Source organism: Hetaerina americana, unplaced genomic scaffold (assembly GCF_022747635.1).
Source record: "Hetaerina americana unplaced genomic scaffold, ioHetAmer1.1.p SCAF_5, whole genome shotgun sequence".
In the NCBI taxonomy this organism is placed as follows: domain Eukaryota; kingdom Metazoa; phylum Arthropoda; class Insecta; order Odonata; family Calopterygidae; genus Hetaerina; species Hetaerina americana.
The window spans coordinates 74,078,674-74,150,762 of record NW_027287095.1 but is presented as its reverse complement, the minus strand read 5'-3'; the positions used below and the strand labels follow the sequence as shown (position 1 = coordinate 74,150,762).

General features: G+C 38.4%; 1 protein-coding gene across 1 annotated transcript; it reads left to right on the top strand.

The window, feature by feature from the left end:
• The first annotated feature begins 26,321 nt into the window (after positions 1-26,321).
• LOC139694110 (pupal cuticle protein G1A-like) lies at positions 26,322-66,305 on the top strand. Its single transcript, XM_071592539.1, has 4 exons — positions 26,322-26,372; positions 27,842-28,316; positions 64,800-64,831; positions 65,802-66,305. The coding sequence occupies exons 1-4, from the start codon at positions 26,361-26,363 to the stop codon at positions 66,303-66,305; spliced, it is 1,023 nt and encodes a 340-aa protein (XP_071448640.1). The 5' UTR covers positions 26,322-26,360.
• Positions 66,306-72,089: the final 5,784 nt, after the last annotated feature.

The window sequence follows — 72,089 nt, the reverse complement described above, 5'->3', positions numbered from 1 at the left end:
ACACGTGCGACCCGGCGTTTCAATCTCTTGAGCACAACCAGGTAAAAGGTTGACTTGACAGTTTCCCCCTGCGGTACAAACTCAAAATGGATGTTTCCTCGGACGTCAAAGAAGACAATGAGCATCGTTTTGATGCAATACTTCCTCATTCGCGCTTTCTTGGGGCTGAGGAGATGATTTTGTGTGCCACTCGCTACTCTACCTTTTCGATTCTGGGTCACACTCGAACATCCAGGATTTGTTCCCGGTTGCGGCAGAGTTGAGAAAGTCCGGCTCATTTTGAATCAAATCCAACAATTCTTGACAGCACGAAACTCGAAGTTCTTTATGGTCTTCCGTCAACATTTTCGGCGCAAGGTCTGCGCGAAGCTTGCGCCGAAATGGGAAATGCGAAAATTAAAAAAATAAAAAAATGGATAATAGTTTAATTTTGGACTAATTTACTATTTGGACTATGTTCTTTGGACTCTTCCATTGTAATTTATTGAAATGAAAAAATCTCAAATATTGCACCATACTTCGGAGTCTACCATGCATAAGGCTGTCTGAGATTAGCTAATGAACACAGTTGATACGATACAACATTTTTGGTTTGCTGACTTCTGCTTACTGTAGAAGATAAAGAAAAATCATCAAATGCAAAATTATGTCACTAATATCGATTCTGTGGGGTAATTAAAACAATAAAAAAATTAGACGAGAATTGAAGCAATCTACGAATCTACTCGTAATTCTTTCACTACTGTCACTTTCATCTGACGCATCGAATAGGAGATATTTATTTGAGCAAAATCTATTACGAGACTGGATGAGAATTGCGTCCACTTTGAAATACTACCCATTAAGGTACAGACGGTTGGGGAAACGACTATTGTACAAGACTAGTTCACGCAGTCTTCTTTTTTGCCAAAGTAACCGTGGACAGTTTGCGATATCATTGGATAATTTTTCAGTTGATACAATTGTTTCCACCAAACAAAATCATTGAAGAAATAGATAAAATTAAAAAACATATTAGTGTTTTTTATGTTTCTATGTCAATTGAAGATTATAAGTCTCTCACACATCTAACTTTATTCAATAATGATCATAAAGAAGACAAAAACTAAATTATGAAAATTAACAGCACGTTGTTACAAAAGAATGAGCTAATTCTAATTTCCAACCTGATGTAATTTGGATAATTATGGATACGCAGCCCATAATAATTCCTCGTACATGATCTGAAAAACCAGGTAGCAATTGAATTGAGCATCAAGGAGGTAGTAAATGAATATTTTGTTGAAGTTTCAGCTGAAATTACATCGAATCGAAGCATGACTGGATTGGCAAGACAGATGGAGATAGAGCGTCACAAAAAAAGTGGAATCATATTCGTAGAGACTGTTATCAGTTACTGGCGCACACAACATTTTCCGCGTGGCTACTTATATCTGTGATGTCACTACTCCTAGTTTTCCCCACGCTAACGTCAATGAATATGGATGCCTTCTGATAGAACAAAATTAAGGGCTTTGCGATACATCTCCAGACAAGCCTCCTAAGTATTCAGAAGCGTCGGACGACGTGCAGAAGGAGTCAGATAGGGTGAGATTTTGGCCTTCGAAACGTGCTGACGTGAATCTTAGATAAAAGACCTCTAATTGGCTGAGTTCTTAAATATCTAAGATTTCCCTTTTATCTCTCTTTTTGAGGTTTAAGCAAGGACGTCCGCTGAGCGTCGAAAATTATAGCATCTGTAAATTTTGCTGACGCACGTGAAAAACGATTCCTTTAGAAAGAAAGTCATAATATTTCCCAAATAAAAATATTATTTCTATAAACAAAAATTATTTTTGGTTGCAAAACTTTCCACTTCGTATTAGGTATTTCTGAAATGTTCCCGAAAACAGTTGTGGTCTTAGAAGAATAAATTGACGTGAATAGCGAGTTCAAGACTTTTAACTCTATCTTTAATATTGACAAAAATCTCTAAGGCTTATATGTAATACAATCTCCTTTTTTCAATTAGTGACAAATCATTTCAATTTGGATCCCTACATGCCCTTTCATATTATTTTTATTTGAAAGAGATTCATAGCGCACCGAATAGGCATTATGGGCTCTGGGAAGGTTTCGAAACACAAAAGAAACTTCCTTCTCAATTCTCACCTACTCATTTCACTCATTTCCCAGGGATAACTTCTTAAAAATTCCTGACTGGTTTCTCTATACTTTAGTAATATTTCTCCGCCATATAGGTTATGGAGCAATGGGAAAGGAAAACATTCTTGTCTGATTTAACGTTCAACAATAAACCAGATGAGCATTTAGAAATCATAATTGAAATATAGTAGTAGTTTTAAGGGGAGGCGACCGACAGCTAAGGTCATTTGCGCCATAGGGGATGGACAGGAAAGGATGAAGGGTGGAGAGAAACCCGGCGTCGGCATTAGCCTACTCTTTACGAAAGGCGCCAAGGGGTCCGCAGTTTAACGTCCCATCCGACGGACGGCGTACTCACTCAAAGTGCCCTCCACAAAGCACCTCAAGAAGGGATCGAGATACCTCTGAAAAATATTCAACACCGCCGGGATTTGAACCCGCGCCCTCAGGGTGGGAAGCCAGTACGTTATCCCCCGCACCATCTCGATCCCCAATTCATATATATATCTGTATGGTTACGCTATATACGAAACAGTCGATGGAATTTCAACTGATGCCGTTGCATTAAGGTAGCAACATTTAACCAAGTGCAAGAATTACCATGATGAGATATTTTATTATTTGGTAATCTACCAATGAAGGTAGGTTTTGGATGGACACAACTACCAAATAAATATCTCCTAACAAAACAACCAAAAATCCTACTCTACAACTTGTCCCTCTTCATCTCTGTGTACTTACTCCCTCCCTTCATCCCGTCCAACACCCCTATCCTATTCCTGCCCTTCCCTTGTTTGCCTGGCCTTCTCCACTCAATAACAGTCTTCAACATCCCACTGCCGATCAATATGCCATACATCCATTTTTTTCTGCTTCATTATGCTTTCTCAAAACACTCCCCTCTCCTCGCCCAGCACTTCTTCGTTTGTTTTCTGTTTGATTCATTTTACCTACTTCATCCTTCTTCAAAACCACATTTCAAAAACCTCCGTTCTACGTCTATCCTCCTGCTTCAGTCACCAGGTTTCCACGCCGTACACAACTACTCTCCATAGTAACAAGTATAACCGTTTTAGTGGCAATTATTAACTTGTTCTTAAATTCTTAAATTCTTAACTATTTCTTAATCTTAAAAACTTGCAATTGGCCATCAAAATTTTCAACATTCATATTTTAAGAACGTCGGTTTCTGAGGAATTTCAGGGATCATTACAAGTCTGAAGATTACCGAGAGGAGATCGTTCTGTAAATAAACACGGGAGAGTCAAGGCAGTCGGTCGGGACTCTCTTATCTCTGACCCACGATGCTCGCCCATGCATTATTAGAAGATAAATATCCACCGAGCTATGGCAGACAATGAAGTGAAAAAATCAACCATTTGAGAGATTTCTGGGATAGACGATAAGAATGCGATACTTGATCCATCATTCAGTTCCTGTTCGAAGATCGACAGTGAAAATTTAACGTGGAATAGAATTGCTGTCCACCCGCGGAACCGCGAGGGCAATCTCAATTGCATTAGCTTTAACCTCGAAATAAAAAAAAAATGAGATCAAAGAAATTTATTGTTCATTTATGGACGATATATCCTGGACAAAAGCGGTACACGCCAGTGATAAGACCTGCCATATCTAATCACAATGCGAGAGAGAGAAAGGAATATTGAGTATTGCAGAATGGCGAGTCCACACACACGCGAATGATACGTGGCGATGCACTCATACGAATCTCCTGAAATGAAAATGTGAAATCTTTCTGGACTTAGACTTTATGTTATCTCTCCCACCGTTTCCGGATTGCTGAAAAACATTTCCCTTGAATTTCTAAAGATCCCCTTTGCGGAAGATTTGATCGGCTCGAACGTCCTGTTTACGACCACAACGCCCATCGAACGACGGAGCAGACCCTGCGAAGAGTGGCACCAACTCTCGTGAAGGCTAGTTTTGCACTCTTTCGCTCGAGACGGAGGGGGCTTTCCGCCTGGGGTGCAATGAGGTCAGGAGGAGAGAAGTTAATTAGTCTCCTAATCATGGAAGAGTAAGTAGGAAGGACGAAGGTCAAAGACATTCGGCGGGGAGCTGCAAAGATACCTAATGCTCTCCACATTTATCAGATGAAACCTTCATCTTTGTTTTCAACCCGTTGTCAAAACTTAATCGCTCTGTTTATTCTCTCAATCGATACTTATCAATCGCTTGCCCTTTTGAATGAAAGTCATGCCAAAGTGAGTTATTTTTAAAAATTGGGAGTCTACTGGAAAACAACCCGAGAGTTTTCTTGCAATGGGAGTCTACCCAGTGACGAAAAACTAAACACCCTCTTGAACAGTTCATTTTAGATGATGTGTGCTGATCTCAAAGGCTTGTATTTGTCACTGATCCACTTTTCCTATGTTCCATCTCTCTGAACTGTAGTGTGTCATGCTCCATACGAACGTTTTGACTATCTGCTTCCTTGTTTACAACCTTAGGTGCTCTGAACTTAGTAATTGCTTTTCTTCACGCATCCTCAATTAAATGCCTCATTAAAAATAAGGTATTCCATCCCAATACTAGATCAAAAATTCAAGTAAGCCACGAATTGGACTAGACGATCTAAAACGGAAATGTAAGCTAAATAGTAATTATCTTAAGTTTAAAAAATTAAATCTAAATTACCTGTTGTAATGAGGAAATTACAGCTGTAACCTTCTGCGGCCGCCAGTGCTTAGGGGACCGCAGTTCCGGAACGGTGACCACTTGCTCGGAACAAACCACTCTCCCCGAAATGTAAATGGTAAAGCGTCAACGATCCAGACTGATATGAAAAGCGTTGCCATAAATCAGCGGGAAAAATGGAACGATAGACATTAACAGCAGCAGAAACTTCACTTCACGGAACACCGCAGCACAAATGACGCGACAATAACACTCCACGGTGCGGCATCGTGGGAGACGGATAACACGAGCTTCTTAACTTGTGATGATTTTTTTTATATTCTCCAATTCCTCGCACTCGAAATGGCTCACCTACAAAGTCCATTAGTATACTGTTCACCAACGTCTAGGAGTCGAATTTGGTTGAAAGAACAAACAATAAAAGTGGATACTAATAGTTCAAAACTCTGAACAGCAGTACTCGCGGATGTACTGCTAAAAGACCAGCCTTCCCTGTGCCTTTTTTGAGAGAAGTAAATTCCGAACTGGTTTCTCAACCCAGAAAAGATGTGTCACAGAACTTAGCCATAGGAAGGCTAAATAAAATGGTACCCAGTGTTGCCGAATTTCCACCGTAAATATTCTAGTCAAATCGACTCTTCGAGTCAAGACGATGTGCTGAAAAAATTAAGAAAAATGGGCACCTTTTCACCCTTGCTGGTAAACCAAAATTTCCGCATTAAACGCCGAGGTCCCATAAAACCCATCTCTCGGCTTTCTACAGGTTAGGCAAAACATCACCACAAAAAGTTTCCCAAAAATATAATGTGAAATACTGCTGTTCTCTCACAGCTGAAACCAAAATAGGGATTACCAAAATTGAGAGGGCAGGGCCGGACAATTATTGAGTAAATTAAGTAGCTGTCACACAAGGTTTTTTCATAATTACCTCTAAACATTCATTTCATTATTAGTTTTATTGATAGTAAAATCAGCGGGAAATATGACAGCTGTGGTCTTAGTTGCTTAAACCTCCAGAAATGCAAGACGATAGATGGCAGAGATGTGAACATGTGAAAGCGCAGGATTCTATATATGACATCTAGGAATGAGTCAATGCACCTCAATCGATTATCCGCGCGATTATCACGAGATTTATTAATACATGATAACAGCATTTTCTATATGTTCATTTCTATGATCAATACCTCAATCGATTTTCTACACAATTATCACGAGATTTATTAATATTTGAGAACAGCAGGGAATACTGTTTTCAATATGTTCATTTCTATGATCAATTTCACCAAAAATATAAGATATGATATAACTCTTTCTTAAAGAATCACAACCATGTACTTTATGAAGTTTGCATCCAATAAGTTTGTAAAAATTTGCAGGCTTTGTCACTTTGGAAATGGTATCTCAATGTCTTTGGGTGTCAGTTTAAGATTTTAAGTGCAAGTGTCCCGGCTGGTTCATTCAGTCCGACTTGAGTTAATCTAACATGGCATTATTATTGAAACGGGAACTAGAAACTTTGAATCAGAAACGATGTACACGTATTGTAAGCTTCGTCTACACATCTACACAATGCCTTAACACTCACCCCCACAAGGGCGGGTGGCTAAGAGTATTAAGGCAACAGCCACAGATGCAGAATATTAGTTCATACATTCAGTAACATATATGTTGAGTAATATACAAAAACTTACCCACATATGTGCCTTAATACATGTATCATAAAATAGTTCGTGCATTTTAATGAATCATTAATTTTTACCGGCCCTTGGGATCGATTTTTTATGCTTGCGTATCGCGCAATGGAAAACGAGTACTTGAATCTGTCTGTGACGGGTACTACATCTTATTATTATTATCTCCCGGTGGTCAAATCTACCAATGTGATTTGGCAACAGAATAAATTCCCCCGAGTCAACAGATAACTCAGGAGTCATGTACCTTTCTAAAATTTCAAGTGTTGGCTGATCTTATCGTGAGTCAAGATGCTCCCGACATAATTCCTCCGGCATACTCCAGACGCTTACTCTCTTTTCTATGTTATTTAAATCAAACAATGGGATTTCATCTTACCCTAGTTCAGTTCCTTAATTAAAGTTTTCTTCCATGTACCCCAAATACTAGCCGCCTATTCCAAATGTGGATTAACTTGAGTAGAGTTACCTCTCTGTCTTACATTTTCTTATAACCCATCTTGTGAAACCTAGCTTCTTTAAGGCCGCCCGCTTATCCTTGAAACGTCTGTAGTACATGAGAGAATTTTGTTGGCAGTAAAACACTCAAGTATTTGACAGTTTCTGAAATGCTTAACTTGAAAAAATCTATTTTGTGATTTAATTTATTTGTGACTTAAACATCAAACTTTAAGATACTACTTTGTTTTCAGCCATGCCACAAATTTTTTAACTCGTAATCGTCTGGTATCTTGTTGTCAACGGCTGCAATAGCATTACCTGGAATATAAACGACGCCAATGATCGAAATCCTCACTCAACAATTATTAATTTTGACAACGAAGAGTTGAGGGAGCACCGAATAGAATTGAACTGTAGTGAATGGATATTCAGATATTTATCTCACCAAAAATCATATTTAGTTTCTTCTCACCAGTTTTCTCGCTTGTATAAACTAAATTTCTAAAATTCTGTGACAATCATTGATGAAATCCGACGTTCAACCAATAAACTATTGAAATGGACCCCATCATCTTACACACATGTATACCCACTGTTACTCATCAACTTCTTGCCAGTTCGGCAGATATACCAATGTGCCCTGTGAGTGATCATTTATTAGTGCTTACCTCTTCCTCCACTTATAATCCCTCAGATCAGACAGAATCGCAATCCTCATTTTTTATCTCATTTGTTCTTCCCTTGAGGAACGAATTTCAAGGAGATGAAAACTCGAAACGGTTTTTCCCAAGGCTGAGCCAATGGAAAATTACAGAGGAAATTTTTGTATGGGGCAGGCCTTAATATGTTTCACGACTCACTAACCCTAATCCACAAAAACAAGATCAATGGAATTAAAACCGTTGAAAATAAAATGATTTTAAGCAGTCGAAAACGATATTCTCTTTGTTCATGGCCACCAAGAAGTTTGACTTTTATGACTCCTAAATTTCACCGAAAACGAACAAGTTCCAGCCCATCTCGTTTGACAGCGTCTCTGGAAAAATGCTGCACACTGAAATCATTTTCAACCGCGGAGCTTTCATATAGCTCCTTCTGCGTGAAAAACATCCTGGTCTGAGTACCCCAAGGGAACATTGTCATTCAGCAATTAGTGCTAGGCAGTCCGAAAAAAACCCATTGCACCCAATCCTCTTTAACGGAAGGTTTCTTTTGGTTCTTCCATGGTCCCACATTTGATCGGAAGGGCAAAGAGTCATAGTACCAACAAGGAGTACATTTATATATTTTAGATCTACATATATATATATATATATATATATATATATAACGGATATATGTGTATATATATTTATTTATATAGACACTTCTAGCGTTAGTTCCATCAGAAAACCATTAAAAGAAGAAAGAACTTTTGAATAATGATTATTTCTTCTCCTGATGAAGGTTCTTTCTCCTGGCCCGGAAACATCTGCGAGTTTCACAAAATTCTTATAATATAACTTTTAATAACTATCTAATGGAACTGATTTTAATGGTCTTACAGGCGAAGTGCACATCATTAGTATGTTTGTTTGTGTGCGTATGTATTATGTGCGTGTGTATATCTCTATGTGTACATACACAAACACATAGAGACACAAAATTTTTGATTTTAGTATACCAATTTGGTGATTATGTTAACACGTTGAAAGAGTTAATATCATGAGAGTTAAGTGATTGATACAATTGAATCATACTACCTTGATCAAAAATTTCCCGGAATTTATTCAGAAAATTAAAAATACAAGTTTATTCATCTAAATCTATATTGTCCCCTTCAAAGTAATCCCCATCGACTGCAACACACTTATGCCAGCGCTTGATCCAATCCTCGAAACATTTTTTATATTCGGTTTTCGGTATGTCCATCAGTGCTTCCTGCGATTTTTCCATTACTTCCTCTCGGCTGCTAAAACGCGTTCCCCGTAATGGTTTTTTAACTCGATTGAACAGAAAGAAGTCACAGGGAGCCAAATCAGGTGAATTCGGTGGCTGTTGGATGGTATTTGTTGCATTTTTCGTCAAAAAATTACGAATAATGATAGCACTGTGCGACGGTGCGTTATCATGGTGCAAAATCCACGAGTTTTCTGCCCACATTTCTGGTCTCTTTCGGCGAATTGCTTCACGCAAACGTCTCATAACGCCCAAATAATACTCTTTGTTTACTGTTTGGCCTTCTGGCAAAAATTCATGATGCACTACACCGTTGTAATCCATGGAAACCGTCAGCATTGCCTTCTTTTTTGACTGAAAACGACGTGGTTTTTTTGGTCTCGGCTCATTTGGTGAACGCCATTCACTTGCCTGATGTCTGGATTGCGTGTCGTACTCATAAACCCACGTCTCGTCTCCAGTAATGATCCTTTTGATGAATGTGGGATCGGATTCAGCCTCGCAAATCATGTCTTTTGCGACGTCAACACGGTCTCTTTTTTGCATGAAATTGAGGTCTTTCGGCACCAACTTTGCTGCTACACGACGGAAACCCAAATCATTAACCACAATGTCTTGGGCGGATCCATAGGCAATGTTCAAGTCCTCCGCTATTTCTCTGATGGTTAATTTGCGGTTATTGACCAACATTTCTTTTACTTTATCAATTTTTTCACCGACTTTCGATGTCGATGGTCTGCCACTGCGTTCATCATCTTCGATTGACTCACGACCACTTCTGAACCGCTCGTGCCACTGGTAAACGACCGTTTTTTTTAGAGAATCGTTGCCGAAACACTTTTCCAACATTTCCAACGTCCGTGCGCCACTAAATCCGTTTTTTACGCAAAATTTAATACAAGTTCGTTGTTGCAAATTTAAATCCATTTCTGCAATTGTAAAAAATCGCCAACACACACAGAGATAGATGTACTCTTGGCTACGTAACTTTTGCAAATGTCAAGTTATGACACTAAGATTTAAAGGGAATATCAACAACAGATGTACCAATTTAACAAAAAAAACAGAACTCAAATCGAAACGATGGGAGCGCCACACGGTGGTTATTCCGGGAACTTTTTGATCACGGTCTTATGTGCAAGCAATGCTTCACCTTCCTCTGAAAACAATTAAAAAGGTAGCCTGATGTTTTTTACATTGATAAATACAATAGGCTTCTTCATAAAAGGCACAACTAACGTTGAAGGACTGTGAAAGCCACTCGTGTGTCCGTTTCGGATTATGGAAGGAGGGACGGAGGTTGAGTGCACTCGAAACACATTTGTATGTGAATGAATAGAGAATTAAATATAGGTCACTGATCTCACGTGATGCGAGTGTTCATAATAAATTAAATAGTTTAAAATTCGTTGCTTATTATGGCGGGATTCCAATTCTTAAGAAAATAGGCAGTACTTAAACCAATATGTTTATTAGGGTAGTCAAAAGAAGTTTCACGTAAATGTATTTATGACATATTTTTAGAAAGTGAATATGGATTTAAATTTCATGTGATAATTTACCTTCTTTTAGACTGTATTTGAATAAACTTTACCTTTTCTTAGAAGGCAATGTTAGGAGCTCGAGAGTCAAGTTAGATATAGGTTCAATGGCCAAGAGTTTATAAACTCGAGAAGATATGCTGTCTTAAAATCAGAAAAAACAGCAAGGTGAAGTATCATTTGAAAAGAAGATAATCAGATCCTCGAGATAAAAAAATTCAAAAACCTAGAAGGAAGAGAAAAATCAGAGCGGATAGTGAATTTTCCATAATCAAGCCCCAATTATATGGGAAATGGATTGATAAATGACCGGTAGGGAATTGAAAAAAATAAGGAGGAAAGTAGAAAAGTTGAGTTTATATGGAGTGTAAGCGTTGCCTGTATATTGCAGATGTGTGGCCAAAAAGGAATGATGAGGATGAGCTTAGAGCTAAATTTAGATATTTGTCAAAAGTACGGAGAAATAAATTTCGGTAGACAGAAATATCAAAGACAAGGAAATAAAATTTAGAAGATAGGAATTTGTGGGTCATTATATGAAATGGACAGATAATTCGGCTGGCGGAATCAATAGGAAAAGGTTGCTTGGAGAATATACTTTAATCTATAAATTTTATTGAGCAAGTTAGAACAAAGCTATATCAGACTACCCGAAGAATATTAACCATAACTGAAAACTAGACACAAAAAGAAAGTTAATGAAGCATGTGAATATAGATTTACTTTATGAATTTTCTTCTGAAAAAAATGAATCGCCTAAAATCTACATTAAATTAGCGTATTTTCAAAACAAATAATTGTCTGCGGCAATTCATATAGTTATATTTTGCTTGAGTCGTTTCACTTCGGTTCACTTTTAATGGTGTTTTCTCCCATAAAACCAGCAAAAAACCACTCAGGGAGGCGATGAATCGACTTTTTATTTCGATTGATTCGTCAGGTGGCTAAATAAAAACTTATTCAACAAAACTATTGGGTAGGCGAGTAAAATTCTGACTACGGTTATTTCGTTCAATTGTAATCCTACATTGGAGATTTTTTTTCTCGACAAATTTTCTCGATTAGGGATATTTTGTAATGAAGCTGGTTAATTCTAGTATCAGAGACAAATAAAACAGAGCTACACAGAAAATCGTATAACACTCTCCACAAACTTCCCGAAATAGAAGAGTCTGGGTTTATGTTTCGGTGGTGTGGTGGACGTGATAAAAGAGCTGACAATAACATAAGTACATATAGAACCGCATGAATGGTTCATGAACATATCACCTCATTGAATTCATTGATTAGTATTCATTATTTTTCATGATAAAGTAGCATAAAAGTTTTGAATCCACATACGCAGGAATTCTAATTAAGAATTGAGAGGAGATGCGACCGCTTCGTTAAGTATATATGTACCTAAAAGATTTCACTCTGTTCTAAGCTACAATATTGCGTGATAAAAATTTTGACTCTCTGGACCAATTGAAGCAATTTTTCGTTTTGCGAATAAAATCTTTCTAGTTGTGAATCAAAGGAACTTCGAAGAGAAATTTGATCAAGGCTACCTGGCAGAGAATAAAATTAGTACCACTTCTTTATTACGTTTTGAAATTTTAGTTCTGCTAATCATATACGCACTTATGCATTCCCATTTAACTTCAACTTTGAATATAAATTTTAAATTTTAACATAAACTATCGGCGAAAATCATAGTTCGATGCTGATTGTTTGAAACTTACCACAATCTAGAAATTTCCCAAGATGAAAATGTATATACTTTGGCATTTCTTAACATAGATCATAACCCAATCTTCAAAGATATCCGTCTTTTTCATGCATTAGGCGAAGGGATGATACGTAGGTATCATCAATATAAAAGCAAGAAACATCTATGATGCTCGTCATAGGAAGATCTTACATATTGAATCTTCTTGGTTTTCCTAAAACGGTGCAAAATACCAGTACACATAGTGCTGCGTAGAACTACAGAAGACTATGCCAAGATCTCGAAAATTGAACGCATAAATATAGGCCGAGGCTATTAAGAGGTTTCTCCATCCGGTAGTCAGGCACTGTCAGAAATTTTAGATGTTTAAATTCCTCCTTTATAAAACTTTCTCCACGGCTCTACTGGTATCTCCTCGCCGTTCTCCAATGAGTCAGTCACCGCGATCGGCCAAATGGGAATCTCACGAGCGCTATTGAGCGAACAGGTCGACGCCGCCCAGTGAAGTTACTCTTTGTGGTGTCCTTGAATGAATTGGAGAGAGATGCACAGCCACGGGATATCTCTAAGTCTGCCTCTCGCAAGAGTCCGGGTGCGTCTCTAAAGGACGAAACGAAATGGCCAAGGGTCAAAGATAAACACGAACATTCAGCCTCAACACTCTTAATTACCAAAACGGTCTCCGTATAGAAACAAAATTTCCTCTTACAGTGGTCTGAAGTACATTTCGGTCTGGTGGTTTGGCGATATCTGAGATGACTGGGCCACTACGATGTTGTGGTGTATAAAATACTTTGAATTGACGTAGCGAGGGGGATTTAAGGTATTGGCTAGGAAAGCAAGTTTTAAGGGGAAAAACGGTCACAGTCTTACAGTTAAAAATAATTACACAAAAACAAATAACAATATTTATTTTCCATTTTAAAATAGAATTATAGTTGAATGGAACCAGCTACCTGGAGAGTTTTTTAAGCCCTTTCCATTTAACGTTTGGAGGTTTAAGAAAAGGTGTAAGGTAACCATTGGGCAAGTGTTAACCTACACAATGGCTGTTTGTGATAACAGTTTGTAAGTGATTTCAACGGTATAAGACGTTGTACTGTGAAAGTGTTAGATGTTCGATCGTGCGTGATTTTTACGGGGCATAATGTTGGACGGTAGGTCATTTTGAACGGTGCGTTATTTACATGGCATGATACTAGATCATGTGCAGTGGCACTGGATTTGCTTTGATTACGTGTATCTTAGTTTGGAGCAGCTTAGTTTTGATTTTTTATATTGACTGATAATCTTTTGTAAATGGGATGAGGATTTTTTTGTGACAGAGATTGGTGTTTATTTTTTATTTATGTTTTATTTATGTATTTTTTTCCTGTGTTGATTATTTTTTGTGATAGATATTGTAATCTTGATCCTTATTTTTATTTTTTCCGGTTGGATAATGATGTTAGGGATTTTTGAGCCACCGGATATTGTCTATCGGCTCGTGCATTTCAATAACATAATATTGTATTCAAACAATGCAATATCCTGAATCGTAAAGCTGAAGAAGTGGTATAAAACCTACTTAATAATATTATAAAAGAGTGGGATTAGAATTACCAGTATATAATTTTATTTTCAAATGTTAAAATGGTTGATTTTAGAGAAATTATTTTGTAAAAACTAATTTTTTTCATCTATAATGCATTTTGAATAACCTTGATGACCCTATTTCCCCTCGGTAAAACTATGCATTTCAATTTACTAAGTTTCACCAAAGTTTGGAAGTATTTCACACTCACGGTCATTCCCCGTTTTTTCTTAATAAATGGAGTTTTAAATTCAACTGAAATTTCTTCCAACAATCAATGATGGTGAGTGTTAATAGATAATACATAAAATCAGATTTCAAAACAAAAATCTCTTTAACAAAACAAACGAATCCCCATCTCATTTACATCCACCAATCAGCAAGAAGAAAAAAAAGATAAATTAAAAAAACTTAAGCTATAACATACTGGTAATATATATGCATAATACAATACACCACACATAAATCAAATTATTACATATATTCCTTACATCTTTTCTTAAAAGTATACACTCTGTTAGGAAAGGGCTCGAATATTTTTGCAGGTAAGGTGTTCCAATCAACAATTGTTAATCATTTGTAACATCATCCGTTCAACTGGACTGGACTTAATTCCTTCCGGTTAATGCCGACAGTTTCCAATGGAATCCAGTATTAAAAGTCATTTTAATGCCATTTAAAATCATTTTCAGTTGATGACCCATGAAAAAAACGCATAAATATGCGTTGAGAGAAGAATCTGGAATGCCTTCTATTATACAATAATAAAAGTAAAAAGTAACCTTTTTTCACACTTTTTTAATGGAGTTACTTACATGACACGAGGTTGGGATAGAGGGGAGAATGTTAGGCAAACGGGGAAGATTTAGGATAAACATTTTGGGCGGAATTATGAAGAATTGTAGAGAAGCTTACTGCAGTGTCTCATGCCAGGTTGTGTTTTGTTGGGAGAGGCAATTAAATGTATCGTTTTACTATTTTGCAGCATATTTCTATCCAAAATCTACCATAACCAGTAGAATACTAATAATAATCACAGCATAGTACAGCTCGTTTCACTACACTGCAGTGAAAACCATGTGCACTTGTTATTTTTTAATTATGCATATCTATAATTCCCACAAATTCACATTTGATTCAATTTATTTGATCCCTTTTACTCTTTAACGTAATATTGGCTGTGCTTCAAATTAGAGTCCTTGTAAAACTTGGCGTAAATCGGATGGAATGGACAATGGAAATGTATATTTGTTTAAATCGGATCATTATTCCAGCAGAAATATATTTTTCTACTGAAGTAACTTTACGATTTTCAGACGCACGCATGGGCGTCCGTAAATATCCAGTTTCTTTTACATAAAAAACATAATATTTTCTAGAATGAGTTTACAAGGTGAACGCAATTATAATTTTTTTTAGAAAATTGAATGGCACAGTAAAATTATTTTTTTAAGCGAGAAATTCAGACATTTCTACCATGAATAATAGTGCTCAAATAACTGTTTACGATTATTTTGATTTAAAAATCCTATCATATACACATTCAAGCCGTTCTCAGAAAAAAATTTCACAACAGGTCATCGGGGCATAAAAAGTCACATAGGTGGGTGGTCATCCATAAATTGCATAACATTAATGGAAGGGAAAGGGTTTCTCCGGGTGTTAAAAAGTGCCAGGAGGGGAATTAAGGATTATGAGATAGTGTATCGTCAGATCAAGAGTCGTAAATTTTCCCCAAGAAGATATACAAGGAATTGAGCAGAAGCGTTCGGCGTTATTTTAATATAGAAACGAGCGCTAAAAAATTGAAATTAAGGTGGAAGCAAAGAGGGAAATACAAAAATGATCGAAAATAATGTGGAAAAATTTAGATAAGAGGTCCATTAAATCAACGATGAATTGTGCCCAAGTTTCAATCTGTGTGAAATGTATAGGAATTATTTAAATGAAGTCCCAAATCCAAAAATTGAAGGTTAAGAATATTTCACTTCAACTGATTAAAAAAATTCAATTGATGATTTTGAATCATGTAAGTTGATTGTAGCGCACCAAGTGATCAATTGAGCGTGTTAATATTTTATTGAATCGTAAACAAAGAGAAAACAAGACACTGATTCCACAGTTTTGATTACACGTGTGTTTACATCTTATCATGCAAGCCGCAACAGTGTCGTGTGATTTTAGGTCGATGGCCTTGAGGGAAATATGTCAATTTCATTGTTGTATTTTCTGGTATTTCGAATTGCTGTACGTGATGCTCGTTACTACTTTAATAACGATTTTTATAATAAATAAATTATTCCTCATTTCTCTCTTCAGGTTCGTCAATTTTCACTAACGTCTCCGGATTGTCTCGCCAACCAAATCGGGACTGGAATTTAAGCCGTAAAGCCGTGCATAATTTAAAACTTTGATCAGCATTTATCCAAACAATTTTAGTCCTTTAAATGTTGTACTTTCAAGGAATCCAAACTTATTATTAAAAAAAGCAACTTTTTCTGTTCGTCCATGGCGATTTTGAACGAAACTTGCCGTTCATCGCGGCAATTCGTTCAAATTCATATATTAGGTTTTATTGTCTAACGGATATCCCGAATACTCGACTCATGTTCAAAGCTATGGCTAGCAGACGTGAGATAAGACATCACAGAAGTTTTTATTTCGAATATTTTCCTATTTTCTTATCATCAACATCAAACTCAAGGAAAATGGGCCAGTAGGAAAACTGAACTACGACATGTGTTGGGTGAAGTACAATAGGAGTCAAATATGAATGAATTACGGCATCACCTGACTAATAGAGCAATTTTTACACTGTGTAAATAACGACATTCACCCTAGTAACTTTCCTTTGTAAGAAACAACAGCGTGCCACCCAGGCCTCTAAATTAAACTAAACGTCATGCGGATACCATTTATTAGAACTGTTCTAATTTATTAATCCCGCACTCGCACTCCGAGTATTGGGTGTGTAAAACGTGTACATCGAAGCATTCTCGTTTATGGCATCTCCGAACGATTTTATCACGACTGTGTTTAAATACTTTTAAGTTTTCTAGTTAGAATTCAGAATCGAATGCCACGTCGAAACTGCGGAGCACACGGATGGCGTTCACTTTTATGTCCAAGAAACGCACGAAATGTCGCCGTGAGTCCGTCTGGCTTCAATAAATTTTATTCGAAGTTCCCCTCCTTTGGAACACGTAGCCGACCAACGCAATGAAAAGCGTTCGGAGACCAAGAAGACACCGGGAGAATTTTCTATTGCATTCTCAGAGACCTGACTGGGGCAATTTCTTCCGGGAATACTTCACTCTACCCTATCATTTGGAAAAATCACTGTGAGAGCTCTCGCAATAATTTGAAGTGAAGTACTCTGGTAAATTTATGAAGAATATTAATGATAAATACTACCATGGGAAGTATTCTACTATCATATTCAATGTTAATAAGCTACTTAAAATATCGCAGGAGCAGTTTAACGTAAGGAAACTGCTCAAAAAAGAGTTTTCTTGGAATAATAGAGGCCATTTAATGAAAAATAAATAAGCTTACAAATTAATGTTTAAAAACTGAATGTATCCCGTTGAATAAACCTGTGTGCAACTTTAACTTAAATTAAATATTTCAAATAAATACTCAGCAAAAATTCGCAAAATTTACAGAACTCACTTTAAATTCCTAATTCTGTTAAAATGCATCTAATTCCCGTTATCAATTGCCTTAAAAATGCCATTTTTACTTGAAATTAAAACCAAACTTCACTAAGCTGATGAGGAAAAAATAGCAAAAATTAAATATAAAAATAAATATGAGGGAATACTGTAATAATCCAGAGATGGACTCAGTTAGGTAATTTGAATTATGAGGGATTTGTTGCGGCGATACAAACAAAGGATTTAATCTAATATCAAACACTATCCCGGTGCTAATATCCATGCCGCGATTTTTTTTGGGCCCGAGGAATTAAAAATCAAAATAAATAATTTAGAGCATTAGTAGTATATTATTATTATTCACCGAGCCGAGTGAATTATACTTCAAAATATCCGTAGAATCGGTACAAAAGTTTTCATATCAGTAAGCAATACTTTTCCCAGAGTGAGCTGAATTTTTAAAGATTCATAAAATTAGTTTTCAATCTCAGGAATAATCAATGTGTGGCAAAATAAGCTTGTAAACCGTGAAACAGCATGCCTTTAGAAGAAATCGCCATCTTTCAGATTACATCAACGAATCGATACGACAAAACTTAGGAAAATCTCAAGAAATGCATAGGAATTAAATAATTCTTGAGATAGATTGCATAACTCCCGCCTGAGAGCACGAAAGTGGTCGTCAAACGTTGAAAAAATCCCCGAACGAATATAGGCAATTATTATTTCCTAATACATTAGAGGCTAGAAGTAGCACAATTCCATCCTTCGTCGTTAAGCATTATGCAACTATCTCAAAATCACTCTAGCTCTCTCGACTGAATAAATTTTTGACTGTCGCAGGCGGTACGAGCTGTGAGGTCTGAGACGTCAGGGTGACGAAAATATTCCTCGGTAAGTTCTCGCTTTTGGGTCAAAGGGTATTTTCCAATGATTAATCTGTGAGAAAACGGGTCGAAACGATTCGGACGGTGACTCATCTAATGGTTTTCTTAATGGCTTTTGAGCCTATACCTTAAAGAGCGAGGAAAAGTCCGATATTAAACGCCAACGCGCCGGACCCGAACGTGATCATGGGGTTGACATGAGAGAAAGGGTGGCAAGAGTCCAGTCCAGGCGTGGGAGAGTCTGAGGTCCCTGTAAGGGTGTTAAATGTTTGGCGACGCCCTTCCAAAAATCACACTGCCTCACAAATACAAAGCTTGAAGGACCTCATAGTGCAAACGTTTGGCCCAATAGTAATTCTAAATAAATTTTAAATTATGGAAAACAAATCTGGACTGTTCATTCGATAAATTATATCTCTATACATTAATAAATATCCATACGCCCGAATTTTGGTGAAAATTTGGTCATGTAAATGAAATATGAATTGAATGATATATCTATGCCTCAGGAAGAATTGAAGTTAAAATTTCATTTCTGTCATTTATTTTTCTTGTGAATTCAATATGCTCAAATTTTAAATAAATTTCTATTCCAAAGAACCTGCGGGAGATGCCGCAGCAGTAACTTTTAACGGAGTCATGATATTTATATTTTTCCAATTAAATATTGTGTGTATTTAATGATATTTCTTATTTTTATCCAATGTTAACGCACTAATATAATGACATAAACGCCTATTTGTTAAGTTTATCGACATTTCTTTACAAACACACATGTGTACATCAGCTTATAGGAGTATCTTATATCAATTTCAGCGAATGGATCAACGGGATATTTATCTTACTAGTGAACAAATTATTAAAGAAATTTGGTTTTAACGGCACTTAACTTCTCAGTTCGTAAAAGTTCAACCTTAATTAATTTTCACACGTTTAATTAACCAGAAAGTCACCCAGGGCGTATGCATTGAACTTTCCGTCGGTATTCGAAAAGTAAAACGCTTCGGAGAGGTAAAAATGTACAGGTTGCGATCTTTATCATGGCGCACTCGTCTGGGAGAAAATTCCGAAAACGTGTTGCCACATACTCTCCTCCCCTTCCCTCCACTTGAGATGTTGTCCGCACCCTATTCCAAGTCACCCCCTTGGATTTACCGGCGCTTTAAATCTACAGAGTTTTAAATTAGCACGGAGCCATTGGATTATTGGGAAAATGAGTGAATGGTCGGAGACCCGGGAGGAAAATTTGTGAGTGAACGCAAGTCAATACAAGCGATTAAATTCAATACGGCAGGCATGCAGCACAACGCTGTATATATTGCTTAAAACTATACCAAAATGATAGGTGTAAAATGTCACTTTCGCATGAGTGGAGAGACACCAGAATAATCATCATTTAAGTATGCCAGGGGCCCAATTTCATACTAATTGTAGCCATCTATCAACGTTGATCATATTACGTTACAACTACTAACATCGTACCGTCTCGTCTGAGTAGAATATTATTTGAAATTTAAAAACTTATTTTATTTTGATCGTTAACCCAGTTATTTTCATGGTTTAAATAATAAATCATTGGTATTTTTTTAAATAGTTTATTGTACACGGTGTTTTCCATGTGCCATTGAAAAACACTGTTCTGCTTACCTTAGCAGAGGTCTGCATTATATTATGAAGGTGTAGAAAAGACAAGAGCATAAATGAAACGGAACGCGTGTTTTAATGAGTTATCATTGACTAGATCTACAACACTCTGAAACATATCATTTTATAGCATGATCAGAATAGTTTTTATTAAACAATTTTTTCTAATGGAATAAACTTAATTTTTAAAGAGCGATTCATATAATCGTATGGTAAACATGATGAAAAGTGAGTTTTTAATACGCCCTAACTATTGAAGCAAACCGCGCTCACTGCCCTATAGTAGACCATTATGTCTCACAGACAATTTTATTGATTGAACAAGGACTAGTGACGAAACAGCAGGGTTTGTAACTTTCGCTGCTAAGAACGGTGAAAATACGTGCGGAACCCTAAATAAGTATGTCTTCAAATTAAATTGGAAATTTCAAATCCCGTCTGGCGGACATGTAAAATATTTCGTATTTCTGGCATTAGGCCCACAGGGAAGCAAAACGAAGGAGGCGATCGAGCATTGAAAAAAGGTGAAATCCCACCTCTCATAGGAGCACTAACACACGTTTCCATACCCGAGAGCCGTTTTCGGCACACTTGAGTATGAATTATTACCTCGCCGAGAAGTCACAAAGGTTGCGCTGGATAGCCTTCGACCGTGCTTTTGCCGCCTCCAGGACAGTTTGAGGTGCCTTCTACGTTCAAAACGATCTCGAAACAATCAAGATAGCCTCGGCATCTTAACGAATGGATGACTTAAAAGCATTTTCACTGATTTGGAATCACAAGCGCTCGTCTAAAAAAAAATATATATGGCCACCTCTCTCCCTCTCTTTTTCTCTCTCTCATACATACACACACACACTTATTTGGATCACGTATTGTTCTCATCAGAGAAACGGGAATTTAAATCATTCACTTCTGCAATCTGTAGCTATTATCCTACGAAAGCCTCAGCGTTAGGATATAATTGGTGCTTTCAATAACATATTTCACGTCTTTGGTATTGTTGTCTGACCTACATATCTCTCATAACTTCACAGCAAGCGAGGAATTGACCTTGGCATAGCATTTTTTCATCTTCTAAATCCAATATTTTGGACACCTAAGTCATACATCCATGGATAAATCTTGCAACCTACTATAAACTTAAAAAGTAAAGGTTACCGGTAGTATAGCACGTCGTGATAATGGCAACCCATCGTCAAATACAATAATCAACCCGAAGGTTGAGTTGATAGGTAACGGTGGAGCTCACCATGTTGGTGACCACACCCCTACGGTGTGTAAAATTCCTTTATGGTTTTTTCCCTGAACCTTCTGCGGTTTCCCAGGAAGATCTGGTCCCCAAAATATAGCACAGCTTAGGTTAACCCGAGGGTGTCCAATATCAGCAGGATTTGAAGCCGGGCCTTCCAGTCTGTTACCAAACGCGCAACCCACTTGGCTCCCACGCCCACCGGATTCACAAATGTATCTTCAAATTAAAGTCACCGAATAAACAAAATGAAATATAATTAAAAAAAGTTCATATTTGCTGAAAATTAGAGAAAATTAGTTTTGATGGACAAAAATAAAATGCATTAATGATCGCCGTTTCTACATGCAAAGTCTTTATAATACCACGAGCTAAAATTACCGCCATTTTAAAGTCGCATATTGTCACCATGTCCATTGTTGAGCGTCAAAGGCATGTCCTCGTATGAAGGCTGCAATAAACAGTACATCGTCAGCAGATAATGCCTTACCAAAATACAATCAAATCCTAATATCTTATCTTATATACTGTAATCTTATCTTATATATTACCAGGTGCTGTCATATGAAACTTCCGCACGAGAGAGTAAGGCGTTTCCACATTTTTTCATAATTTTCAGTGTTTATTTCTGTAACTGGAGAAAGAATCCCTAAAATCCATAATTATTTTAAACCAATGAACAAATTTTGTAAAACTGTCAAACCCTTGGAAAGCGGATTTTTTTAATGCACGTATTTAGTTGTAATTGTAATTAAGGATATTGTGTGGGTCTGAGTATCAATATGACCAGGCTGATAAAATGAGTGAAATACATGTAGGCTTTCAACGATGGCAAATACAAAACTAGTTCCAAAGAAACTGCGGGAGATGCCGCAACAGTAACTTCGAATGATTTTTACGCTCTGAAATTGTTGCACTACAAAACTAGTATTTCCGTTGTACAATTTGGGGCATAAAAATTTTAGAATTTTATGGTATAAGTGTATTTTTTCTTGTTGTTACATGTCATTTCTCTTAAGAGCACCACGTTTACCTCGAATTACTTGCAAAACTGGTATCCTGAAATCAACTCCCAAACGTCTTCTAGGCGACCCTTATTATATGGCATAAATGAATTGGTCGAAAAGAAAGCCTCGTCCACAACCCGGAAAAGTAAAAAGCATTAATTCTTGTAAAAGAATGCAGAAAAGGTAATTTTTACGCAAAAAAATGAATCTACTATCAGAATCTATCTTCTAATAAGAAAAAAGGCACTAATCCCTTTCAATTTAGTGGGTTCCATCACGAAAATTACTATGGGTTTTTATAAAAGCACACGTAGCCTCTATTCGTAATTTAACAGGCGTATTTGCCGGCCATGAGTTCGACCTAAAAGTCATTCACTGCGATAAAATCTTAGTCATTTTATACAATTTTTGAATGATGAATAGTTGTGATTGTATATTTCTTTCGGAAACCTTAAAAAAAACCTTGAAATTTTCCATATGGATTCAGTCAAGATTCTCTCAAATATTCCAAAACCTTTTTTGCATTTAAACTGGTTAACTAATACTCACTATAAGACACTATGCCAAATTAAAAAGAGTTCCAGTATTTAACTCCGACTTATAGTCCGCATTGGGGTAGTTTCTTTGCACCGTTGTTGCGCACCTGAAAGAGAAAAGCCAATTTCACTCGTTGAAATTTTTGGGTGCGACAACGATCTCTAAGCGTTAAAACATTAACGCAATTTTTGACGGTGCTTATGCGTGCTGGTACATCTTAATCATCCTGAGGATAAAGAAATACCTACGAAAAAATAGCCCATTACAAATATATATTATAACTAGAGGCTTAAAACTTCCGTGATCCCAACATAATAAGCAGCAACTCAAATCCATCACATTTACCCCTGACAGGAAACAAGGTTAAAACTTCTTCTAATAAATCTTTCTCTGGTATTTTCAAAGTGGTGTATCGTAGTGGTAATTGAGGTTCATCATAATGCACTTAAATATCGCTTAGCAACTATCTCATTTTTTCCAGTATGTATCAGTTTAAACTTCATTTGAGCTTATTGTCAAAGTATGTGGCATTAAATAGACTTATTTTGAAATGTCTCCAAGTATAATTAAGGTATAATATATTTGAGTAAAATAGGAATATACAGGGTTTGCTAGGGCTTCATGAGCTTTTGGATTACCGTATTTCTACGTCAAAATAATTTCATTTGTTCACATAGAGTATCATCTATGGAAAATTGGAGAAAGAAAAAAGTGCAATGAAATGAACTGGTAGCTTTTAAAAGATGTGTACTTTGAAAAGTATTCTATAATTAGTTATTCAACGTATTAATAAAAATAAATTATTAGGATTCACTTTATTATTGAGTTGAAAATCAGTCATATTACTAAACTACTACAAATTAAAATTCAGCTCTTTAAATTTCCATTGGCATTTCATTATAATAATTTGTAAATGTTTTTCTAGGTTTTTAGTTTACAGTTTTCTATTTTAGTTTCGTCATTCCTATTTCTCAATCCCCCCCACCTTCCCATGAGGTCACTACGCACAATCTGGGAGCCACCGGAGGAGGTATACAGTATATTAAAGACACGTCAGAGCATTTAAACAAGCTGTTTTCATAGTAAAAAATAATTTTGCATTAGGCATCGCGTGGAAGTAGTCTATATATGAATAGTTATCTCCCATAAACTGCATCTGTGCCATGAAAATTAAACGAAGTTTTTATTGGAGTTCGCAGAGGTGGAGTAGTTTTCCACCTGGATGTCGCAATATAGCCAATTTCATGTCTAATCTATTTCTACTGAAAACTGATCATAGGGACCGCTTCTCGGGGGAAAATGTTTTTAGCTATGCCAATAGTCCTTCCGCACTCATAGCATCACTTTGCGGTGGTTCACCCCACGCAGAGGGATGATGTAAGACAGATGAATTGGAATAGGGTGGATTATCCTAGTGCAGAGACAACCATCGTGAAAAGGGACTGCACCTTCGCGGGGGCGCTGGACACATTAACTCGCAAGCGATCGTGGTGCCTGGCAGTCGGAGAGAAACGCTCACCCGGACGCAGAATAGACTGAGATATGACTCCACCCCTCCTGCTCCCACACCCTCATTCCTCCCTGGGCAAACGGTTTGAGAGCTCTCGTGGAACCACACAGAGGACACGGTCGTGCCAAGAAGAAAGAAAGGCTAACGTGGGACGAATGGAAAAGACAGATAGACCAAGTCCTTTATTCGGGGAGAGATCGAGGGAATTGAGATCTGCCTTTCGCCATCATCCCATGCATCCTCAAAATATAAAGAGATATAATTGAAATGTATCCATAAATTAATTATTTTTTTAGAGTGGAGGTTGGTTGTATGACTGCAATCCACCTCTATATCCTATTCAATGCTAATTTTCTTACGCGCTAAAACTTCTTCACTTTTGCTCTTCTCTTTAATTGATGCGCACATCCGCTATTCTGCCGTATTTTTTCAGTCCTAAGACCTTAACTACAATAAATTTAAAGGAAGAAAAACGCCAATGACTGTAATAATGTTAACACTTAACTATGGAAACAATGGGGGATGCGCTGCAATTTACGGGGAAATAAATCCCTCGACAGAGATCCAACACAAATGTATCCACTCGTACAAATATATATATATATATATATATATATATATATATATATATATATATATCCACTCATACAAATATTGAAATAGTGAAAACCAATGATTACAAATTACTGACCCACTAAGCAGGGAACCCTGTGAAGACATTATTAGTAGGAAGACAACTAATATAAATATACAAACTCGTAATTCAAGTAAGAATGTATATATAAAGAAATACTACATAAACGGAAAATACTTTAAGACAAAGGAAAATGCGATGGGGAAGAAGTTACTCCAGAAAGTCACGTACAACTAATGGGAGGGGTAAACCTACAAAACTATAAAATATGAAGCAAAGATACACCAATATTTCAAAATAAATACTTTGATACACTATGAAAAAACTAACAAATCACGTAATATTAATGAAAATAAGAACACCATACACAATTATCAGTGTTGTAAAAAGTTGTAGCACTTAATTATGCGTAAAATAATGCATAGAAAAGGGAACATCTAAATGTTTGGATAATTAACATAAAAGAGTAATTAAAATGTAAAAATAAGTTAATAATGATGAATGTTTTCGTATTTCATTTGATTTTTATTTTCATATCGGTCATAGCGAGCTTATGACTGGTTTATTTTTCAACTAAGATTCTCTACTGAGCTATTGATACTTGTCATGCTTCCAGAAGCGATACGCGCATGAGACGTAAAGAAATACGGTGATTGCGAAGTACATGAGCTTTCTCTCCTTCCACCCGCTGATACATCGAACAATAAGTTCGGGCACATGTAACTAAGAGCCGCGAGATGTAACGTTCTCCTCTGCCGAGAATATGTCGAGCCTTCTCGAGTGGGCGTCAATGGCATTGACAGGTAGAAGAACGCGTACAGGGGGAGGGGTTGAGGAGAAGGAAGAGCCAATGGATGGAAAGGGAAGACTAATGGGGATGTAGGCTAAGATGGAGCATTTCGCGGAGGAGGGTGGATGTGGGAACGATTTGATTTGGAAGGTAAGTGGAGGGGACCCCTCTCCCTCGCTCCCAATCCGCACAAGGGCCGACAGAGACGTCCACACCCTCCTCTACCAGCCACCTCCTCCTCCTATGGCTCCCTCCGGGTCGAAAGAGAGGAGGGAACCTGTTCTCGGACATGGGAAGGTTCTCCCATTGCAAGAGCGTGCGGCACCGTGTGGGGTGTGTTCGAGGGGGGTCCGGTGGGGGGAAGGGTGGGTGGGGAGGATGTTTGGCAATCCTTGCCGGGCGGCCTCCGCCCCCGCCCCAAAAGCACCTCCCCCTCCTTGTTGGAGTCCCTCTAGCGGCGGAGGAGGTGGTAGTGGTACGCTGGCCACCCCCACTCCTTTTGGGTGGGACTCCTTTGCATCTCCGTCCTCGTAATTTCTCTCCTCACACATCCATCTCGCCCCCCTCGCTAGACCCACCCCATTCCAAAATCCCCACCTCGACCTCCCTCCCATCTCACTCGCCAGTGCACGAACGCTCTGCCAACAGAGTATTTAAGGGTTCAGACCCCTCGTCCAAGGCACCAGTCAGCTCTCTTCAAGCTTTGAAGTCACTTCGACAAAACACCCCACAAAACTCAACAATGGCATTCAAGGTAAGTCTGTGCAAAAACTTATCGTGATGTGGATGACGTGAGCTTGGCTAGAATCGTTCTCGGAGACCCCGCCGGTGTTAAATAGATCGAGTATGACCCGCTGATTGTAACTAGGAGAGAAAGGATTATCTGGGGTGGAATTTGAGAGGGATGGCATTTTCACCATTTTGGGTGTGTAAACTGAAAGACTTTTGGACTCAATTGGAACCTCAACTATTTTACTGCGCTTCTGATCCTCACAACCTAATTCCGAGATTTTTTCCTGGAAAAGGGATATAAATAGCTTTTTGATTGGAGGGATTGCACCATAAAGTTTGAATATAATTTGGTCTCAGATATTCTTTTGCCTGAAACAAATAGGGGGAAATTAATTGGGCTTAGCATGAGCAAAGACGTTAGTGTTAGGTAAGAGTAATAAAAGTTGCATTTAATCATAAAATATTATTTAAATCTAAACAACATAATAAATATTTTTCTATAATTTTATATTTCATCAAAAATGTTGGTTTAATGATCACTATTCTGATTGGCTCTCAAATATATGACACCGAAACACCGTATGTAATTGCTACGTTACAACCCATAAAAACATGTTTTCTTCTGGCATCCATCTTGAACTAACTGAAATTTTATTTGATATTCAAAGGAATAATATGATCAAGATACGGAACACCTCATAAAAGTGGGTTCAAAAAATACATATTTCTCAACCCCAAGCCATGGTGCTGGTTTTAAACTGCCAGATCCATTTCGGTGAAGCGTGCCCGAACAAATTGGAATATAAAATTGATACCAATCGATTAAAACCGCCAACTAAAGCCCGAAGCGGTAACTTGCGTGGAAAATTTCAATCTGCATTCAAAAAAAACCACTAATTTAGATTGATCGGTAGCACTATAACCGTTTCGTAAGCTCTTCTAGATGGGCTCAGTAAACGCTGCCTTGGAATACAAAGGAGACAAAATGAGATACGAAAGATATGCGTACTAAACGAGCTCATGGGATTAACGAGGTGAGATGAAAAGAAACGTTACAATAATAATTGGGAAACGAGAACGATGTACTGGGAAGATCTCTGGACATCGTATTGAATCGTAGTGAAGGTTTTTAATTTTTTCCCTAGCTTTCACTTGAGTTCAGGAGTTTGTGTAGCTTCGTAAAGGCATAACACACTCGAAATGTCAAATAAAATAGTTTTGTATACGCAAAACTGTGAATCGGTTTTATTCCTTTTTTTCATTCTCGTCTTCAACATATATTACTCTTAATGAGGCCAAACACCGAACGTTTCCAATGGAGACTTCAACACCCGAAAGTACTTGAATGAGAGCAAGTAGTATTTCTCCACATTGGGACGTTACTAATTAAGAGTGAAGTCTCCACGGTGATTGGCTGATGTTTGCTCATCGCAGTCGGTATCCCTCTGTTTCTTTACCACCCGCTAACCTCCGTTCAATTCCCGTTCACAGGTCGTCATCCTCGCCGCCCTCGTGGCCGTCGCCAACGCTGGATTCCTCGGCGCCCCCGCCGCCTACGGCTACGCCGCCCCCTCTGTGGCCGTCGCCACCCCCACCATCACCTCCCAGTCCCAGAACACCCTCAGGAGCTACGGCAACCTCGGCCAGGTGTCCACCTACACCAAGAGCATCGACACCCCCTTCTCCTCCGTCCGCAAGTCTGACGTCAGGGTGAGCAACGATGCCCTCGCCTACGCACCCGCCGCCTACCACGCACCCGCCGTCGCTGCCTACGCCGCACCCGCCGTCGCTGCCTACCACGCACCCGCCGTCGCCACCTACGCCGCCCCCGCCGTCGCCGCCTACCACGCCCCCGCCGCCGTCGCCGCCCCCGTCGTCGCTAAGGCCGGTCTCCTCGGCGTCGCCTACTCCGCCGCCCCCGCCGTCACCCACCTGTCCTTCGACGGATACGGTGTCCACTACGGATACTAAGAAGTTTATACGTCGTCAGAGCCTGAACCAGACTTCTTCCGCACCACTTTCCATCCACGTACCCTTCCTCGGACTTCCCGTCCGAGTCCTGTTTTTCTAGCAACTTTTTCCGCACTGTCCTGAGTTGGAACTTCACCCAACCTACTCATTATTTATATTATGCCGACGAATAAATTATTTTGACCGTTTTTCTGTTGTCTTCTTCACCAAAACCCAAAACCATAACTAATTGTTAAATCTCACTTCGTAACACCTCCTTGAAAGTATTGATCTTTTGACATCCATATACCGGAATGATACTGTTATTAGTAAAATATGTAGTGAAATATAAATACACAGTTACGAATCAAAATCTTGATATTCGTAATACATCTTCATCTACATCTACATAATACCCCGCAAGCCGCCTCAAGGGCGTGTGGCGGGGGGTGTAAGGTCACTCACCGTAAAATGGAATAATACCACTTGCAAAGCAACAACATGGAAAATTACACCCACAGCAGCGCACACACTCATGCAAAAATCCCTTCATCCAACACTCATGCAAACACATATGCCATAAATTAACAACAACTGCACCCCAGGACGACAGCCATCCCACAACACGCAAGCCAGAACACAACAAGCAAGAATGCGAAACACCAATACCACATGAACATGCACCTCAAAACACTCTACCCCCCGAGGATATAGGATATGTTGTCAATACATTGCCATCATTATAAATTTGTAGTCTTCGTAATTAAACTATCAAATGTATTTCCAACGGCGATGATGCAATTTAATTTTTAGACTGGTTTCATTTTTGATAAATTACAAAAATTTATTATTCTAAAAATTTATTATTCTAAAAATTGTGTTAAATTATTTTTTTATAAAATCAACAGATACTATCATCTATCAAATATGAGTAATATCTAGTCACCAAAACGAATAATATCCTTCTTAAATAATATACCATTTCGAGACTATGTAAATTATTTAAGGCGAGATATTTTGAGCGAAAAAAAGAAATGTTTTAATAGGCTTCATGGCTTTACATTATTATAGATGATAAAAAAGCTATACCTTTGCGCTATAAATAAATTTCCGTTTCATAGAATAGAATTTTATTCTATTCTATGATCCTGGGAACATGTGTAAATTATATACTGATTCAGAAGTCACGGCGTCACAATGTACCATGCCTAAGTAGTTACATGTAGAATGTGACCCTGGGTAAAATTGTAAAAATCTAATCATTGAAGAATTTTTTTCATAATTGTATATTTTTGTGGTCTCAGGTTCTCAGCCCATCTTTCTCTTTTAACTTTTGAACAACTCCTATTGTTTACAGTGTTTTTATAAACGGAAAGAAAATTTATCCTAATGCTATCCATTTTACTGAGAATAATTTCTAAGGGAAGTTTTCAAATTCTCATATCAGGTTCAATATGAGCTGCAGAATAACTGACCTAGTTATCAGTAATCTTACTTTTGGATTTAAAATTAAATAATATCCACATTCAGGAATTGATTTTTCTTTATCTAATCTGATTATATTAGAATTGTTTCCATGCAGAGAGGCCGTGACGTTGCTAGTATAAGCTCATGTAAAATTTTTCATCTCTTACATGTCATTGGCCTTACCCTTCAGACATCGTTCTTCAAAGAAATCGAGGTAAGTACCGCAACAGGAACTCTATCATAATCACTCGCTGTTTTTCTGGCATATGCGAGAGTTTGACACACATGAGCCTTGACTGGGATTTCAACCGAAATTTCTCGTTCAAGGGATTTTGGTTCCAATATATTTCGACAATAAGATCCGGGTACGGATCCCGACCTAGGAGAAAGATTTTTATACTGTAAAATTCTCGTATTTTTATTTCTTATCATGAAAGTTGATGCATCGGAAAAGAATTAAGTAGATTTTCCACATATCTAGACGGTGTAGAGAGCGTAAAAATCTTTCCGGTGATTTTCATCCGCAACAAAATGAAAATATTGGGTAAAATGATAACAAAACCTGGTTAATTCCTTTGTGATATTGAAGAGAGGCATTTATCAACTTTGTTTCGTCACAGGTTAATACACAAATAAACATTTTATCAATTTCGAGAACATATTTCCCTAATTGGCTGGTTGGTAACTTAGCAGTCAAGTTTCAGTGCTCATTTCCCAAAATTGAATAGTCAAGGGGATATATTAGCAATAAATATTTCTTTCTAACTTTGAATACAACGGCTCTTAACGTGAAGTCTAACATTTTTCATCAAAGTTAAGGTTATTAAGCATTGACATGGTGATGAAATTAATATTTATGTAAAATTTATTTTTGCATTTAGTTATTTTAAATTACATGCAATACTTCAACGTGGAGTCTTATATTTTCATACAATTAATCATGATATTTAAATTTTTTAAATGATATTTAAATTTCATAAAAATAATAGGTGTAGTTCCCTTACTAGATTTTCTCACTTCCATAGAATATTTCGTTCTCGTGTTTGAGTATATGACGCCTTTTTCCTAGCCCGTTCACCAAGCACAAGAAAACTAACTAATGGTAACGGCCCAATTCACTGAGTGGCGTAGCCGCCTTGCATCACGCCAGGAGAAATTATTTTCAAATAACGCGGAGTGGTAGAGAACGGGTCGATTTTATTCTATGCTAGAGGGTTTATTTTTTTAATCCTTACCTGTCAAGGAAGTCGCCTTACATCACATTTTGTGCTTCACAGGAGGTTGTTCCCTTTCGAATAGTAAGCACTCACTGTCGCTCAGCTGTTCACAAGCCGTTGATGTCGTCCACAGTGTGTGAGGTGGAGACTCTTTGCGGGTCTCATTTCTCCGCTTCGATCTGAAGGCGTTGATATCCGTCATCATTTCTCGGCCAACGTGTGTGTCTTTTTCACTGACCCCACTTGCGAGATGATGGTCGCGATCGAATACTATCGAAGCCCCATCGACTCGGCTCGAACCGCCGTCGAAAAAAGCGAAGCAATCAGCCACTCAGAGTGGCACACACTTGGTTAGCGCGATCTTCGCTTCGATAACTGAGGTTCAACGGTGAAAAGGAGAGCTCTCTTTGCGAACGCTCCTGACTCGTGTCTCGCGGAAATAGGTCATCGTCGGCGTCACTGCAGAAGACCACCGGGAGTGAGTGATGACGACTATTTTCTAATACGAAGCCAGGACAACTCGGAAGATGTAGAGAGCGATTGTACAAGGTGACTCGCAATAAGATGGCAATCTTTGGCAATGTTTCACACTCTATGAGATGTATTGACGTAATTTTCATTCCATCTCGATTTTCATTTCATTTTCTTCTGACAGATTCAGTTTTTCATCGGTCAATGCGATAATTATTTTAGCAATTTATCCAATTCATATCCGGTATTCGTCATTTTATTTTTATGGTGGCCCAATCAGTGAATATAGACCTTACAATATACTGCATTTCCAAAAAATTCATAGCAAATGAAAGTCATACTATAGGAGTTGTTAAAAAGTTAAAAGATATCTTTTGAAATTAGTTGTGTTACCTTTATAACAAGATTACGGGAGAAGGAAGGGAGCTTAAAACTCCAAAATTTCAGAAAAAGGCCCATGGTACGATAGAAATGTTAATACAGTCACCGAAAAAGCACTGATTTAATGAGCAGAGCTTCATGGCTGGGCATCAAATACCAAAGCTGAAAGAAGGGTCTAAGTTCACGGAATCGGTGCCAAGTGTACTGCAACGTTGTCAGAAATAGAGAACCAGTATATTATTCTTCCAAATGTGTGACAAATAATTTCCATGAGTTTTATGAAAACAGTGGTGATAGGAAAGCATTAACAGGTGACACAATCGTCGCTTCACTATTCATCTATGCTTTAGATATTTTTAAGACGTTCTGTTAAAGACCTGTAAAACGACCTTAGGTGTTTCGCAACACATTGTTGAGTGGGACTTGAGTGATGACACTACTGTTGCAGCCGACCGCGTCCGCCGTCCGTGGTGCGAATCCGGAGCTGTAGTGGACTCTCTTCCGGCAGAAATTCGGCCATTGCGAAGAAACGATGGCAAGACTCCCGAACCTTTCCCAATTGAAGTCCGACGTCAGACCGCGGAAAAATTCCTTCTTTCGATCATGTACCGGCCCACCTAGGTCACACCGGTGATGTTACGTGGTGGTTGCGCAATTCCGGGTGCGTCAAAAGACATCCACAGAAACCGATTTCGTTTCGCCGGTGGATTCCATGTCTTTGGAAGCTTGCCGAGAAAATAATGTAAAAAAGATATCAGGAGTGGAAGGCCGTCGGAATTTGGGGCGCGAGTGGAAAATACAAGTTTGAGGTTCAACTTCCTGAGTGATTACTGTAGTAAGGGCAGTGTGCGGGATCTTCATCTGCTCCGTCTTCTGCTCATTGGTTAATTTTTCACCGTGTATTTCAAAATTCATCATCATAGATCATTAACTTCGGGAGTGGTTCGTGGCATCCCTCAAAGCTATCTTGTTGTCGATAAATCATTTCTCCATAGTTCTTTATGATGACGTCCATCGTTTGCCCCTCGGAGTCCATTCTGGCCTTTCTCTATGATCCCTTCCTTTTATGGCTCCATTCATAATGGCCTTGAGTAGACTACTGTGTTCATATCTGTATCCAATCAGTTTTTCTATCACATTGTTCGGTGCCACCAAGAGATATCTCCACCTAATTTTCACAGGATTTCTTTATCATTCTCGCAGTTCATCAAATTCATTTTCATCTTCCTTCACCGTCATCACTTTTCCATTAACTCTAGTCTTCTTGTCCACGTTGTTTTTAACGTCCACGCCTAATCAAAATGAAAATATGTATTTCAGTTTGTCTGAAACTTTATTTAATGCCAGTATTGCGCTTTTCAACCACCTCTTTAAATAGAAATCAATCGCTTTGCGCTACTTTGCGTATTTATTTACTCGTCGCTCTTTTATTAATATTGCCTAAGTGATAAAAACAGTTTTAACTGTTGAACTGTATCATTCTCTAAGCTTATTTCTGAATCGTGTTCCTTATTTCGATTACAGACTCATCTTCAGTGTTACATTTATTTCTAGTGCTTCACAATCTCTATCTCCAAATCGGTCCTTATCTTTGTAAAGCTTTTCCCCTCAGACTTTCGGTAAGACAGACAATATTCGTACACCACTCTTTTCCTTTTCTTTTTCACATTTGTTGCTTTATTCTAAAATATATTAAAAGGGTTTATGCAACAAAAAAGTAGTGACGGAATTAATATTTTTTCCTAAATGACTAAGGTCTTAAAAGTTAATACCACACTATGGCGGGAGATCCCAGGGCTTATACGCTCTCTAATGCAATAATTAAGACTTACAATGAGCATTATCTTTTATAATGTAACAATTTGCAAAAACGGTGAAATTTAGTAAAAACTATTAGTAATTATATATTCTCTTCCCTATTAATCAAAAGATAGTATACTTGTAAAATGATACCTCTATCAATTCAACGCTTTGTTAAAAAAATAATTTTATAATGTGAATAGGACGTAAAATATATGACTCATGCATTGAATTGAGTCCAAAATTTTACACCAAAAAACACAGCCCAGTTACGAACACATGTTCGAGTTCTTGAGATGCCGACATCCATGGCGCCAGTATGGAGTCACTGGATATTTCGGTGACGCATATGATTCTTAGGGATCGATTCTCAGGTAAATGCATACCTCACGTCCATATCAGCATAGCATTAGATTCTGGGAGGCATGCGATATATTTCAACGTCCCATCCATCACATACATGAATGGCTGGTGCCCTAACACGCCTTTTTGGCCGCCTCCAGGTATTGTGTAGATGTAAAATCGACGGGGCTATTGCTGTATGCGTTAAAATTGTCTATTACAGGAGATCTAAGGTAGCATAATAAGGTAAAATATCTTTTCAAATCCATCAGCAACTGGATTCGAAACCAGGCTGACCTCGTCCAGGCAGCTCACTATTTGTGGAAACATCCGATTCAATCCTTTCCAGCCGATGCCGAGGATGAGACAAGGATAGGTCGCCGGGTGGGCGTTACTCGTTCGCATGTTCCTTGACATAGGTCACTTATCGGGGTGTGCCTGCTACACCGTGTGGGGAAAGAAGGAATTTCATAATATGGGGTCAATCATGAGTTAAACCATGTAATTTTTCACCATTTTTCAGGGAACTACCTCCTCATAAACGGGTTTTGGTAATTTTTGAATGAACACGCAAAAAAGTCGTTCTATCCATTACCATTAAAGAACTTGATTCGAATTGTTTTGAACACGACAATAACTTTATACATGACAGCATACATGAACCAACAGGTATGTCTAAGATTCTCCTAAGTATGCTGAATCCATGTCGTGAAAATGTATTTTGCTAAAGAAAATACGAATTTCCGAATACTCATTATTTGAAAGTTCCACGAATTAACGGCCAAGGCCAATTTTATTTTTAACCCCCTTTTATGTATCCTTTATGTAGCTTCTTTACTATCTATGTTTTTCTCTTCAAATGAGGAAAACTGACGTATTTTCTTAAATTTTATTTGAAGCGAATAAATTTTCAAAAATGTAAATGCTAGCGACAACGTTGAACTAATATCAGCCTTTCATCTTCCAAATACTATGTATAAATCTTTTGATAGCATTAATGAATTTATCAAGATACCTTAAGTGGATATTGGTCTTCATTTGCCAAAGGGGGGGAACTTTTCGATGAAATAATATTAGAATTGGGAAAAACTAATGAGTATATTGAACAAAATAGGAATAGATTGGAGGGACAGGAGGCTAATCCGCAACCTGTACATGTCTCAGACTGCTCAGGTACGAGTGGGGAACCGGGAGTCCGGATGGGCAGGGCTAGGAAGAGGTGTAAGGCAGGGTTGCCCATTATCACCGTTGCTGTTCAACCTGTATGCAGAGGAAATGATTAAAGAGGCATGGGAAGAACTGGAGGTAGGAATGAAAGTGGGCAGGGAATCCGTAAAATCAGTTAGGTTTGCTGATGACCAAGCTTTAGTTTGTCAGTCAGCCAAGGGGTTGCAAGCATTGCTGAGTGAATTGGAAATTCAGTGCGACAGGTATGAGATGAGAATCAATATTAATAAAATAAAGGTTATGCGATTTTCTAGAAAGAAAAAGGCTAAGCTAAACATTAAAATAGGAGGGCAAAAACTAGAGCAGGTAGAACAGTTTACGTATCGCGGAAGTGTTTTGGACCACACGGTCAAAATAGTAGGGACGTAAGGAGAAGAATTTCGCTAGGCAAAGAGGGTTTCACAAGGAGGAGGGAGTTGATGACAGGGATGTTGAATAAGGATGTTAAGAAAAGACTCGTAAAAACTTTGATATGGAGCGTGGCTATGTACGGCGTGGAAACGTGGTCATTGAAGCAGGAGGATAGACGTAGACTGGAGGCTTTTGAAATGTGGGTGTGGAGACGAATGGAGAAGGTGAAATGAACAGGGAAGAAAACAAATGAGGAAGTACTTGGTATGGTGGGCGAAGAGAGGGGTTTGTTGGGAGCAATCCTATGGATGCAGGAAAAGTGGATGAAGGTTGGTATTGACCGGCAGTGGGATGTTGAAGACTGTAATAGAGGGGAGAATGTTAGGCAAACGAGGAAAGGGAAGGATCAGGATAGGGATGTTGGATGGGATGAAGGGAGGAAGAAAGTACTCAGAGCTGAAGAGGGACCTGATATAGAGTAGGATGTTGTGTATTGCTAGGGGTCACAAATTATTTAATTAGTAATTATGTCCATCCAAAAACCTACCTTAACCGGTAGATTACCTAATAATAATAATAATAATTATATATATATATATATATATATATATATATATATATATATATATATATATATAACCCATTTCAAATTAATACTTACGTAAGGACTGACAAAATCTATAGAAAAGCATATTTCGCTGTATACACTTAGAGCAAATTCTTTGGACACATTTCATTAGTTGGCAGACTAATAATATAAACGATATGTATACAATTTTATTTGATTTACTAAGATATACTTATTTGTGGAATGCTCGCTCGGAAATTTTGGCAACTCTCAAAAGTCACGGTAAATTATTAAAACCATAGCAACTTACAAAAATTACCTCGTAAATTTTCAAAACAACTCTGAACCTCAATTAAAATATATCCTTCTAGGTCCTCGCATATAAAAACATGCCTTTGGGCAAAGCCATATCTGGTCCCGCCACGCGTCTCAGATTGCTCGCATTTTTGGTTGAGATTTCCAGCTCAGAAAGTCAAAGACACCCGATATGAGACTTTAGGCACAGCTTGTCTTGAATAAATTTCTCCCCCCTGAGGATTGTTAATTGAATATAATTTAGTGGAATGATGTAATTAATGGACGATAACCACTCCAAAGTTGCACGTTAAATCAACACTTTATACTTCTTAAAAATTGTTCTTGTACAACCGCTATTTGAGAGAGAAATAAAAAAATGAATAGATTGGAATGAATGGGCAAAAATGTAGAAAGATGAATTTCCATTTCTCATCTGCAAAATGGCACTTTATTTAAATGTACAACAAAGAAAAATCCTTTACTTACCTGTACTTTCAACATCTCTAATGAAGAAATTAAAACTATTCGATGAAATGCACCAACCCTTCGAGCTCATTAATTTATTACAACAATGACAAAAGTGTTTGAATTAAAATTTTTTGCATAGATTTATATGGGTAAACAGCAGTAATTTTTTACGCTGTACAGCAGCAAATATTATATCATTTGTCTATGTAGTTTATTTTTAACGGTCTTAATATTGCCTCAAAAATTAGTTTTAATCAACGCAAAATCCCCCTTATTCATCTACGAATGATTATTTCCTTTCCCCAATAATGACTAAGCTAAAAGCATTTTGCTGGGATGGAGGAGGTATGAGCAAGAAGGATAGATCTTCTGCGCAAAGTGATGGAAAGTCATCAGCAGGGATATTTTGAGTGGTGGAAAGAATGTATGCTGGATTATTTGGATTCAAATGGATCCTGTATTGAATGGGGTCAGTGTCTATTATATTCGCATTGTAGGATTACGTTGTTAATGCGCTACCGTTATACTGATTTCATGCACCGGTCATCATTTTGCATTGCTCTTTTTTTCTATTATTATAGCCAGGGAAAGGTACTGGTCCCCATAATCTGACATGTAAATTTTACATGCCGTCCTATCCTCACCTATCAAGCCAACCTACGGGTGGTTAACTGTGTTTGTCTTACGTTTATAGGCTAAGAGACATTAATCATGAGCTTTAGAGTGTTAGTTCGTTCTCTTTAAAGTCTTCTACAAGAGCTTTTAAAAGTCCGGCGCTCCCACTGCTTACATTTAATTATTATCACGTATGTAATCATATAATGACTTATCACTAATGTGATATTTCATTCATATTATTAAATGAGAGAAGTTATTATTCTATGCATTTGAAGTCTTCGACCAGTTTGATAAGTGAGGTTAGGGTTCACCTAATAAGTTCGAAAACAACACGGAATGTGAAGTTTACCCTTAAAAAATAAGCTAGTTGGAGCTAGTTTCTTACGAGCGGTTTCCCCGTTTTCCTGTTACCTAATACGGTGAGATTAGGGTTTATATTCAATTGCTAAGGAGCATTTGCCGGATTTAAACCAGCAAGTTAAACCTAAGATTAAAGATTGTACGTATTGCTCACTACGCTATCGCGTCACCTTCGTACAAAATCTATCGTTCATTACGAGATTAATAATAGTTATTGTCAGTGGCCACTGCATAATTGATCAACTCTATATAATTCGTTCTGTCGTATATCTGAGCTCCTATTCATATCTACATTATGGTATTTAAAAATAATCCTACCTACCTTAGATTTAAAAAAAATCCCGCGAGTATCTACTTATGCGAGTTTCGACATCGGAATAACAAACCATCAAGAGTGGTAGCCTCGCATTTAGTTGAGTGGCGTCATGGGGAATTAATGAATCCACTGCGAAAAGAAATCCGTCGATTCTCCGAAGCAGGACCGCAACGCGGCAGTGAGGCGCCCGCGTTAGACGGGGGAAACGGTGAAAAATTGGTCCATAGCCGCTCGCGATCGATACTTTTTAACAAAGCGGTACAGCGTTTCGTACTCTTCGTCCGAATCGGATACTTGCGAGCGATAAATTCTGCCGTCATCCGCACAAGTATTCCCCCTGCCCTCGAGATCTCTAAGCGAATACCGGGTGCCGTTTAATTCCCACCACCTCGTTGGCCATATTCCATTGAGGTCCCTCCGCTCGAGAGCTATCAATCCAGAGTCACTCCATCGCCTTGTGAGAGATATTCCAGTTCTTTTCCGACAAATGGTTGAGCACAACTGTGATCGGATGACTAATGACCGCTTAATTCGCGAACAGCGACTGGCGATGTCTGCCTGCGGCGGCCGCGAGACTCACCTATCGGCCAGCCCCTCCTCCTCCAACGCCCGTGAACGTTCGCGGGAAGCGTGATTTTCCTTCTCGGAAGAGCGAAGAGGGAAGTAAGGAATTTCTCAGATTTTCAGCAATTGGCTGATTTCTCTCAACCTAAATGTCCTTATGCAATCCCAACATTTATCAAATTCTGGGATTCTGAATGGATCATTTATTAGTGTTCACTCTTCCCAAACCAAAGTCTCTGATTCGATATTCGTGAGAATTTTAGTTTCTCAGTATCTTGCACCGGTGTGTCAATACCAGTCAATGCTTGACTAACTAAGAAGAATTTCAACCAAAGTAGATAATGTTATATCCACGATTTACTCAATAATGACCACTCCAGAGGCATAAGATCCACTCGTTGAAAACATTTTAGTTACTAATGCCACCGAGGTAACAACATCCACCATTAAAATTCCAGTTCTAAGGCGCCGGAGTAAATTCGTTAAAACTTAAAAAAAATGGCCATTACGTATTTGGTATTCCACAAAATCACGCCTGAAACTACGCAATACGTAACTTTGAATCAATCCGTAATTTGCTGATTTTACATTATTTACCAGCAGTAATCTCTTGTGAAACAATCATCTCAAGAGATAGGTAACACTGAAGAAATATATGTTGAAAGTAAAGATTATTATTATTGGGACACAAATAATAATTCTCGCTAGGTCACCTCAATCACAGTTAAGGGCTGATATCAAGTTACAACGGGCTTTTCCTGCTCATTTCGGCGTATAATATTCCAATTCTATTAAGAACCACAAGAAATTACGCTTGGAAAGCTAGGTCGCATTTGGTGCTTCAAGAAAGGAGACTCGTGTTATTCTACACAATGAAAAGTAAAAGCATAAGCTTGGATTATGCATTGAGGGTGACCTAATTGGTGAAGCACACAGCCAACCGCCAAAGGGTCCCAGGTTCGAAATGGGGTGATTCTTTGCGTGGTACTTTCACAAAAATCCAAAACACGCAATTTTCTTTGTGCAAATTATCCCCGGGCGAACATATGCAGCCCAAGGATACAAATATATATATATATATAGATCTCGGAACATTGAATGAGGTTAGCCTACCTGTCAACTCAAGAAGCTAAAGAACGATGACTATGGTCTCCCACTTTTCATGCGCTAACATTGCCACGTCAAACTCACAAAGCGCCCAATTAAGTTAAAAGAGAAAATATATTCAGTAGTATATTTCGTTGAACAATGAAAAATCGAAATAGCATGTGGATGAGGAAGACAACAAGAAAATGACAGTAACGGAGGAAGTATTTATTTACCATTGTACGCTTGACATCAGCATGACTTGGAAAGTAAAAAAATAGCAAAAAATATTTAGATGAATACATTTTTGCATAACATAAGCTGGGAAATGCAACTTGGATCCCGGGTTTGATATCAGGTGAGCTCTCACGACACCCCCAAATTCATTCACCAAGTTCATATGCTTTTTTTGGGAAAAGGATCCCCCAGGGAAACCGCAAGCAGCATTGGGAAAGAAACTGCACCCAATATCTCGATGCATGAATTTCATATGACGCAGTGCAGGTAGAAGAGTACGAGGTTAGCCCCACCGTCACCCATCAAACCAGCTTTCATGTTTGAATACTTTGGTTATAGTTCGTATAAAAACCATCCTTACAAGTCGTCATAATTTGCTTGAAGACGTTTGGGGACAAGGAAAACGAGATTGTATGTTTTTTTTAAAGAGCAAGGTCCAGTTGGACGCACACTCCGTTACATTATTGCCAACAAAAAAATAATAAAGAAACGAAATTTTTTTCGGACTTGGAGAAGAAGGAAGGGGAGAAACAAAAGACAAGACGGACAGAGAGAGAACGGGAGGAGGGAGAGTAAGTGATGGAGTATACCGGTCGATCACAAATAGAAGAGAGGGAGTATACAGTAAGTGCCGAAATTGTAGAAGTGAGGTGGAGCGCTGGGACATTTCGCGCGGAGCAGGGAGAGAAGGTGGCGTGGGTGAAGGGCTACTTTCGACACGCCAGGGTAGGCGCCACCCCTCTCACCTCCACCCCCTCAACGACTGTCTCCGGCTCGCGTGCCACCGAGTTCTTCGGCTCTTCAGCTTTTCCGACCACGCAATTGGACGGACGGCGCGCGCATAATCGAACGGAGATCGGTTTCGGAATCTAAGATATCCATCGATCGGACGGGTTGGGTTCGCCCCGCGCCCCTCTTTAGAGCCCTCAGATGTGTCGCAACTTATGCCGCCCACCTCTCTCCCCAGTTATTTCGGGGGCGCAGTGGTTCGACAAGAGATTCCAGGAGACTTGAGGGAGAGAAGTGCATGGAAACCAATTCGAAAGTAATGACTGCCCGGTGGAGAGAAAGAAACAGGTGAATGGAGGCAATTTTCGAGCCCGTCCCTATCGATAGTCACCTTCTCAAACTCTCTGGCCTTTTCCTAGGATATTTTCCGCATAGCACCTCGCGAATGAATTTTTTGTTGCGGAGGATTCCTGAAAGATTCCCAGATCTTACGAATGATAACACGAGCCTCAGGTTGCTGGTTAAATTCCTCAGTGAGTTGGCTCTTCATTGTTTTGCCCATTCAGAGGAATTCGAAGCCCTTACATTCTACAGGTATTATGTCCGCCATAAACCACACTCTCTTACGCCGCATCGTCTGAAAGGTGGGCATACGTTGAAATTCGGCCATCGCAATTGCCTAAAGGAAAATTCCAGAGGGCTTTTTCCGTTATTTGGAGTAAACCATCATTTTACATTGGGCCGCCAAAAACTTTGTAATAGAATTCAACTCATATTAACACCCCTTGGACTCATCGGGAGCAGTTTCACACTTTCACGTCTGCTACCTGTAATATTGCTTTTTACAGCGTCACACTCTCAACTGCTCCCATTAATTCCATTAAAACCACCACATTTTCACCTTTTTCTTAAATTTGTAGAGTATAACTCGTAAAAATAATGCATATATTCATACACACACACTTTGCGTGTGTGCGTATGAATATATGTATATATATATATATATATATATATATATATATATATATATATATATGTGTGTGTGTGTGTGTGTGTGTGTGTGTGTGTGTGTGTGTGTGTGTGTGTGTGTGTGTGTATGTATGTGTGTGTGTGTAACGATTGTACGGAAAAACTCACGAGCGGCACAATAGAATACAAATAGAATAGCAACATTTAAAAGGACACTCACACGGTAAATTGTTCGAGCTTTCGGACCTCTCAGAGGCCTTCTTCAAGTGAGACTCTATGTGTGTGTGTATATATATATATATATATATATATATATATATATATATATATATATATATATATATATATATATATATATATAGATAACGAATGTAAAAATATTTCCTAGACCGAGATTTGAACTCCGGATCTTTTCATTTGCTGGGCGGAGTCTCTTAACCACTTGAACTATCCAGGAAACATAATTTACACTGAGATCTGCGATGCTTTAAGCAACCAAGTGCCCCGATTCTTTGGCCAAGAGATGGCGTTAAGGAGCTGTTTCACCCAACAGAGGAGAAATAGAGAACACACAAGAGGAATGGATAGTAGTTTAGCAATCATCCAAATCATATTCAATACGGAATAAATCATTTACCCTTGTTAGTAACATGTTGTTCAGGGTCAATGATTTATTCTATATTCAATATCTATTTGTTTAGGATGCTTATGTTGATGACGAGGCGCATGCATTTTTAAAAGTAATATACAAAATTAACATTATGCATGAAAATTCTTTGTATTATTTAAAATTGTAAAATCTTTTTGTTTTCTGTTTACAACAAAAAAATGCAATTGATCCTTATCTCTGATGTGGCCATCGATGGCTTTCACTTCGTCGTACAGAACCTCAACTTATGGCATTTACAATGGAGAGTCTCTTATGCAATGCAGGATCTTTATTCTCGAAGAGCAGCCAGTAGCAGCTCCGCCTTGCTGCGGCTATGTTTAAGAGCCCATTTAAATGATGGGTATCCGTTTGTTTCCTTTCGAGCCCCACTGAACTACTTCTAAAACTAGCGTCCATAGAAAATAATTCTAACTTTCCTCTGACCGGAGTTCCTCGTAAATTCAGTCGCCATGCCCAATATGAAATATTATTACCAATACCACCTTTCACTGAACGATGCTTCTCCTCAGAGGCTGCTATGTAATATTATTTTCCGGTGGTCTCAGGAGATTATATCTTTGAGAACTTTTCAAATTAACAGCTTCAAAACGTGCCCAAAAATATTTTTAACCGGTGTTTATTTTGATCGTCAGTAGTTTAACGTCATTTTAAACCGTTTCCACATTTAAAGTTACTCAGGAGACATGCGGTTGAGGCAATAAGTTAGGCTGAAGTTCATCTTTGGCGTATTTCTGAAGGCAGAGTTTTCTTAAAGTTCGTATATATCCGACGGGTGTTTGAAGATAGTTTAGTTCCTTTTTCACAGAAGTGAAGTTAATTTCGATGAGTACCTAAAAAAGTTCTTTTGGACAACATCATACACACCCTTTTTTTAGTTACTGTGAGGGCACGACATAGGTTATTATTTCTCTCGTGCGGTAGTATATGTACCCGCAGTATCCCTTTAGTATCTCGCAAATGTGGAAAAATGTAATTATCATTTAAATACTATGCAAAATATTATACCAATATTCATTGGTATTTCATTTTCTTGTATCTTGCGCACGCGGTAACAATACCAACAATCATTAAAACCTTGTGTTATTTTATTTTACTGTAAGCTACGTTTATAATTACTATTTATGAAAATAGCAAAATATTACCATAAAATATGATTTTTTGGTTTAAAGTACCCTTAACTTTTGAAAATATCATGTATTTTTTGTAGAGGTCGAAAGAAAGTTTATTGACCTTTACGGAAAAATATTATTTATAATATAAAAACGCATAAAGTCCCGTTACAATCGTATCCCTTAGAGTTAAAATGGTCCAGTCTTTCCAGGCGTCATTTAAACTAGAGAACAAGTGTTTAAATTTTTTTTCAGTACTGTGTTTGAATGCCGGAAAAAAGTATGAAATGTCTTTATACTTTTTAGCTCCCCGTTCACTCGTCAAATAGTTTCGTTACTTTCCATCAGGATACTATTTTGTTTAACACAATTTCCTCAAATCTCAGCAAAATATTCTGTAAAATGGTGTGCTCATGGGTCCAATCCGAGTTCATTTTAAAGTAGCAAGTCATACAAAATCAACTGTTGGTCATGTCTTATATGAACAAATAAGAATAAAGAAGTGACGATGGGCCTAAATGCACTTCACACAAAATTGTCATAAATCTTTCCTGAGTAACTTCTTATGAGAAGATTTATGGAGGGATCACAACTTCAACTTACCATTTTGCTGAATAAGAAGTGGGCTTCGGCAATCGCATTGGTGTCACTGCGACTTGGCTTCATGAAGTATTTCCCTCTCAACTCATAGTTATTCATCTTTGAACTCTGTATAATGTACATTCTGGCTTCTTCAGAGGAATCGTCGTAAATGTAACAGTCACTGAAACACTGAATCACTCAATCACTGAAATATTGCTACCGACGGACTCAATGGCAATATGCGACGGTGTTACTGCAAAAATAAATGTCAATTCGGTCACAGAATTACGAAATCACAGGGCAATTATACCGACATAGAAAAAAAAATGCAAAATTTGACGAATCACTGCCAAATAACTCAAGAAATTTAAGGAGAATTTCATTTGCTTACGTGTACATACCCACTCATGTGAATAAGGTTTTGTTTTAATTTTGCCTCAAGCAGAATTTTTTCAAGCAGAGAATCAGAAAGGAGACGAAATTTTCAATGTGTTGAATACCATGGTGAAGTTTTATCAAAAAGAATATGACAATGAATATAATTTAATTGTAAATTATAAGGAATGTATCCCATTTCAAACGGCATTTAGAAAGACGTACTCAATCGTAAATGTTACCCTATGGCAGTTCGTATGAATAATTTTCATCTAAATCAGTGTTAAATAAAAGTTAAATGAACTTCATTAAATCGTATTGCATAATTCTCATTTTTTCTCGTACCTCCGTAGAGGCATAACTCAATCTTCACATGTCCGCATCTGCCACCGCTATGGCTGATAGGTTCTAAGCAAATGCTTGAGTGTCAAACCTTAATGAAAGCCAGCACTAAAATTAAGTCATAAAATGTAGAATTAATAGCCGATTTCATTTGAGATTTTGGAGCATATTTTATTGAGTATGGAACAAAAATGAATAAATATCTTGCAACTGCATAAGCTGAGTCTGCAATATACCGCCTCTTTCCAGATCGATCCTGAGATATATACTTTACCGGAGGTTTTTGATGAATTAAGGCTGTGTAGGTTTGTATAGTTCGATATGACGATCAGAGACACGCAACCGTTAATACTAATGCAAACTTTGGTAATTCTGGAAGGCATTAAAATTCCTGAGATAAGAGACTGAGCAGAAAAAAAAATTTCAAGGGAGAATGAACAACACGGTTGCATGGCAGAAGAAGTTCACATTAGATCGGTTCTGAAAGGCGCACCATAGTTGAAATCACTAATGGCGATGAGAGAAAGAAGAGAGGGGGGTAATTGGACAATACAATGGTGTTGTTTAGTACTAATATCAACCGTCCACCCAGCATACCTGACCGATTTATTTATTAAGATTATATGTTCTCTGAACTTGAGAACATCACTTTGAATGTTGTCAATCTGTTATTCATGAATGACCAATGATAGGCCCAAAAGGCAAATTTCTAACCATTTTACCCAAATTGGTCCAGCGTGTACTGAATTAAATCTTTTTTGAATGACCAACGACCAGATGAATGAAAAAATAAATCATCGAGTAGCTCTAATCCTCATACATAATAGGTACAATCAGAATCATTTTTTTACAATTCATTTTCACATCTCCCTATCTCTTCAAAGTTACTTTAATTCCTTTCCAATAGAGTCAGGATATATAATATGGCATGATATGGCCTTTAATGCCGAAAGGCTTCATTTTTCTTTAGAGAAGTTTCAATCTCATACTATGTTTTATTCAAAATAGTTTTACCTCCTAGACTAAGGGTCCAAGCCGCCAGGGCTGAAGGAAACGTTATTGCCAGCAAAGCACCATATCTAAGTGAAAGGAAACTTCCCAAAAGCAGATTGAATCTTTCACCAATAGGAATCACAAAAACCTTCAGAATAACAATACTCACGCTCTGATATTTTATTTTAAAAATCCACAACATCATATTGAAATAATTCACAAACACAACAATTTATTTGCAATAGAAGTGCCCCTTTCTTGCATCTTGCAATAGAAACGATTAAAATGTTTAAAGATGAATGGTTTGGTTGACAGGGGGATAAAAAAATGAATGAAAGCCTTGCATGCATCAAAGTAAAGGAAGAGAATGGTATTTCATTAGTAATTTATTTCTCAAACTTCTTGAGATCAGACAATTTTATCCATTGAATTCAGAAAAACCATATTACATAACACTGCAGCAGCACGCAAGCCCTCAGGCGGGGTCCAAATTTGAGATATTATGGTAAGCCTACGGCGCTGAGCCACTCATCGAGCTAATCGGCTTGGGTGCAATGTATGAAGAATGAACAAATTGTTTTGACAACATAATAAACTGGAAAAATAAGCAGAAACAATAAAAAAATCAGGATTTTCCTTTTCAGCTTGCATCCGTGTTTCTCATACCTTTTGAGATTTGTCTTCTAGTATACGCATAGTTTTATATGCTTGCGTATTTCTTCCGACAAGTTCTTCTGGATACGTCGTATGTTTGAAATTTTCTACATCGATTGCAAAACATATTATACAGCAAATTCCATCCGCAGGTATCGGATTTTCATTTAACTTCTCCATTCAACATAAGCAAATTCTCTGTAAATTTAAACCATCATGTTGCCTGGTATTATATGTACTACGGAAAGTACTATAATTTTGCATTAATTCTATACTGCCACACATTTTTGGATAAGGGACTACCAAACATACAAGTAAGCCATCACGTTTCAAATACCCGGAAAAACAAACACCGACCAACCCCGTGCTTTTGGTGACGTTGATTTGCGACAGTCGGTTGAAACTTCGCGCCAGAGACGCATAACTTTGCAACATCCCTGGCGAATGGATTCGAGTTTTGGACACTGGGGCAAGGAATGCGGAGGGTGGAAGTTTGCCAAAAATCTGATAGCGGTTTCACCGGGAACTGCCATTACTACGACGTCGTGAGTGAAAAAAACACTGTATGAAGATCATGTACAATTTTTTTAAGGAATAAAAATGTGGGCAATGACCGAATAAGGAGGTTGGCAAACCCAGAAAGAATGGAGGTGAGTTCACGAGAGTGGAAGTTATGAGCAAAGTGGGCGTCCTCGCAACGTTTGATTGAAAAAAGGAGAATGCACCAATGGCAGTAGGACGAAGCTGTCAACGCTCTCTGAACGTATGCCAAAGAAGAGAGAGAGAATTATTTTAATCGACTAGCGATGCTGATGTCCACAGACAATTTTATTCTTCATCATAATTTTAGAGATTTCGAGCTCCTAGGTTCTACTGTTACAAAGTCTGTTTGCTCTAAGAAAGGATCGAGATGGTTCGGTGGCTAACGCACTCGTTCCCACCCCGATGGCTTTTGTTTGAGCATCGGAGGCTGCAAACTTTTTCCCTAATATCCCCATCTTTACTTGATTTCCTATGTGAAGAGCAGTTCGTACACTAACAAGTCGAGTACGTCGTCCGTCGAATGGGACGTTAAACGGAGGACTTCTTATCACCTCTCATTTATCGCACCTATACCGACACCGGGTTTCTCTGCACCCTTCCTCCATTCTCCGGAAATCCTACCCCTACAAAATCGTTCACCTTTCTCTAGTATTCATGGAGGAATATAAACTAAATGGAGACTATTCCAATATAGGCGCTCATATTAGATTTCATAATAAAAAACTCAATTAATATTATTTCATACGTTGCATTAATATGAGTTATATATTCTGCATATTCTTTCCAAGAGCAATTAGGATGTAATTTATAGAAATGTATTTACATAATAATAGCGACGGCGATACATATATATTTCGAAAGATACAAACAAAGGTGAGGAGTACTTGTATATATTGACCGCAATGCTGAGATAAAATAGTATACCACTATGAAATAGTATGTAGGTATTTTTTTACAACCCTCATTATAAATAAATATGTTCGACGGATGGACAATTTAAATATCTTTAAAAGTTGATTCGTATCTGGGAAGTATTATCGCAGGTGTCCCTACCTGTCTATACTTCCCGATTCCCATGACGGACTCTGCATACGGAATCAAGGATACCTAAGGGACAGGGCGCCGATACGAGTACAGCGTTTTACCGCACTGTTGGAAAAGGGTAGGAGTGTTTTCCAAATTGCGCCTTGACAGCTTAAGACATTTTGTGTCTTAGGACTTGGAATAAGTGTGTTTAGGCGAAAATCAGAATAGAGGAGAGAAACTCGGCGTTGCCATAGCATTTCCTCGAACGATAAAATGATCTTATTTAACGTGCATTCTGTCCTAGGGACGGCATACTATACCCGCGATGATATCTTCGAGAGTCATAGAACAAAGGGACCAAATCTCCAATGAACAATCGTAAACTACTGTCGAAACAGAGTGTTTTGTGTGTAAACTCCGAGTTTACACGTTAAACCCATCATCATCCAATACGGAGAAATGCACGAATAAAACCCTTTTAATCTACGAAGATTATAATCTCGTATTAGATTGTTGTAAGAAAATGTTTTCTTTCAAAATCGCAACCCATAATGAAAGGACAGAAATTTGCTCAAACGACCAGACTTGTCCTACGGCCTCTGCCGTCGACTCTTCCAACAACAAAGTTAGATATGAATGAATATATTCATTCACACTTCTCCTTCCTTCTTTGAACCCGTCCCCCGCAACCTCTCTTTTCCTTCTAACCTTTTCCTACCCTGCCCAGCTCTTCGCCCGTTTTAATTCCTATTTTATTATTTCCCCTCTTCAACACTCCTACGTCTCAAAAAGTCTCGAGAGACATCATCCATCCAGCATTTTTCTCAACTCGTCGACGGAAAAAGTGAGTGAAACGTTTAATGCAGCAAGTGATGCAACGGCGTACAGCCGGAGTCCTTTCAGGGAAAGAAAAAGTCAATGGAAAAATCTAGAGCGAATAAGGAAGTCGGGTGTCTTGAGTATTAAGACTAGGAAGAAGCCTTTTCGCGTCCGCGCAAGGCACCTAGTGTGTCTCTGCACTTCATCCATCAACGCGTGTTCTTACCCGCCGCAATTCCCCTCGCGGAATGCGTCAGCCCTATTAGCCGACGCCTCCTCCGCCGACGTGCCCCAGGGGCCGCGCGGGACCCAGAAAGCGCCAAGAGTGCCACCCCCCCTCCCCCCACTTCCCCGAGGAAAGCCTCTAGGCTTGAGGCTATCGCGGTGAATTGTTCGGTAAAACCGAAAAAAACCCACGTTATCCGAAAAGGCAAATGGAGTTAAGGGTATTGGATGGGAATACAGGAAACTGAGTGCCCCAGTTTTTTTTTCAAAACTTACTACTCCACCTAAACTTGTTAAAGGGAGAAAGTTTACTTAAATCTGGCGTTTCTGATGAAAATGAAAAAAAGGGAAATTTTTATTTATTGATAGAGTGCCAAATAGGTTAAACGGAAATTGCACCTAGTTTCAAGCACGTGTGGAAATACGCTTAACCCAAAAGAGGAGAGAGAGATGAAAGGATAGCAAAACATGAAGAGTAGATTATCAATAATCACGAAATTATTTCTCTTTAGTCGCAATAATACACGAATATTTTTGAAGAAATTATGGAAATTAAAGAAAGATATGTTAGCAAAATCTGTTTTCAGTTGATAGGGGGAACCCATATTTGAGTACCACAAACCTCAAATGATTTGATCAAAAGTTTCAAAGGAATACTTAATTAATAACGTTATTTATTCAGGAATAGCATTTCTTTATTATCACATGTCGCGGTGCCATTATACAAGAATCCATATAAGCGATATGTAATGTTCATTATAATTTATATATAATTAATATATTCACACACGATTTTCAGTCCAATTCTAGTATGTACTGCACTTATTAATTACGTTTGTTTGGGAATATATTCATCACAGTAAGCAGCAAAAATGCATTATATCCCAAAAGATTTTTAATATCACTTATGTGCTGTGCGGGCCTGAGAGCCATACGTTTTATATTTTCCATCTCAATTGGTCCTTAGCATAATTAAACATTTCCGGATGGTTGTTATCTCCTACCATGTCGAGAATGGCAAAAATTAAAACTTTTTTTGAGGTAATTAGGAAAAAAAGGGCAATTGTTTACCATAATTTGAACGCTAAATCCACCGTCGAGAAGAAACATTTCAAAGTAACTTCTCAGAGAGGCCATGTTGATTACGGTTGCATTTGAATTCTCGCTAATTTCATTCCATCGTTCCCAGCAAATCATGGGCGTGGCTGAATGGGGCCTACATTCTACCAATGTCGAAATGGATTATTTCCTCTCCCTATCCAAATGACTCAATCTTAATGCGGTGAGAAAACTGGCGGTGTTATCATATTTTTTAAACCATCGATTCTCCGAACTTATGGGACTATTCTCGAAAGGAGGAGATAAGGAAAAGCAGGTGGCAAAATTAATTTTCATAACTCCTTTGAAGAAGCTATGAGGCAAATACGTATGTTTAACCCTGACTGCCTAATATCACGATCGCACCTATTTCGGTTAGATCGCAATAGCGGGTATTTCATCAACGTATGGTAAGTATCCTTCACAATTAGGTTATGTTTCCAAGAGTTCGTAATTTATACAATTGGTTTTTTTCTCTCCATGTGAGACTGTTATAATGGTAACTCTATCTGTAGTGAAGAGAAATTAACTGACCCATTAAAGTAGTTGTAAAATACGTACCAAGTAACAATTTGCAGCTTCCTAATTGTAAGACGTGTCCAATCACCCGTTGATTGAGGATGCAATTCTCGTAAAAATCAATTTAAGACGTAGAAAGAACACGAACGACATCTACGGAATCGTAAACGAGTTTCCACGAATGGCTCAAAAACTGCAATGCTGAGTGATGATTGCGAAACCCGTTTTCCCTTAGCATGAATAAACTCACAGGGCTGTCATTCATGAAGTTAATATCGCGAAAATATACAAAAGAGTATTTAATAAAAAGCTGTACTTGAAGAATCGTTGAGAAAGAATGCGAGCTGTGCAAAGTGCCCTGGACAGATGGTGAAAGATGGAAAAAGATATTATTGTATCTACTAAAAGGAACGCTTACTTACAAACTTACCATGACGGTTTTTAGGAAGATGGTCTTTTAATGGCTCTCGCGACGATAAAAATGAGATTGACTCCAAACGATTGAAATCAAACGGACTTGAATGTGTCGCAATAAAAGTCGCAGCTTTTAATTTACTAGGAACAGACGAATAAAATTGTACGCTCACGCTTGGGTCGACAAATACGTAAAGGTCGCACATCTTCCGCTTGAAGGCATACAATAATGAAGCTGTTTTCTATTCCAGGAATCGAAGATCAGGTTAGTAAGCAATAAAAGATGAAGAAATGTCAGTGCTGGATTCCACAAAGATTTGGATGATGAAATTTGGACAATTTATTGAGAGAATAGTTGTTTTCCAAAGTAAAATAAACGATGCCATGCCGTATAAGCTCTTAACAAAATATTGTACATTTTCGAAATTTTTGCAGCTGTATTATCAAGGGATTCAATTTGACGCCATATTCTATATCCATTGTATTCTATGGGCAGGCCAGGAAGGAGGAAGATTAATAAAAACTTTGCATAGGTATTTGCCTGCCTATGAATAGTTCTTTAGTAGTTTTGGAAACATTTATAGTAAGAGGGGAATAATTTTCTGAAGTAATTGAAAATCAACCATGTTATAGAAACTCTTCTCAAATTATGAGAAACAAATTTGCACTTTTCCACAGATTTATTGAAACGAACAACGCATCTCAGTTCATCGAACCGTCTTCAGGTACAAGACGATGGTTCGATGAACTGAAACGCATTGTCCGTTATAATCAATCTGTGGAAAAGTGCATATTTGTTTCTCATAATGACGAACTTCCACTACATCTCGCCTGAATCCGTTGAATCTTTCCAAATTGTATCACCCTTAACATTTTTACGATCCAACTGTCAATAACTCTGACTAATAAACAAAACTCGAAAATAATTTAACATCAAAGCAGTACTTTTCAATTCCAATGATGGTTTCGGAATCAACGGCATTCGAGATAGACGATAGGTCCCACCAGTTCACGACCACTTTTATTTCCCAGATTAAAACCTGTCACTGTTGAAATCTGCCCTCGCTGCAGGCGCAAGGACATTGCTTATTCAACAGATTTCTTCTCCTGGGCAGTCTTATTTGAATAAAGACCGTCGCTTTCCCGACATTTCCAATGAGTTTATATCGTTCTTCCACAGGTCAAAGAAAGACGAGAGACCTGTAACAGGTTACACTTTTTACCTAAGGAGCACCTGAAGAAGATATCTTGAAATTTACAAAGCCATTGCAACAACTTATTGCTCAATACATTACAAATTTTTAGGATTTCTGCAACGTTTTTTTTAATTACTCGAAGATTCACTCTTCCTACTAGGACCCTCAGAAGAATGGAATTAATACAAACACCGACTCTTTTTTTTTGGTTTGAAAACAGTGAAGGTTAAAATATTTCGCAGCTAATTCTGAAAATGCGTAATACATGCTATGTTAAAGAGCTACGGAATACTCCACTTTTACATTTATTGCTCATATTGAAAAGAGATTTGCTTTTAAGTGCGTAAGAACATCGCTATGACTATTTTAATCGCAATAACATCTCTACATGAAGGAGAAAGTATGAGCGACGGTTCTTTTTTTGGTATGACACTGATTTCTAATGCTGGATACAGCATCCTGAATAAGTGGCCTTTAAGTAATTGCAAGACAAATTAAATTAGAAACGGGGCTGGAACAATATATAAAACTTGTTGAATAATTAACATGAAAACAATGACATTCCCAAAATGTTATCATATCTTTATAGAATTCAAACTAGGTATTAACCTTCTTTTCTTTTTGACAATGTCCGTCTAAAATTTTAAAAGACAACTTAGTTCAACAAAATAAAGTGCAAAATATTATTTATTCATTCTCCATGCATGAAACAAAAACTGACGATATGGTTAACTCTATGCCAGGATCTCAAAATTGTCATACGTACTTTCCGGCTGTATCTGGTTCTGTATATGTTGAGTAGATCTTCCCAATAATATTGAATTTCTTCAGAACCAGAATCAGATACAGAGCAAGCAGAGAGAACAAATCGAAAATTTAATGGTAATCTAATTAAGTTTACTTTAAGTTGTCCAACTAATTTCCAGTCACAAATTATGCAGATTTCAACGAAACCCATTTAACGTGCAACCTTTTATATTAAAAATCACATTATTATCTCAAAGATCTGGAATTCATATGTCGTTTTGATGTTTAACAAAACTCTGCTTTTGGCGGGATTTCAATGTAATTTCTACTCCGATGGAGGTTCTGGTGTCATTTGTTCGAATCTAATTCAGTGCTCATTGTTTATTACTAAGTCCCCATATCTTTCCGAGGTAAAAGAAACGTGTCGGATAAATAATATACGTAAGGAATGGGAAGAGAATATTAAGTACGAATAAGAGATTCAGGTGTGATGTGGTAGAATCGTTCCATAATAATAGAAACAGAGAAAACCTGTTGCAATTTTACTTTAATTATTTGAAAATGGTGTAGTACACCCAAACTAGTCGGTATTAAATAATCTGAAAACTGTAAAATTGCAAATATTTTTCTCTGTTTCTGTCAGAATGTTAAGTCTTAAATCTGTCAGGTCCAAAAAAAATCGATATGTGAGAAAATTTTTTTCAAATACAATTTAAGCATAGATGCACCAGGATATACGTGTAATATCATTAAGATAAGCCCGTAAATAATCCAAAAAACATTGTGCGACGAAATATTACGACATTACAACTGCAAGTCAGGCTGAGGTAATGAGAAGGAAATTGTAGGGAGTGGGGATTGAAAAACCACAAGGGAATGTAAAACAATAAGTACTTCCAGCGATTGAGACAAGTATTGCAGCGTGGAACCGTTATACAACAAAAGTCAGTTCCACAAGGTATTTCGAATACCGGGTAGCCACGGTAATGGAATTGTTGGCGTAATCTTTATAAATTACGATTGCCAATCTCACAGGGAGATTGATGAAAGCATTTTTACAGCCCACACACTAATAATAAATGCAGAACCATTTCAAAGAGACAGGTGGAGCTCCAACGGAAAACACCTGTTTTTCGATGCACGCGTCCCTGCTGAGTGAGGTTGCGTGAGTTCTCCGACCGTGGCCGCTTTGATCATTCCGATGCATTCGAGATAATAGTTTTAGGCCTGGAGCACATGGTGCGCCGGCAGCCCTGCCTTTCCGCGTTTCGCGGCGACTCCGAAATCAACATCGAGTCAAATTAACAGAAATTGGAACGGAGCGAACTGTAAAAAAAGGAAGATGTGGAGGGGGGAGCGGAAGGAAACGTAAAGTTTGGCATAACAGCATGAATCACATGCGGAAGATCCAACGGAAAGGTGCGTGAATGAAACGTGTGGAAATGTTGAAGCCTTTTCCGACGATCAACGATCCGAGAGTGTTTTGATGGCGCCTGTCTGGAGCCATTAGCAAGTCCGATCCCGCCAAGCAGGTACCTACGACGAGGGTCCAAAAAGAGATCTCTGGATGAGAGGTTGCCCAACATCCTCCGCGTGCATCCTGTCGACTCCAGAGTCACTGCGTTCAGAAAACTCCACTCTCCATTTCTACTTCGATTTCCACCAGAAAATCTCCTCCAGATGATGATAGAGTATATAGCATTTCCATCAACGTGATAAAATGTTAATCAGAGGCTGAACTGCCTTCTTTCCGGGCACGATTCTAAGAAAAGGCGCGTAATTAACGTGAATTCGTCGGAAAAATATCTTTCGAAAATCTATCTGACATCCGTCAGCAACAATATTTTCATCCATATAATGGCAATACAACGTTTTGAAATGACGGTTGTATGAAGCCTTTCCACTTCTGAAATACGTTGTTGCTAGTGGACTCGGGCATTCTAGGGAGTTATCTCCGAAAAGAAACGGAATCCCATTAACGAAAGCGAAAGATATTTTTCGGCTTTTCACCGCCTGTTGCAAGAGGTGGAGGTCAAAGAGATGGTAGGCCCAAAGAAGGGCATAAATAAGTTCCCAACCTTTAGAGAAAAGGCAGCTTAGGTAATCGTCTGGAATAATTGGATTGGTTTATCATTAAAGAAAAGAAAGGAAATCGCTTTTTTAGTTAGTAGTTTAGTTAGTAGGTAGATTTTCTAAGGACAAAACGTTGTGGAATATTTGCATACACCAAATAAATACTTGTGTAGTTATTTCGCCTATTCAGTGATGATGTGATGATAAACCTGATGAAAACTTTTGATGGCAATGATTTCATTCATTTAGTCTTCACAATGAACCTGCTTTCTGCCAATTCATTCATCACTTCTCACTAGTGACTTTTAGTCACTTGTTTCTCCATGTTTTAAAAATAGCTCCACCAAACTTCAATCAACGGCAAAATACAGCAATCCTTAAATTGGGATGCTTTCTGAAGACTCAAGACGTCTCACAGCTGAGGCAAAGTCTATGTGAGAATTATTAATTATGTGGAACCTACATTAGAATTTACCCCGATTGGAAAATTTCGTGACATCGTGAGAGCCCTGGAGGTGGGATGTACGCCAGGTTTTCCCAAGTCTTTCGTCCACGACCCAGGACTAACTTCATTCCTTCGATCTAAATATTTCATGTTTTGATAGAACTCAAAACAAATGTTTATAAACACATTGTTGCAATGTGGTTTTAGTAATTTTTCGATTTTGTCAAATATTACACGGAAACTTAGTTTATATATATTATATATATTCCTTCCTTTCCTCGTTTGCCTAACACTCTCCCCTCTATTACCGTCTTCAACATCCCACTGCCGGTCAATACTGAAGTGAATGGATATATATATATATATATATATATATATATATATATATATATATATATATATATATATATATATATATATACAAACATATATACATACTCTTATATCTCGTATAGTAGCTATCGTACATAATACTACGGTCAGTCAAGAAATTACTTGCTAGACTGGATAGAGGCAATAATATTCGAACTCCCTGAAATTAATTTTTTTTCCTACATATTCAACCTAAACGTTCAGACGCTTATGTCATTCTTTTACAAGTCCTTAATAGCCGGCAGGATATAAGTCTTTTGCCGTCGCAGCCAACGAGTACCGTCTTCGACTACAGCATCATCATTTTCAAAACGATGGCATTCCAAATTATTCTATAGGGGCCCGAACTGATGAACATCCCTGTGGTCTAAGTAGGATTGTACGGTGGATGTTCCAAACGTTCCCGTTGAAATGTTCGTAACAACTCCTGTGTTTGTTTGAGAAATGTTTGTGACCTATTTATTGACGTACCCTCGTAAATAAAAGAGTATCAGCTAAAAACTACAAATAGTGTACTACTTGTATAATATTATTATTTACCAATAACATGTTGGTTCTGTAAAATGCTAATTAAAATCTAAATTAAATAAATACTATATTTAAAGCGCACGATATAACTAGGTATTTTTAAAATTTCCCTACTAAAATTAAAGAGTAAATGTCCTTGGCCAATAAACATTTCACTTTAGGAAAAAGATCGATACACATTTTTGCTGACTCAGCTTTTAAATTATATTTCTCGTTTAATTCGAGACCCAACTATCTGTCGCGGTCCTAGGCATTATTTGAACCTGCGGTCTGTGGTAAATTTCAATACTTCTTTTGCCTTCACTTATAGTCTTCTCCACTAAAATTCCGTCTATTTCATTTTCGCATCCGTGATTAATAATTTTGTCAATAGCATCCAAAAAATCACTCCTTCATGATGCAAGCGGACGTGGCGGATACTTTTACTGGACGACGTTCTGGTGTTGAGGGCCTAAAAGCACATGGGCCAATTACTGTCTCATTTTCACCAAAATTACTGTAATTTCCGGTCAATAATTATAGAGGCATTTTAACTCAATATTTTATGTTTTTAGATGCTCAGACTATAATAAATGGGGCGTCAATTCGTTCGCCAAAAGGTCGAAGCGTAGAAATCTACTCCCACTTCCTTTCCACCGAAAATGAGCCAATCTCGCTCGTTTATCAGTCAATGATACATAGTGGCACACTTGGAGCACTTCCTATATTTCTCTATAAGAGGAAATCACAGAAATATTCTTCTTAAAAAAATTTTACGAAATGCTCGAAAAAACTGTGGCGTTATGTTTTAATAAATATATAGAGTTCCCTTCAAATTTAGAAGCGTGTTCCTTGAGATGTGAACTTTTCCTGAGAATGTCACCACGTCAAGAACTATATTATATCTGTAAAATAATTTATGTACTTTATCGATTTCGATCATTTTAATTCTGATTTTGATTTAAATCTGTCGGGAACCCCAGAACGCGTGATTTAATGCACTGCAGGGCAGAGTGGTTACTGAACCCTATCCTTATCTATTGTCAACCTTCAGTTGAATGACTTGGGTTGAAATAAAGGTGATATCTCTTCTCTGATTGCCGACGGTACTGCGAGAGGTTAAAATCAGATTTTGTTTGCTAAATATAGGGTAGAGAGCACACATTTCAGCATATTTCTTATCTGGTTCATTGGCTTAGGGGACGGGCGTAGATCATAATTATGTACGTTTGATTAAAGTGATGGCCCAGTATTTTTAGATGCCACGAGATGCATTTCGCTCGTACCCAACGTTTCCCTTTCTTCGTTCTTACAGAAGCAGGTGAGTAATCGTTTTAAAGTTTTCTTTGGCAAAAATTGTTGCATAATATTTTCCTTCGAGGTTTTAAGAGAACTATCTGAAAAAATCGTCCAAAAATTAACAGATTATTGAGAATAAGACAAGTTTTTAATAAAATTACTAAATTTATTATCTTTGCATAGAATTTGCTCATTGACTCAGAACAACACAGTTGAATATAGCCAAAATAAATCACATCTATGTCAACAAACAATTATGAAATCAGTAACGTTATTTCTTGCTGTTCGTTGAACAATCTTCCATATTTCGGACCTCTCTGGGTTTGAAAGGTGATGATCAACTCTTCAATGCATACTAAAAACAGCGCAAGTCAGGGCTGATCTATAAGTAGACGCATTAAAAAAACTCGTGTTCCCAACTAGCAACTATTTTATATAAACTGTAAATGACCGTGAAACCTCGATATGCAGACTTCGTGATTGATTCTCATGGCAGTGGCTAGGTGGAAACCAGATTTATTTTTAGAGGCATTAAATACGATATTTCTAAAAAAATAAAATATGAATTATGCAAATTACGCTTTCAACTAAAAAAATTCTTCCTTATTCTTCATTTCATTAGCCTACCATTATTATGAATTCAAAAGAGCGCGTCAGTTAGGTGTTGGCCAAAATCTGACGTTTTTTAATGGACTTTCCAGTGACAAAGTGAAATTCACCCGATTATTCGTGAAACAAACCGACATAGTATTAGCTTCAAAGCAATATAAAAGTCTTCTCAGAAAACAGTTAAAAATTTTAAACGGAATTTCTAGATAGATTGTGAGAACTCATTTGATCCGACAGTGGCAGGATATGCCAAAGTTTGAGAAAAAAAACGTTATTGCCTATATTCTTTCTATGACGGTTAGCATTTGTTTAATTAGTGCAGAATGAAAAATGCAGGAATAAGTACGTATTTTAAACCCTAATTTGATAGCTTTGATAGCTTTTTACACGTCCATACCTTCCTGAAGAGCCAGCTGAGATATTAATGAAACTTTGCTCCATAGAATTTTTTGTAATCTTCGCCATTTTTGATATTACATAAAAATAAATTTAGGAAATCCGTAGTGCCTAACCAGGGACATCAAAAGGCATAACCTCAACTTCTAACAAGATTTCCATCTCCATTCAGCCATTTAGATACATACATGAGAAATTAAATGGTGTTTGTTATGCAAGACTGAATGCATTAGATTCCCTCAACAAAGAAGCTTTTCATCATTACAGATTCCTACTAATCTGAGGTTTTTTTTGTGGTATTTTTCTCCAAAACTTTCTGTTCTCCGTTAATTCCCTCATTTTCTTGTTGCCCTTGTACCGACAATTCCTATTGTCTGTTTCTCGAAGGTTATTTTACATATAGACCTTCCTCCACAATTCTTCCCCGCGATATTAACTTTAATTATGGTCATGCATGAGTTTATATTACAACAGAATTCTGCTACCCATATGCACCAAACTTAAAACAAGAATGTAAAATACCACCGCATTGAATATAAAGACCGATGAGCTCCAGGGTTTTTTCAAGTAGCATCGCAACGGATAATCCATGCATACCATCGCAGAACCCGCAGAACCACTATTCACATATCCACACCGCGTCACGACGCCCCCTGACATCTGGGTCACGATCAAAAACAAATGTGACGAAAGGGATAACAATGAAATAGCCGAAATCTCACTCCCCACATCCACTAATTTGCACTGGAATATGTCATTCGGATTTCTCTTGGCGTCGGAATAGCTTCGTGTTACACAATTGCACTCGCGCCGCCGTTGGTGCACGGTCGGCGAGAGGGCGGCCGACCGCCATAGCCACGGGCACCAAGTCGAAGTGGACGGGTAGAGGTAGTGTGGGGGTGGGGGAGAAGGAGCGGGAGAGGAATGTTTGGAGGGGGGAAGGGAGAAATTGCGGAGATGAAATTAGACGCCAGCAGCGGTGGTCGAGTCCTCAAAGTTATACGCTCGCGAGCTCGAATAACCGGGTCACTCGGAGAAAGAAATTGGAGATTTAAAAAAATGAATGAATTAATAAACGTTTGGAAGCGTTCCCGGACACCATCGATACGTCTTTGGGGTGCAGAAGGATTTTCGGAACCTTTGGAGTGCCCCGGAAATTGCTCGGCGAATAGAATCTACTCCTAGCTATCCGACGGAAAGCCAACACCCGCAATGGCAGTGCGACAAATGCCAAAGCGGGAACGGTTCACCTAATTGAGCTTCCATTCCAGAGCACAGCGGAGATCCTTGACACTAGAAGCTCCGGTGTTGAAGTGTAGTGGAGGATAACTATGAAAAATAGCAATTCAACGAATTATTCTCGACGAAATGATTCAATCAAACGTAAAGCGTAGATTTATGTTACGACACGACACATGCAAAACCTATTTCAACTCAAAATTGAATAAAATATCGACTACATATATTTTTTTACTTTTTATTCTATATTTCTATTAATAGACACTTTATCAAACAAATGTTGTAATTTGATCCAAATCCATAATCTGCTCTTTGATTTCTGCGAACTAAAATAATAATCCTGACCTTGTAGTGTATTGTTCCATTTCACTCTTTATTCATCGTTTGATTTCTTCCCTGTATTAGAAATATTTGCAATATTTTCTCCTGCTTATACATTCAATGTGAACGTACTTTCAAGTTCTCCTCAAATTAGTGGTTACATCCCCTTCCATGGTGATATTTCTTAGCCTGCAGGTTTTTTGATAGGCTAAGGTAGAGCTTACCTTGTTCCACACCCTAGAGCGTGGAAGTTCTCGAATTCAGGGAGCGGGAGGGAGTTCCTTTCACCTGCTTTGCCTTTAGTTTTTCAAAGAAATCTGGTGCCTAAGAAAATTACATCTTTCCTCATTCGGGTTTGAGATCTTATAAAGAACTGTTTTTCGTAACTTTAATTTCAATATAATTGCCCTTGAATAATTCCCCTTAATCGCCTGAGTCCTCTACGCTACAACCCCCTTGACGTTGGACGAGAATCTTCAAATTGCTTAATAAAAGTATCACTGTTATGCCTAGTCTTCATACTCTAGCCCTTTCAGATTCGCTGGGATATTAAATAAACTTTGCGAATGTCCCTCGTCCAGAGACAAACCGGCGGAACACTAGAGTGAAAATGTGCACAGCCGTCCGTCGATTTCGGAAGCACGCGATCGTGTCACCCAAATATGCTCTCGCCGATAAGTTAAGCCGACAACTTTTTGTGCAGTGACACCGTTTTTCACTCGCCTCGAATTATTTCCGACTCACAGGAAAGGGCACGCCTCGTTCCGGAGAGCCATCCTCGAGAAATCGACGTGACAAGGGAACCGAAGCGTATTTTGTTCACCTCGTTTCCCTGCAAATTCGATTATTTATTCATCCGAAGCGATCCATAGGGTAGGCGAGAACGCACGGATATTGGGAGCACACGCCCTGTCTATAAATCTCTCGCGGGACCAACGACGGACACCAAGAGCCGCTTTCGACTCCCCCACTTAACCCCCGCCCACCTCTAAAATCAATCTGGTTTGTGGGCAAATGAAGAAATGCCGACTACTTTGGAGACGGAAGGGAAATCAGATCAATATTTAAGATGGATTAAGGCATTTGCCCACTCTCGGTGGGATCATAGAGTGGTTTTTGGCTCTTACTAAAAGTTGACGATCATTTAGATCAAATCAAATCCTGATGACCGGATAGAAAATTCCCTTGCACCTGAAAACCCTATTCGACGCCAGAGATAAAATTCATCGGTGAATATTTCATATTTGCAATTGCCAATGTCCCAGGAGCTGCACAGGATAAATATGAACGCAATATATTATGATAAAAATAAAGAAGAACTAGATACATTTCCAGGATGCATTCGTTTGGACAGTATAAAATCAGATAAAGAGGACAAAGACATTTGACGAATACATCTGATTATAGAGAGAAATAATTAATACGTAATCTACCAGTAATATTCCAATTTTTTATTGCCGTGCTACCGGTTTCGGTAGTTGACTGTGATAATCAGGGTATCTTGATGCTTGCAGCCAAATTTCAAGACCCGTACTATCGTAATAAAAATGCGTAGAAAATCGCTGAGAATCAATTCATTGTTTCTATAAAACGGAACGATTCCAAACTTGAATGAGTTATGATTTCTGAATTATATAATACCCACGAATAATGTCAAAAAGCATGAAATTGGCAATAAGAGAATGTGCTGATTGAAATAGAAAGGCGAAAAATGTAATGCAGTGTGAATGGGGCAAAACTGATAACTCTGCCCGAGGAGGTTGTTGTTGAGGCAAGAGCAGACGGACCAATTCGTGAGTTGAAGAGCGCACGATAACTGGGGGTGAGTGCCGAGTTTCTATACGGTGGGCGATTTATCGAGGAGCGAGAGGAGTGAGAATTAAGCACGGATTTCTCCGATGAAAGTCACGGGTCAATCGATATTTTATTTTTCACGAGAGGTCCTTTTTCGAAATAACTGACGTGAAGTTTTGGCACGACCGCGGCATATGGAGACTTGAGAGAAATTCATTCGTCTTAAACCAATTACCGAACCTATAATTCTTGCATGAAATATGTTACCTCTCTGCACAGTGATGAACTAATTCTGCACTTGTCCCAAACTGTTAAAGGTTATGAAATGGCATTCGGTCCTCCCATTTCTTTTCCATTTCCAAGAATAGCCATGCTATACATTGCTCTCGTTGATAAAATTAACAATTGAACATTGTAACAATATGCTAAAATTTTATTATTAAAATGGGTTTTTTAACTCAAATCTTTGACTTGGAAGATGATGCTCAGAGTCATAAGCAGATAATTTGAATTTTTTTTATTTCAACACTAAAAAAATTAAGCTCACTACTGAATGTTTTTGCTGGAGTGATATAATGTGATTATCAAATTCTAATATGATGATAAATACGTTTCAGAGGATTCTAGGCCACTACTTCTCGGGACGATGAGGTTAAAAGTCATTACTATTTCAGATCAATGCTAGTTGCACTCGAATCTTCTGATTCTGAGCCGTTCTCAACTACTTCTGGCCAGTGGCAGTAGCCAAAATGGCTTTGTAATCAGAGTTTTGTCCTTGATCATTCCGAGGACAGGATTTAACAAATTATTACCCAATGAGGTCAGAATCCATTTTTCTGGAATTCAGCCAACATTTCTAGGCATTGAATCAAAGAAAATAGGTAATGAATGAAAACTCCTACGATAATGTTGACCTAAATTCATAAATCAACGAATATTGACTCAAAGAATAAGATCATAATAGCTGGTTATTTTTATCGTGGTTTAATAATATCCGCTTTCAGATAATATTTTAGTCTACCATGTACATGTTTTTCATTTACATGACCTTATTATAATTTCGTTGTTAAATCATAACTAAGTTTCGGTACAATTAAGGAAACTACTTGATGAATGGAAATGGATGTATTGATTATTAAGTTTAAAGGAAATATTCTCTAATGATTGAATAAGGCGTCCATGAAGCTTTAAACCCGTATATCAAATGCACAAATATATTTACATTATTCTTCTACTTTTGAACTTTATTCATAATTAAAAATAGTACCACCATCCCTGTTCCTTGTTCTGCCACATTTTAAACGACAGAAACTAGTACAACTATGAATATTGAATGCCCTTTCAAAGAATAGCCGGGCTCTACTTTTCATAATTTACCTAAATTTCATCAGTTTCACTTTTACTTCATAACTTTTTGCCTCTCCTTTTTGGTTTTTGGACTACACAACTTTAATATTTCCACATATAACTTAATTCAATATACTATACTTGATCAGCCATATTTATATCTTTACTTGAGAAACACAGTTAAATTTCTACTAAATCGTTTATCAATGGCTGTCTTAACATGGCAGTCGAAGAATTTGACCCTATATATCGAATGATCCAATGTTGGTCTCCTAATTAGGCACCAACAGCTTCGTCCATAGCCGACGACCTCCTCAGCCATCCAGGTCCCGTCCTCAAACTTTACGGCACGCCCCTTCCACCGCAGATACGCACCTCGGGAGCAGTGGGAGGGACGAGTCGGAGAGGGCTGCTCGCCCACCCCGACCTATCCCCACCCAAGAGGGTTACGAGAGAAAAGGGGACGTGAGAGAGCAAATATCTCCCATCGAAGATTGATGAAGGCCTTCTGGATATACTTGGGTGGGTGGGACGGTGTAAAGGGGTGAGGTTACACAACACATCCTCCCGAGAGCCTCCTCTCTCCCGGAGAGAGTAACGGGGGAGGAGCAGGGTGGCAGCGGAGGAGAAGACGGCAGGAAAGGGTGGGGTGAGCGTTACACCCCTCTTCGACTGGGCGAGAGGGTTGCGCAAATATTATGCCCGACTTATCGCCCTCCCACCCCATGTCCACGCCATCCCTCGAGAGACCCTCGCCCTCGAAATGAAAACCTCAACCACCACCAACCGACCAACCCTCCTCCCCCCACTCCTCATTCAGATCGAAAACGCCACCTTCCCCCGGCACTACGTCACGCATCCCACACTGGGTGTTGCAGCGATTCCTCTGCGGTTGTACCCTTCGGCCGTTGAAGTCTCCCGTAAGGTCCTTCGGTGCCACCGCCGCCGCCAACGTGTCGACTCCCAAGGTGGCCCAGCAAACGGGAACGCAAACGAGGAGGCTTCGGCGTGTGTGAAATTGGACCGGTTGGTCAATATCGAGAGTGAGCTAACCCAGACCTTCGAGGTTGCGGGAGAGTTGAGAGAGAAAACAAAAGCGAGAGGGAGAGCTGGTGGCGGGTGGGGAATGTGGATGAGGAGGATCCGCGCGGGCCGCCCTTGTCCCCGACCGCGCCCCCCAGACCCCACCCTTCGCTCGTCCTGCCCCATTCACTTGGCTCCCCCACCGGGGATCCCTTCTGCCTCTCTGCCCCTTTCCAAATTCGGTATATAAGGACCAGCGGGAGACGAGATAGGCACTCTTTCGCTGGAACGTAGTGAACGATAACACCTCCCCAACCATGTACAAGGTAAGAAGCCTACGAATATTTGTCTAATTTGCCTCTTTCCGTCAATTACTCTGCGTCGGGACGGGCTGGACGTTTGACCGACGGAAGCCAAACGAGAAGTGCCGCAGACACTTTTAAGTGCTAAAATAGTTCGGAATTACTGTGAAGTGCAATTTCCTTCTGGATCACAGTGCTGAGGGTGGGTGGTAAGACAGATTTTGACCTCGACTCGTGTGCAAAAATATTAGCTATTTGTCAAACATTCGCTGTATAGTCACGAAGGATTATTCTCAGAGAAAAATTAAGAGTGGTTGTTTCAAAAACGAAACACAAAGAAAATCTCCTTGAAGCTCTTTATGCTCCAACATATATTGATTAGAACAAACTGGATATATTTTTAAGCTTTAGGCTCAATTAAGGAAAAGTCTAAAATAATAAGTCAATCAGGCACATTGTGACCAGTCAGTACAAAGCCCCAATATAATCCACGGAAATGGAATGTGTGTAACAAAGGAATTTCTTTTTAAAATATGAGTAGGGAGTCATCTAAATGTTGGGACTAGTCCTATTCTATCCATTGATATTGATACATTCACCGCACATTAATAATAATACAGGTACTTGTAAACTGGCGCTACAGCCTATAACACAGCAAATTCGCCCGCATCAAAACCTATGGATAGAATATTATCTGTTCATTTACTTTAAATTCTACTGATTTAAGAATTCTGTATGCGTAGGAGAGAAATACTTATGGCACAACCCATTAAATCGTTTAAATAAGGATAATAATAATATTTCAAAAGTTTTAGGGCATACTCTCAAAATTCTTCAAAGTGGATAACAATTTAAGTATTGGTTCTAGACTTGAGTACAAGTAACTTATATGATCAAACTGACGGTGGTATCTGTGTTCTTCGTTAACCTCTGGAAACACTCCGGAACCCCGCATAATTCTGTACTAACATAAAAATATTGTTTCGTCCCACAGTTCGTCGTCCTCGCCGCCCTCGTGGCCGTCGCCAACGCCGGATTCCTAGGCGCCCCCGCCGCCTACGGCTACGCCGCCGCCCCCGTGGCCGTGCACGCCCCCGCCATCGGCTCATCCCACCAGAGCACTGTCCGATCTCTTGACGGAAACCACGCCATCTCCCACTACTCTAAGGCCGTCGACTCTGCCTTCTCCTCCGTCCGCAAGACTGACACCCGCATCAGCAACGACGCCGTCGGTGTTGCCTACGCCGCCGCCCCCGCCATCGCTGCCTACCACGCACCTGCCGTCGCTGCCTACCACGCACCCGCCGTCGCCACCTACGCCGCCCCCGCCGTCGTGAAGACCGCCTACGCCGCCCCCGCCATCGCCGCCTACCACGCCCCCGCCGCCGTCGCCGCCCCCGTCGTCGCTAAGGCCGGTCTCCTCGGCGTCGCCTACTCCGCCGCCCCCGCCGTCGCTCACCTGTCCTTCGATGGATACGGAGTCCACTACGGATACTAAGAAGTGATCGACGAACAATCGGAAAGTCGTCCGAAGACCCCTACGTGCGATTCGTACGTTGAAGTCTCTCGTAAATGGCTCTCCAGTTTTTCCCCTTTGGCCTCTCCATCCTGTACATAGTACTATGCCTAATTTATTCACTGCTTGGTAAATAAAATATTTCCACAGCATCCATATGAATTTCACTATCGAATTCCTCATATCCTTTTTTTATTCCAAACAGCAATGTAAGCATAGTAGAATATCCCAAACTTGACACCACGCATAGTTGTTTCATCTCTATAGAAATGTTTGCATATCTCCCCAGTTATACAAAATTCTGAATTATTTCTTTAGTTTTGATTTATATTTGAGTTACCTTTTTTAACTAAGCACGATATGGCGGAGGCAGTATATGTTTCTTGCCATTGGTACTCGTAAAATATGGTTACTTGAGAACTTCACTTCACTTCCAAAATAAAGCACTAGCTATTGGGATAGGTAAATCTTGGTAGTTTACTGATTTATAAACTCCTTAATGAACAAACTTAATTATTCTGCCTTCAGTGAACAAATAAATCCAATAATAATTCGATATTCTTCTTGGAATTTTGGGCTCCACTAGAAAGCAAGATAGCTATCTCTGAATGCCAAGTAAGATGTATGCTCACTGTTATTATCATATATTCGGAATGATGCTCAAACCTGAATATACGGAGTGTCTAAAATATTTAGTATAACAGGTACGTTAGACTGAAAACTTTTCAAAATAAGGAAATTTTAAAATGGAGGTGAGTTTAGGTACACTAATTATTATATGGACTGGTCATTATATTTTTAACAGTTTCAGCGAAAGTTGTAATGCTGCAGGAGTATTAAGATGCTCAAAATAATACCAGTCGTAATTAAATCTTTGAATTCACTGTCATCGTGATTATTAACTTTAAAAATTACGGTTTATACCCCTAGGTAATGCTGCAAGTGTTACTAGCATTCTTAGTAGAAGTAAAATCACGTCCTAATGGTGCATTAACTCTGAGAATAATGTTCATATATACCTTGGAGCGATAAAAGAATCTCTTTATAACGTATGGCAAATCTTTGCTTTGGCGATAAAAATGGACACATGACTTTATATTTTGCACTTTTAAGCACTTATAAAACTATTTCCATACTTTATTTTCAGTAGAGGTCATATCACCAATAATTTTATATGAATGGCCTAGAATAAAATGCTTTATGGTAGGAAGAGATTTCGGAAATTGGCCAGAGGTCATGAGCTCAAAATATCAAGTAAAACCTGAGGACAGACTGATTTAATCTCAATCTACATGATTTTATGAGCAAAACAATTTTCTTAGAAATCCTAATATGCTTGGAAACCTAGAGAAAAGAAAAATACTCCCCACCCTGAGTCGGTTATTTTTAGACATCCCAGAGATTTGTATCAGGGCACTATATCCTCACCCTAAAAACCTACTTTCAGGCAGAAGACGATGAATTGGTATTTCGGCTGTATCTAACTACTCAGTTTTCACTATCACACTGTTATGATTACTTTAAATAAATTATTATTAATACTATTATTCAAGTATAGAGTAAAATTAAAGTAATATATTAAAATGTAGACTGAGTTCAATACTTAGGAAATACTCAGGACTCAATACAAATAAATTGATCTTTTACCCAAGCTCAGATTAGATTAGAGCACATAGCTGAATGAATATCAATTTTTGCTCCATATATGGAAAAGTGATAGGAGAAACTCCCACTTGCAACTTCGAGATCCTCAGTGGTTCGATTATAATTTGACTTGATGCCAGGAATTGCTTTCAAAATGTAAAATTGTCGCCGTTCTTTGAGGACCACTTTTCTAATAATGTCATAAATCTCACCAATTGGAAATAAACGCTCCCAAAATCGGAATGCGACACCAACTGTTCCCGTTCAATGGCAGCCGGGATTTATGGGGTGAGGATTGTGACACTCTGGAGGAGGAACAAGAAACCCACTTTATTATTCACCCACTCTTCAAGGCCCCCCACCTTCTATCCCCTCAGTAAAATACTATCCAGGAGAGATATGCAATTTCTACAGATCGAGGGCTATTACATGCACGTGGCGTGAAATATTCCACGTGATTTAAATTTCACGACATAAAAACTTAATGGCAAGTAATTTAGAACAAGTTCATACGCATAAATATTTTAATGGATCGTAAACCTATAATTTCACTTGAATTTTTTCTTTATTTGAAACCCAAAAAGAGTACGTGGAGGCCATTATAAACATTAAACCTCTCTCGGGTTTTACTCTTAACCTAGAGTGATTATTGCAACGACCGACTTACATTCATTTCAAAATAGATCGAAATATACCAATATTCTTACTCTCTCAGTGATATATATTTATTTAATATCATTATATAAACATTTTCATTGTAATTATATCAATTACAGTATTAGCAAGCAAACATACCATCTCTCTCTTTTCAAAAGGTCAACTGTGCTTAGAAAAATGTCCTAACAGCGCGCTTAAAGCGAAAATAGTCACAGTAATGATTGCATGATCTGCTGATATTAAAATTTGGAATACTAGTATTAGAAGATGGACTTAAAAAACATTTGAGATTACCACACTCGAGGATAAATCTCTTTTAGGATACGGATTTTCTTTTTAGTCGGTTCTTAGTGGTCATTGCTATCAATGGCCCTTATATACGCATTTAAATATGTTAAATAGAAACTAGTTTACAATAGATAATTATTCTTTATATTACGAGATTTGTTCAGGAAGAAACTTCGGTTTACGTGTAGCGTGCGAAGCAGTGGGGGAGTCGAATGTTTTCTGTATTGATACTCACACTAGGGCTGTACACCTTGAGCTGCTGTGTTTGGAAGGCCACACCGCTTGTCTTTTATTTAAATTAGCGAGTCAAAATGAACGATACAATTGGAAATTCCGCAAAATGTGAAATCCGTTTCGGGATTACGTTTTTACTGGCAAAAAACTTCAAAGCTGCTGGGATTCATCGTAAAATTTGTACTGTGCACGCACTAAGTGATGAGTGACAGTGGTGTGTGTCATTGGAGTCGTTTGTATAAGAATGAACGAACAAATGTTCATGCTGATGATAGTCGTGGCCGCCCGCCTGTTGTGAACAATAAACTGCTCCAGATTAATGGCGAAATTTTTTTTCAAAACTTGCGTTTAGCGATATCTGAATTCTTTATCAAAATTTCCACGAGTCTGTTGCATGGAATCCTGATGAACTGTTAGGCTACCATAAGTCTTGTGCTCGCCTCGACGAGGAACTCCAAGATACCGTCATCGGTTGGCTGCGAACTCACGCGATAAAATTGTATTCTGAAGGAATTTCTAAATTAGTTCAGAGTTATGGCAAATGTTTAAATCTCTTTCGCAAGTGTGTGGAAAAATAGAAGAAATGTCCAGTTTTCAGATGTAAATATAAATGTTCTGTATCTATTCCAGTGTTTTTTATAGCCCAACAGAGGTTATATTCTGGACAGCCCTTGTAGATAATTATGCATCCATCATTTTGCGGCGTGACAAAAGAACTCCTCCTTTAAAAATGATAGTGTTAGACCGTCACCATTGGACTTCAGGCATCCAGGAATTAGCGATGGAAGAGAAAATCGGACTGCATCAGATCAATCCAGTGATGGGTGACCGTTGATGATGCCGTAATATGGAGGCCTAGGATCCACGCGCTCGTGTCACGATCAGTTTACCGACTGGAAAACTCGCAGGATGTCGAGACAAAGGAGCGCGAAGCGCTGCTGTGAAGGGAGGTGTCAATCGCGGTGTCTCATCCGCTAGGACAGTTGCCTCCGCTGTGCCAGGAGGAAGTGGGTTTCGCCGAGAGTGAAAGAAAGAATGCGATTGGCTGAGGGATGGGAGGGTCCTTATATCGCGACAGGTGGCGCTTTCACTTCCCAAAAGGGTGGGAGAGTGGGAGGCAGGCGAAGGCGTCTGATCTTAATTAGTATTCGGAGGCAAATGAGAGCTCCACTTCAAGGCAACATGGATGCAGATGTCGACTCTTAAGAGACAACTCCAGATCGATTTGCACGTGGGTTCGTGGGATTCTACGCATCGAGAAAGTAAAAAAAAATACAAAGTTGAACTTAGAAACTAAAATTAACCAGCCATTGATGTCAAAGGTGGCTAAAGCAACGTAAGTAACTGAAGAGATAAGTGACGGTGAAACTATTTTGAAAGACAAAATTAAAATAAATTTGTGAAGAGGAAAGTATTGGATTCAGTTTTAAATAAAGCTTTCCGGCCATCATGACAAATAAGAAGAAAAACCAAATTGGAAATTGAAAGGATTGGTACTTTTAGTGATAAAATTATGGTGACCCAAACCCCAAATGCAATCAGATGAAGTAATTTGCGCTTGTTATGTATTTAATACATACTCGTGCATTTCGCATAGAACTTCTCAATGAAGGGAGAATGTTTGCGGAATTGAAGGGTTCATTTGTTGCGTGGGGTCAGGTTGTGTCTTCGGCGAGGCTAAGATATGTAGAGGTGTTAAGGTTGTGGCCATCCAAAACTAACCTAAATGGTACATCACGTAATAATAATAACGCTATACTTCGTTAAAGAAGTTCCGAGCACCATGAGAATTTTATAGTTTATGTGTCCCTTTTTTTAGTAACCTTTGTTGAATGTGATCATACTCGTTATATTGATTGGCTCCATTTGTCTTTGCAATAACTATCACCCTCTCCATTTGACTTCAACTTCCATTAATTTCACTCTTCGTTGTCTTCCATTTAGAAATACGTGACCTACTTAGGTGTTACACCAAATATAATTTCTCACTGATAATATTTTTGTCCGTTATGTCGTTTTAAATTTATTCGGCAAATATTTACATGTTACAAAAATAATGTTCTCACTGTTTTTTCTCGTGCATATATATGCCCACTATTTTAATCATTGGTTCTTGTCAAATTGAAGCTAATCATACTTATTGTACACATACACAGGCAATTTTGGAGAATTGATTATCCCCAGAGTTACGGAACCTTGGGGGAGGCAATGGAGTGCCCCGAACGGTGTCACCGGTTTCCGCTCGTGCTCATCAGGAACGAATGCCGTTAGAATAAACTGGTATAAGTCAATCATCCACATCATGAATTGCTTAAGTCAATGCTATATCTTTTAAAGATTATCAATCATTCACGTTTTTCAGGGATGAAATCGACATCGTGAAGCTCAAATTTAAAATCTCATAACACTCCGCTGACATTGGCCTTATATTATTCTATCAATAATCACACTAGTTTAATGAACTACTGCATACCAAAACAAAGAAACCGCTCTTAACATTTGTAACATAACAACTGATTTCAAATTCTGCTAATATTGGTTATTTTATTGCCATCATTCCCGATCGCGTAAAAAATTGAGTTGATTTGATAAACGTAGAAATGTGGGACACTATGCCAACAAGATTCATGCATTGCTTTGATAAACATTCTATCGATTCAGAAGGTTCAAAACATTTCAAAAAGCTATCATTCTTGAGGTGATAAATTCTAAGCTGTAGTAAAATCATCGTCAATAATAATTAATCATTTATCTAAATTCCTCTCGATTAAAAATCTCATTACTGCAATGGCATCAGGTGTACCTCTCCCCTTCCTAAACCCAAATTGGTCATTCCCGAGGTAATCATTTAACCTACTCTCTATCCTTTTGTTTATGATCCTTAGAACAACTTTATCTGCGTGGGATATCAAACTTATTGTCCTGTAGTCCTCACATGATGTC

Bases quoted from the DNA above. Each gene is read 5' to 3' on its own strand.
- LOC139694110 (XM_071592539.1), top strand. The intron at 28,317-64,799 runs ACTAAGAAGTTT...GCTGGAACGTAG, and splicing joins ATACGGTGTCCACTACGGAT to TGAACGATAACACCTCCCCA. The intron at 64,832-65,801 runs GTAAGAAGCCTA...TTCGTCCCACAG, and splicing joins CCTCCCCAACCATGTACAAG to TTCGTCGTCCTCGCCGCCCT.